The 69398-nt window shown below is 31.3% G+C and overlaps 4 protein-coding genes and 1 non-coding gene across 5 annotated transcripts; 3 read left to right on the top strand and 2 right to left on the bottom strand.

Moving 5' to 3' along the window:
- Positions 1-26911: 26911 nt before the first annotated feature.
- LOC112527609 (protein IQ-DOMAIN 1-like) lies at positions 26912-28782 on the top strand. Its single transcript, XM_025138344.1, has 5 exons — positions 26912-26989; positions 27090-27413; positions 27508-27735; positions 27857-27976; positions 28065-28782. The coding sequence occupies exons 1-5, from the start codon at positions 26912-26914 to the stop codon at positions 28662-28664; spliced, it is 1350 nt and encodes a 449-aa protein (XP_024994112.1). The 3' UTR covers positions 28665-28782.
- A 2076-nt stretch (positions 28783-30858) lies between these two features.
- TRNAS-UGA lies at positions 30859-30940 on the bottom strand. Its single transcript has one exon. It is a non-coding gene; the product is annotated as a tRNA-Ser (tRNA).
- Positions 30941-31656: 716 nt separating this feature from the next.
- On the top strand, positions 31657-33739 carry LOC112524639 (mitochondrial import inner membrane translocase subunit TIM14-1). Its single transcript, XM_025134566.1, has 3 exons — positions 31657-31742; positions 32550-32728; positions 33322-33739. The coding sequence occupies exons 1-3, from the start codon at positions 31740-31742 to the stop codon at positions 33476-33478; spliced, it is 339 nt and encodes a 112-aa protein (XP_024990334.1). The 5' UTR covers positions 31657-31739; the 3' UTR covers positions 33479-33739.
- Positions 33740-37034: 3295 nt separating this feature from the next.
- On the top strand, positions 37035-44469 carry LOC112513397 (calcium-binding mitochondrial carrier protein SCaMC-1). Its single transcript, XM_025119649.1, has 9 exons — positions 37035-37215; positions 37355-38863; positions 40544-40961; positions 41305-41449; positions 41955-42070; positions 42154-42232; positions 42402-42635; positions 43266-43850; positions 44336-44469. The coding sequence occupies exons 2-8, from the start codon at positions 37663-37665 to the stop codon at positions 43614-43616; spliced, it is 2544 nt and encodes an 847-aa protein (XP_024975417.1). The 5' UTR covers positions 37035-37215; positions 37355-37662; the 3' UTR covers positions 43617-43850; positions 44336-44469.
- A 14758-nt stretch (positions 44470-59227) lies between these two features.
- On the bottom strand, positions 59228-60642 carry LOC112524780 (LOB domain-containing protein 1-like). The gene is made up of 2 exons (XM_025134736.1): positions 60304-60642; positions 59228-59630 (listed from the first exon to the last, which is right to left on the bottom strand). The coding sequence occupies exons 1-2, from the start codon at positions 60640-60642 to the stop codon at positions 59292-59294; spliced, it is 678 nt and encodes a 225-aa protein (XP_024990504.1). The 3' UTR covers positions 59228-59291.
- Positions 60643-69398: the final 8756 nt, after the last annotated feature.

The raw sequence follows: 69398 nt of genomic DNA, 5'->3' as shown, positions 1-69398 counted from the left end.
TAATAATAATAAAATATATTATATTATTTGATTGATTTTGATATTTTATATGTTTTAATAATGTTTCAAGTTTTAAGACATTCAACACCCCTATTAAAGGGTGTCATTAGCATTCCCCTTTATTTATTTAAGAGTCTGCTTAACCTATTAACCTACTACAACATTATCTACTGACTAAGCATCCATGTCATGATTAAGTTTATATAAATAATTTTAAAATATTATACTATTATAAAATAGTGTATTCAACGACATCCACGTCGTCACAGGGGGCAAATGAATAGTCAACACCTCCAAACTGTGACCTCCTTCGTCCCCGACTACAATTGTAACTCTGGTGACCCCAAACTATTACCATCATCACCTAAAACTTTGGCCACCTCAAACTGTGATCACCTTCACCAGCCCTTATCGTCGCCGTTCTCCACCATCCTACAGAGGCGCCGCCAATCTTCTTCCCCGTCGATAATCACCATCCTATCACCATCTCTCTTCTTCCCATCCTTTCATCTCCGACCAAAAACCCCTCTTTGTCCTCCTCCTCTACTCCATTCCACTTGCCACTACCCACGACTTCCATTCCAGAAGCTTGCAAATCTGGACCATAAGTTATAGATCTGTCCTTCACTAAGATCTGAAAGCCTTCAATCTTTTTTTTGATTAACTTGGATATCCAACCCGCTAAGCGAATTAACTAATCTCATGACGCCTACCTGTTTTGTAGATAGCCCAGAGTCACCGACTTTGAACCTCCATGGCCACAAGAGAATTTGTATTCCTCCTTGGATTTGAACCTGGGACCTCCAAGTACTTTTGACCTTGGGAGCCAAACTCAAACCAATCAGACACCACTCTTGTGGTTAAGCTTTCAATCTTTGTTGTAACCATATTGTTGAAAAGCATGGAACTGTGAGGGGATTTTTATTCCTCGGATTTGAACCTGAGACCTCCAAGTAATTTTGATCTTTGGCGTCAAACTCAAACCAATCAAGCACTACCCTTGTGGTTAAGCCTTCAATCTTTGTTGTAACCATACTATTGAAAAGCATGGAACTGTGTAAATACCTACAAGGCTTTAACTCCAACTCTATCTATCCATCCTCTTTTTTTTCCATGATGAATGAGATATAATCAACTGTCTTCCTTCTTTTTCTAGAAACGAAGCGCCGATGATAGGAGGGGGGGGGGAGGGATGGGAGGACAAAAGGAAGGGTACATTTTACGATTTCTATGAATTTTGAAATCTTAGTTTGTAATTGGTTTTTCAGTAATTGATGATATGCAATCCCAAATATCTATATACTTAATACTTTTTTAATTTATAATTATGCCACATCATATTATAGTAACCGGTTACCTACTTAACCGATAAACGGAGCACTTAAATAAACATGAATTTTCTTTCAGACCCTTAAATGATGGTTTTGAAAGTTAATTCCTTAAAATAGAAATGAAGTCAAAGTTAGTTCCATTTCACTGAAATTTACTCTTGATTAAAATATTTAGATATTTCGATGCAATTTACTCTTGATTAAAATATTGTGATAGGCATAGGACTTAATTAATTAGAGTGATGATGTAATACATGACCAATTAACGAGCCTATGAACACTTCAACTCAATTTCTTTCGCTCCAAGTGATGAAGACTAATAGTTAGTTAGTTAATTAAGCTAGTTTGCTTATATATATATATATATATATATATATATATATTTGGATTTATGTAAGATCAGACTGTTTTTGTGAGATGCATAAGACCATAAAATAATACTGAAACTTTACAACAATTCATTATAAAGGTAAGAAAAACTCAAAACCTCCACAACAAATACATTGTGAAGATTACCTTCATATTGTTTTTGCTATGAAGGTTCAGTGTTTTCTAATGGTTTCATGAAAACAATTGGGTCTCAAATCATGACATTAATAGTTTAAATAATTATTTAATGAATTCAATTTCTAGTCATATACATACACCTTCCTGCAACCCAAGTGCGATATTTGATTTATTGCTGTGGAACAGCTGTTAAATAGTTGAAATACATTAATAATTGATAAGCTTGGGTTGTGTACAAGAAAATATCCATTATTGGACGTTGACCTTCTAGTAGGCCGTGAAGACCAAGCAAATATGGTCACACTTATCACCCTCAACAAACATTTTCCTCCCTTCAACTAAAACAATTTAAGATTCTCTTACGATCTCCTAATTTATTAATATATATATATACATATAGATACAGACTTTGTTATATATATATCTCCATCTCTCTATCGATATATACACCCACATAATTCAGAAATCATACCACACACTTCTTCAAGAAACTTGATCAATACATACCCAAAATCATGACAGAAGCTCATATTCATGATGCAGAAGACACTCTCTCTCTCTCAGACCTTCATATTAAAGATGATACCATCCATTCGGAAGAAGTTTCTAAAGCAAATCCAAGCTCCTCTTCTTCCTCTTCCTCTTCGTCTTCCTCGTCCTCCATTGATCAAGATTTCTTAGGGTTTTTCAGTGAAGAATGGAGTCGTGATTCTTCTTACAAGACTTCACCTGAAAACATTATTTTCTGTGGGAAGGTAGTTTCTTCCAAACAATCCATTGCCCAACAAAATCCCCAATTTCGGTCTATTTCTGATTCTTTTAGATACATGCGGTTCAAACCTGCATCCAGTAGTCCAAGCACTCGGAGGTCAAAGTCATTGCCAAACAGATCATCTCCATGCAAGTCAAGGTGGAAGGTGTTTCTGTTTGGGTTTGGATCAGGCAAGTTTCAGACTAAAATGGATATGAGTGACATCAAGATCCGGCAACTCCGCCGGCGACAGAGTGATGTTGATCAATCGGTTGATGATGAGGAGAAGAGAAGTGGGAAAAAGGGTTGGTGGCGTTTGGTGGACGTTCTGGGATGCAGTGGTGGATACGAGAGAGATACCATATAGCCGAGCTTATCAATTAAGCTTACATCTTTGACTGAGTCAAGGCTTGTAATTTCTTGAATGCTAAATGATGATTAATTAATTAATTAGTAATTAGTGGATGCTGCAATGAAATTATTAGTTTTCAAGCTCTATTTCTGAAATTGAACATGAAATACAAATATTGATTGCAACAATGACTTGAGTTGATTAGGAGAAAGTTTAAACTTTAAAAAGTCTCTCTAATAATTTTTCATTAATTTTTTAATATTAATTATATTATTCAACATTTAATATTCTAATTAACATGCTTTAAAACAACCATCTTATAAAATTGTAATTTCCGAACATTTTAAATAATTTTTTTAGTAAATAATACTTTTCAACAAACTTTTTTTTAGAAAATAGTAATTTTTTAATAAATTTTTATAAAAATTGTACTCCATTTTCAACAAACTTTTTTATGGAATGGTAAATTTTTTATTGCTTAACCATGATAAGGAGGAGGTCTTCGATTCGAATGTTTAAGTATTCTTTTGTAGGTCTTCTTCACAATTTCTAAGAAAAAATTGCATCAAATGTAATCAATTTTTACCTTGTTTCTATTTTGGAAAATCAACTTTAAAAACATCATTTAAAGGTCTAGATAAAGCTTAATTTTTGTTTATTTAAAGATATACTTGATCAGTTGAGGAACCAGTAAAAAATTATGATATAGTAAAATAATAATTTAAAAAGGTTTACATGGATATTATATTTCCATGTCATCATTATTATTGAAAAAATAAACTTAACCTAAAAAAAAACCAATTGTCTCCTTCAATAAGTAATCAGTTTACTTATTTTATTTTTTGTATATAAGGTTGAATCGTAGATAAACATTTGTAAATTGTTACATACCAATTGTACCCATTTCCATGTCTTTTACCATACAATTCAAACTTTTATGCTAAAAGGAATAATAAAAAACTAGTAAAATGATCAAATTACTCTTGCATCCTTGATACTAGGGGTCATTTAACAAAGCAAACAATATGCAAATTAGAAATATATATATATATATATATAGAGAGAGAGAGAGAGAGAGAGAGAGAAAAGTCCAATCAAATAAAAACTGTTTAGTTTTTAGTAACCGTGAGATCCAACATGAATCAATTATCCATGATAATTATTATGATTTCTTAAAATAAGTAGAATGGTAAATTAGTAAATTTTGTTGAGTATTCTATTTACTTCAATTAATTTACTATTCTAATTTTGAAATATATGTGTGTGTTTGTGTGTGTTAGAATGGATGAGATCAATACATGTGACCCTCTTTCACCATCGTCGGTCAGAACGTGCTTCCTCTCTGGTGCAACACTTTACACCGATCCCTTTCCCCAACACCGTCTGACACCTCCTTTTCCACCCATCTTTGGCCACCGGCCACCGCTACTTCTTATTCTCTATCCATCTCCAACCACCAACCATCATCTCCTCAACTCTCACATTCACTGGTCCGACTCCCCTGTTGAACAACCTAGATCGATTTTGATTTTTCATATTCCAAGAGATCTATATATGTAATAAAATAAACAAGTTGCAAACAATTGGAACAAATTTGCAATTTATTCGAATCTTATAAATCACAATACTATAATTATTAAAATAATATAACAATAATAATAATAATAATAATAATAATAATAATGTAAGAGGTTCGGTAGCATTCCGTGGTTGTTTACTTGTATTTTGTAAGACCACCCACCCATCAAACGGAGGTTTCTCATTTTCTGCGTCGACGATTCTAGAATCCTATGACCAAAATCGAATCCTCCACCAGTGGTTGAATATACGTTTTGAATACTCAAATTTATATAATTTAATATTTTTCCTAATAATTATTTATTTTATACCATTTTTTCTGTATTTCTTTTAAATTTGATTAGTAATAATCGTATTTGCAGATTTGTCATATGGTAAACCAATTGGTAATTAATTGAAACTATAAACCGAGTGTTCCCAACTAAACTTTTAAAATTTTATGCATAAATGTATAGTATTTTGTGTATTAAAAATTGTTTTTAAGATTTTTGGTAAATCTAGTTTATAAGATAGTATAGATAACTAAATTATATATAGTTTAAGGAAAATAATATTAATAATATATATTTTAATTAAAAAAATTATAATACTGTGGTATCCGGTGTCTTGAAAAAACTAAACCAAACCTGTCTCGATATTATCCGTGTGGGCTGCGTAATGGTCCAAATGTAATTAATGATATATTATTTAAAAAATTAAGCCACAAAATCACATGCTTCAACTGTAATTTGCATATATATATATATATATATATATATATATATATATATATATATATTGCATATGTTTGAGCATATACACACAAAAATATGAACATGGATATGCATGAAGCAATTGATGAAAGCGATGACACTCTATCTCTATCCAATCTTCAGATCTACAGTGATCCGTCTTCTTCATTCAGTGAAGAAGATTATGGGAGTTCATTTTCATCCTTTAGATTCAAAATCATCACTTCTAATTCTCCCCCACTTGAAAAAATCGGTGTCTTTGGTAAGTCGATTTCTGTACCTCATCAACACGATCTGATACCATATCGTAAGCCCCAAAAACCATCTCGAACGAAAACTTTTCCGGTGCAGGAGGATCATGATGGTTTGGGGCGGAAGCAAGTGGTTTTGATCCCACGGAGGAGGACCGAAAAGTGGTTCTTGATGTTTGGATTAGGCGGGTCTCGGGCGAGAATGGAGTTAAGTGATTTACGGAGTAGGAAAGCTCGTGGTAATCCGCCGAGAATTGTTCCGATGAATGGTAGTGGTGAAGAAGAGTTGGCCACAGCTCGCCGGAGAAGTGGCAGCTGGTCGGGTAAATTGTTCGGACCATGCATTCCGATAGTTTGACCCGACTTTTGATGTATATTTTAATTTTTATTGAGAGGTTAATATAAATGCATATTTTTGTATACGAATATATACAAAATAATATAAGTTGAATATTTTTTTCAAAATATAAACTCTCCTGTAAAATAAAATTATAGGAAACACTTGTAAGTATTTGATGTGTTTGTCAAGCCTATATACATGTGTTTATATCTCGTAAAATGGTAATCGTTTTCACGTAAAACATAATCCTTTAGAATATGTTTGGTATACTGAACATGGCATAAGTCAATGTTTTACATTTGGCATGACTTTTATAAGGAACGAAGTAAAGCAGACGTGCTCCTCCACCACCCCATGGAACAAGTTAGAACATATTTATGTTTTTATCAATATAACTTCAAAATAAAACTTAATTTTCTTTTAATACATTAAATATGCTTTCCTCTTACATTTTATTCATTCTTTAATTAAATTTTATTTATCGTACTTTATATTTTTTAAACTTTCACTTACTATCCTTAAAATATTAATTCCATATGGTGTATGTATTTTGATCAACTAGAATGGTATTCGTGTAATGCAACGAGATAAATCTCGATTTTAATGTTTAGTTTTTATTCCTTGTCTCTATTGATATAATACGATTTTATGTGGTTTTGAGAAAGCGGTAATGTTTTTATTTTTTGAACTAAAATATCAATTTGAAGATAACATAACAATTTGTAAAAAAATATTTTATTATAATTACGTAAATAATCAAAATATATAAATAACTCATTGGGGTAAATTGGTCATTTTATATGTTTTATCTTACCAAAGTCTAAACAAATGTTTTGTCTTATTGTATCATGTTCGAATACCAAACACACCTTAAAGAATGTTTAATTATTTATAAAATTTTATCAAAATGTGGATATCAATTAACTCATCATCAATAATACCTTTTATCAAATAATCAATAATTACTGATTTAATTAATTAAATATTAAAACTGAAATAGGAAATAAACAGCGCTTTCCCAATTGGCCCAACCAAATAAGCCTAGGAAAACAAGTGATGAGGTCCAGGTTGACCGATAACTTGTTTGCTTTTTACCTTTTAATAATCATTTATCGTTTAATTGATCAGTTTTTAAATTTAGACCGTTTGTTTGTTTCTTTTTTTAAGATCTTCTTATCTTGAAAATATAAATGGTAACCTAACCTCTTAATCGCTCGCTTCTGCCTGTTCATACGTCTCCATCTCTGTCAAGACATCTCCAAAAGTCATCTACGTATTGCCGGACCGCCCCCACAGACGAATAATATGTACCCAGCAGAGGACTCGCTTTCTTTTTGGTAGAYTGATAAAAATCACTAATCAAGAAATTGCGTTTGTAAGATCAAGCCAAGCTCAGCTCAACTCGTGGATCTATAGAATTTGAAGAGGGTACAATAGGCGTTATTCTTAATTTGGAATCTCCCCTACGCCTAGGACGTTGTTTGGGGCCACCAAGAGCTATAGTTAGTTGTTGTTTCCTTTTGGTAGTTTTTTTCTCGTTGTTGATACTGGCTCACTAACTCTGCCTAGAGTGGTGGTACCTATTGAACAAGTATTGAAAGTTAAACAAGAAACTCACCTTGAAATCGACACTTAAATGCAAAACCCTAATTTCGCTTCTTCGGTCGATTTCTCTCGCAAATCTCGATGGATTTCTCGAATTATAGAGGGGTGGGGTGGGGCCCTTACGCATTTAACACCACCCCGTGTGTAATGCTTAGTCGGCGACGACTAGGTGTCACATCACTCAAATCAAAATTAAAAATCATTTTTTTTTACATTTAGGTCCCTGTACGCACCAATTAGTGCTTAATGTTAAATGGAGGGTTAAAAATTGCAAACGATAAAATTTAGGGTTATTTTTGTAATTTTAGTTTTTTAAAATGGTTATTTTTGTCAACAACCCAACGTTTTTGCTCCTAACTTCTATACGAATTTAAAGGTTCGTTTTCCCTCGGAAATGGACTACAAGCCATGCCGCCCAATTTTACGCTTCAAGCAGCCCGCACGTTTTGAAGGATTTCTTTTTCTTCCCCAGTTTTTCAGTTACAGGCTTGTTTTCACATTTGGCAAAACTAGTCCCTATAACTTTCTGAATCGTCATTCAACCCTTAGCCTTGACATTTTATTTCGTTTCAATCGCACTTAACATTTCTGATTGAAATTTAATTTGTCGATTAATCTAGTTCGGGATTCTAATCACGTAAATTATAAGTAGTTACATATGTTATTTATTTGGTTTTGTAGTGTTACATTACATAATTCATATTATAGTGATGGGACAATAGAGTTTGATTAATCACACACAACCCAAAAAAAAAAAAATCAATCGTAAAATTAACTTTAAATTTTAATATTTACGTAAAATGTTCCTTTTACATGATTGAAACAAATGTTGTACTCAGTATATTCTGGTTTATCGACTTGACTACTGTAAATTAATAACACTTGTAAAACACTAATTTAAAATTTAATTTTTGTCGATAGACATTTCAAATGGCATGTTTCAATAGTTTTAACTCTGAATTCAAAACTTAGGGGTCATTTACCAAATGTTTACCATCAAGAGACCTTACATACCCTTTCGTATAACATTCTTGGCTATCAAAATAGATTGTTGGTAAATATTTTAAACTCGGTAAACATTTATCGGATAAGAGTTATTTTTTCTCACTTATTGGGTAAAACTCCCGGTTCTTGCTATGTCTCTAAGCGGGTAAGATTCTCGGTTTTTACCATGTTCAATCGGTAAGGTAAAGCGATATCGAAGCGTTTACCTGGTGTAACATCTCATGCGAACAGCAGCAAATATTGTTCGCTTTGTCTACACGGTTTTAAAACATGTCTGGTAAATGAGGGAAATGAGGTATCTAGTCCCTTACACGACAACCTTTGTTCCCTTCCCCAACCGATGTGGGATCTTAAGATCCACCCCTCTAGGAGCCTAACGTCCTCACTGGCATACTATTATGGTTTCGGCTCTGATACTATATGTAACATCTTAAACTAACCGTACTAGATACTATTCGTTTTGTCCACACTTAGACTCATGGTTTTAAAATGCGTCTAGTAGAGGAGGTATCTGGTCCCTTATAAGGCATCATTTGTTCCCTTCCAAACCAATGTAAGATCTTACACCAGGTAAGTGTTTGATAAACAACACCTTATATTAAATATATATATATATATATAGGGTCAAATTCAAATGTTAACCAAAGTTTTTGTGTTAACTTTGTTAACCGATCTTGGTCATCCAAGTTTTCAATAAACGGTTGTGATTAATCATGATAAAAACTTATTTTTTTTAAATTTAAAATTTAATAAAGATAAGTGAACAAAGTTGAAAATGGTATTTAGGTAAAAAAAAATTATGTAACTCCCATATAATTAATTAATTGGGAGTTACAAAATAAAAAATTCTATGATTTTTTTGTTAATTTATTTTTGTTAATGTAAGAACCATATGAACACAACTATAAATATATGAACCATTGTGTCAAATACGAACAAAAATTTGACATATATATGAATTTGGACTGCATAGCATTTATGAACACAATATGAACATAATAAGAATAATTGATACACGAAAGAAAAAAAAACAGGTATGAACACGATATGAACAGCTTGTGAACAATAGTTTCTTCATTATAAACACATTCAGAAGCGATCATTTGTCAATTGGAGTTTTATACATGCATTGCRTCCACRCCGTTTAAGGTTCACCCCTTGTTCATATCGTGTTTACCTCTTGTTCATATCGTGTTCACCCTTGTTCATATCGTATAAAATATATGAACACATAATTCCAACGCTATGAACACCGGGTGCAAACACTTACACAAATATAAAGATTTGGTATCAAGCTTAAAAAATAACAGTTGTGTTCATATGATAGAAAGTAACACGAACACAATGGTTCATGATTCATAAAAGTCGGTAATATGACAATACAAAAATGGGTCGTGCATGTACTTCCATTTGAACATGTGAATTAGGTACGTATTTTAATAATTAAAGAAAAAAACTATCAATACAAGATGAATTATAAAAAACATAACATATCGTAATGAACATAATTTCGATTAAAACGAATCTAAAAAAATAAAAAATATATTACCAAGACATTCGCTTTGGTTAATTTTTTCAATTCTCGGCCTTGAAYTCCGATTGTCATCATAAACCATTTTAATCTTCTCACTGTTGTCGATTTATTTTCCATTGCGTTTATCCATATTAGTTTGATCGATACCGGAAATTTTTATTACCGTGTTTTCTATGCGAATTAAATACTGATAAAACAATGAACATTGAAGATCAATATTAAAAAAAATAAAAATATTAATATTATAAATACATATTTTTTGGGATTTGATGATTTGTAACTCCCTATTAATTGTTTGTGAGTTACATATCAAATCAATTTACTGAAATACCCTTGTAATTAAAATGTGAACATGACATAAACCTACAAGAAGAATGAAATTTGATTGGTTGTCATGGTTTTAAAAGTTAACACAAAATTGTTGGTTAACATTTGATCTTCCCCCTATATATATATATATATATATATATGTGTGTGTGTGTGTGTGTGAGAGAGAGAGATAATGAATTTGTTAATTATTTAGAGTGCATAATTCTATGCATAACCATGAATGTAAAGAAAAGGTAATGCACTGGTCAAAATCGAAAAAATATATTCATTATCTTTATACCTAATTTTTTTAGAGTGAATTACACCAGGGATCATGTAGTAGGTTTAAGTTTTTAGATTTGGTCTCTAAAATAGAGTATCTATATTGGTGGTCTTTAACATTTAATTTTCATAGTACCGATGGTTCATTCACTTAATAAGGTTGGTTAGCAACTGTTATGAATAACTAGTTATTCTTTGAACAAACTATAGAGACAAAAAGTATGATTTGCTCTAAAATTTAATGTGAGTGACAGTTTTTTTAGTTTTTGTATTAAAAAAATATTTTTATATCCAATCACAAATTAAATTTATTAAAATAAAGTATATATTAAATTAAAAAAATATGTTTTTCAAAATTATTAAATTCAAAAAAAAAAATTTACCGTTACGAAATCTAAAGTTAAAAAAACAAAGGAAATCAAAATATATGAATATATCTTTTGGGTTCAGAATTCAAATATGGGATTAAAATATTGAAATTTAACTAACATGAAATTATTAATATATATATATATATAATCAAACTATAAATAATTAAAATAACAACAAAATAAAAATTATAAATTAAGATTAAAAAAACAAAGATTATTAAAAAAAAATAAGATAAACTATCACTACAACAAAATTAGGTTTATATAATGCCAAAAAAAATTAAGCGTCCTAAAAACATATCTTTGTATAGGATACTTGCTTTTATAGAAAACCTTTTTAAATAGTATCATATAAAATTGATAATGCGACACTTTGTATTATAAGTGTCCTAAAAACTTGTTAGATAATTCAAAAAAGTCCTATAAACTTATTGCAACACTTTTAGATTGAACGCTTTATTTGTTTGTCTCATAAATTAAGTCTTATATAGTGATCTATTATGACACTTATTTTTTTTGGCATCTTATAAACTTAATTGTTGTAGTGATAATTTTTCTTTATTTTTTGAATAATCGATGTTTTTTTTAATCTTAAGTTATTATTTTATTTTATTGTTATTTTAATTATTTGTACTTTGACTATAGTTACATTAACCAAACTTAGTTCTTACTATTTTTTTTATTTTTCTAAAGTTGAGATAATTTAACGCTATTCTTTTATGAATTTAATACTTTTTAAATAAATATAAAAAAAAATTATTTAATAAGTACCATATTTTAAAATACTTGATTTGTGATTGAATATATGAAATAATTTTATGTAAAAAAACTAAAGAAAAACGATATCAGACTATTCTTTTGGTCCCTATAATTTATTGAATGATCGATTAGTCTTTCATAATGGTTGCTAACTAATGTTGTTAAATGGAGGGACCACAAATGTTATGAAAATTAAAAGTTAGGAACTATCAGTGTAGATAGTTTAGTTTAGAGATCAAATCCAAAATTTGAGTAAACCACAAGAACCACCGTTGTAATTCACTTTTTTTTTTATGAAAATATTATCAACCTATCAATTTATTTTGACCTCACATTGCTTAAGTATTAAGGCCTTAGTTCTAATATCCTTAATGTTTACAATTAGCTTAAGAATCTCATAGAATTAGTTATGGTGTACGTATGTTGGTATGACAATCATAGTTACAAAAATTTACTTAACTCACGACGATTCGTAGTTAGTTACTCCAAAGATATTCACAGTTACAGATATTTTACGTCGGTGATTAGCGACAAATTAGCTACGGATTTGCAAGGGATACATTTCGTGTCATTTTCATCGTTAATCCGTCACTGATGCCTCTTTTCCTAGTAGTGATTTTTCAAATTGTAGATGTTAAAATATATTGAATGAGTTATGTTAACAAACATTTTCAACGTACTTTCTCTATCTTTAAGGAAAAAAAAACATTGGATGGGTTATTATCATAAACTAATTTGTTTCATCGAACACGTTAACATTTGTCAAAATATAATTTTTATATGGTTAATATGTAAGTATAAGAGGCCGTTTACCAAATGTTTATTCGGTAAGTGAACACCATGTCACATTACCTTACCAGCTGAATATGGTAAGGACCAAGGATCTTACCTGGTAAGAGCAAGACAAAGACCAAAAGTCTTACCCGATAAGTGAGGGCGACGACTCTTACTACGGTAAATGTTTACCGGGTAAATTGTTGCATACGATACCGTTTTGGTGGACTAAGATCTTACCCGATAAGTAAATAATAGTTTTAAATTATATCGATAGACACTTACCAGGTAAGTATTTGGTAAACGGCCTCTAAGATTCATAATTGTGAACTAGCTATTCAGGGTACAACTTATGTGTTTATCAATGTAAGCGTTTACCGGATAAAAGTCATCACCCTCATATATCGGGTAAGACTCTCGATCTTTGTCTTCTTTATTACTAGATAGATAAGATTATTGGTTCTTATTATGTTCACCCAATAAGGTAACTGAACCGGTAAAACTTATAAAGGTGAATGTTTAGTAAACGACCTTTTAGTTACATATATTATATTCCAAATTAAATTTATACCCATGTTTTAGTTTTAATACACAAAATTGTATTCACGTTTTTGATGATTAATTTTTAACAATTGAAAATATGATAACATATTTAAGTAAATCATAGCAACAAATATATTTTAATACGTAAACATAGCAAGGGAAATAACAAAAATAATGCAATAATTGATCTTCTGAGGTGACCTTTTTTCACTTAAAAAATGAAACAATTGATGTAGCATAAAATTTAATCTATATTATTAATTAAATAACGATAATAAAATATATAAAATTTATGAATCGTAATAATATTTGTTGACTTTATGGTGATTTTGAGTAAAAGGTGAAAAATATAAACAACATACCCAACCTTAATTGAAAATTTGGAGTCATTTTGTGTATATAGTATTTGATATTTATATGGTATAGTATAGTTTGATTTAAAAAGAGAAAGCAAATTGTATTAAAAAATAACGTACTTTAATTTGATTTCTATTTTGGGTAACGTATTTTCAAAACTTTAATTTTGATAGCTAAGATGTAAAGTTTTGAACATTTAAGTATCCGGATAAACGGTTGAAACATCAACGGTTACCATTATGATGTAACGAGTAACGTGGTATCCAACTTAGTATTATTTGTTATTCAATTCAATTTCATCTTATCACTCATCACATCAGCATGATAACCGGTTAATGTTTCAATTGGTTACTCGAGTACTTAAATGTTTAAAATTTTACATCATAGGTATTAAAATAAAAATTTTAAAAGTGTGATATTTAACATAAGAATTAAGTTAAAATACGTTATTTTTTTTATATACAATTTGCCCTAAAAATAAGAAGGTGTAAAATCAAACTTTTAGAAAAGCAAATTTCTTTATTTTTAAAGCATATGAAAAGAAGAAAGGTGCAATATTATTGAATTCCTCACTAATATTTCTTCTTTTCAAGTTTGTGCTTTTCTAACAATCTTTTTCATTCCATTATGAAGGGATGTATGTGTAAGACGCCAACCGTGCAGAGAAGGACTTTAGGACATATATAGAGAGAGGAGCGATCAAATGAAAATCATTTTAATTTGTAAAAATCGTAAAAACTACTTTCATTCGTCATAATCTTATGAAATTTTTTCATGAAATTGTTTAATATTATGAAATTGTTCCATATAATACTTTTTTTGATGAAGTTGTTTCATATATGGTTATGAAATTATTTCATATACTACTTAATGAAATTATTTCATATACTACTTAATGAAATTTTAATGAAACAGTTTAATGTATTTCTCTAAAATTAAAATAATGAAGATGATAATATTCATGATTAACACCTTCCACAATAAAAATGGTTAATCAACCTCTCATAATTACAAAGAAATGAACAAAATGAAAAATTATGATTGGTTGAATRAGGTTTTYACGGTTTTTACAAATTGAGTGRTTTTYATTTRAWCGCTCCCCTATATATATATATATATATATATATATATATATATATATATATATATAGGATCATGTTCAAATGTTAACGAAAGTTTTTGTGTTAACTTTGTTAACCGATCTTGGTCATTCAATCTTTCAATAAACGGTTGTGATTAATCATGATAAAAACTTATTTTTTAAATTTAAAATTTTATAAAGATAAGTGAACAAAGTTGAAAATGGTATTTAGGTAAAAAAAATTATTTAACTCTCATATCATTAATTAATTAGAAGTTACAAAATAAATTTTTTTATGATTTTGTTGTTAATTTATTTTTGTTAATGTAAAACCATATGAACAAACATATATATATATATATATATATATGAACCATTGTGTCAAATACGAACAAAAATTATATATATGAACTTGGACTGCATAGCATTTATGAACACAATATGAACATAATAAGAATAACTGCTATACGAAAGGAAATAAATAAAAAAACAGGTATGAACACGATATGAACAGCTTGTGAACAATAGTTCCTTCATTATAAACACATTCAGGAACGATCTTTTGTCAATTGAAGTTTTATACATGCATTGCATCCACACCATTTAAGGTTCACCCCTTGTTCATATATGTTTTTGGTCTTATGTGGTTGTTCACCTCTTGTTCATATCGTGTTCACCCCTTGTTCATATCGTATAAAATATATGAACACATAACCTCAACGCTATGAACACCGGGTGCAAACACTTACACAAATATAAAGATTTGGTATCAAGCTTAAAAAATAACACTTGTGTTCATATGATAGAAGTAACATGAACACAATGATTCATGATTCATAAAAGTCGGTAATATGACAATATGAAAATGGGTCGTGCATGTACTTATATTTGAACATGTGAATTAGGCACGTATTTTAATAATTAAAGAAAAAAGCTATCAATACAAGATGAATTATAAAAAAACACAACACAGCGTAGTTAACATAATTTCAATTAAAACGAATCTAAAAAAAATAAAAATCTATTACCAAGACATTCGCTTTGGTTAATTTCTTCAATTCCCGACCTCAAACTTCGATTGTCATCATAAACCATTTTAATTTCTCACCGTTGTCGATTTATTTTTCATTGCGTTTATTTATATTAGCTTGATCGATACCGAAAATTTTTACTACCGTGTTTTCTATGCGAATTAAAAACTGATAAAACAATGAACATGAAATATCAAGATTAAAAAAAATTATTAATATTATAAATGCACATTTTTTGGGATTTGATGATTTGTAACTCCCCATTAATTGTTTGGGAGTTACATATCAAATTAATTTACTGAAATACCCTTGTAATTAAAATTTGAACATAACATAAACCTACAAGAAAAATGGAATTTGATTGGTTGCCATGATTTTCAAAGTTATTCAAAATTGTTGGTTAACATTTGATCTTCCTATATATATATATATATATATATATATATATATATACACATATATCTATATATATAGGTTGGTTATTATACAACCCTTGACATTTGTGCAAATAATACAACTCAATCTCAACCGTTCATTTCATTTGATTAATATGTGATTTCATAGAAGTTTTGATTGTTTCTGAATATAAAGTATTGATCATAATTAATGAACCATATTCATCTTCCATAAATATTCAAATCATAATAAATGAACTATCATCATTTTCATAAATATTTTAATTTATTGGGTTGTATTGGTTGTACAAATGCGATGGGTTGCATTTGAAACAAACTCTCTCTCTCTATATATATATAAGTTTCAAACGAGAACACCTTTATCTTACAAAAACATGAGAACACCCTTTTATTATAGACAATCACATGTGATATTATTATTTCATCACATATGATACACATGCGATACTAAATCAGAGACGCGAACGATTTTCGATGCAATCTTGGTTGCGGGTCAAGTCTCCCTTACACCACTAAGCCCCCTCACATGTATTATCACATGTGATAAAGATGTTGATATGATACTATAATCCATCAAGACCATCACATGTAAAGATAAATCATAGACGCAAGCAACCTTTGGCACGAGTTAAGTCGTTGAACACATCGTCCGCACATCACAGGGTCCCCTCACGCATATTATCACATGTGATAAGGATGTTCTCGCGTTCTCGTAAAATGGTGGTGTTCTCGTTTGAACCTTCACCTATATATGTATATGTATATATATACATATATGATGCAATAAAACATAAACAGATACCAACCTATAGAGTGTTAACACTCTTCAAGTAGAATGTCAACATAAACATATGCAAACCTCGGCTCCATTTTTGTGTATGTATGAATCTTTTTACGGCATCATTTTTGTGATCGTTGATGAATGATCCCTTGATCTCATGGAAGTGATATGAATTATTGTAGTTGTTGCTTGATTAGGTCAATGTTAAGACCAAATCGCTAGTCACGTGCTTACTTCGTGGGTGTCTACTTTGGTCGTAGGACTTTAATGGTCATATAATGTCTAATGGAGGTTCTTATAATAACCTTTTTTTACATTTTTTGTTGTCATTTTACTTCCAATTCTACCGGATTAAGAAATCATATAAAAGTCTGAAATAAAAGAACCTCCTTTTTGTGGGTCCCATATATTTTTTAAACACCAATAATTATTATATATATAATATTAATAATTTTAAAGTTAATAAAATATATAAAAAAATATTAGGAAATTGTCACTTCACACAAATTTTATGGTAAAAACCAAGGTGGTCGTCGAAGAACTCATAGGGAGCAAGGTTCTTATAAACACTCTCAATAATGGTAATTCCTACTGTTTGATTATAATAACCTTGAATTGGAGACACTCTAAGTATGCTTATTACATATTGGTTTCGACAGGTCACTTTTTGCTACGAGTGTTGGACATCTAAGTCTATTGTTGTTGCGTCCATAGAAAAAATGATTCTAAATTCACCAATGGTGCTAAATAACCACAAGAAAATATTTAAATATATGTCAACATGTTTCATTAAAGCATTCAGAATTCATAAAATCTGAAAAATGTATTTGAACTTGAAATATTGAACTTTGTTATTCATATATAAAATAAGTTGCATACGAATACAACACACAAATAATTGAGCATGTGCGATCTCGAATTGGAACCAACAAGGTGTGTGATCTCAAAATCCATTTTTGTAATACTTAATTAAATTGTTATAACGTGTAAAAACAATGATTAAATAAGTAATTTTGGTTTGAAATCTAATTAAACTAGATTGATCCAATTAGTCGAGTTGGTTGAACTAGCCAAATTTAACCGAAACGGTTCAATCCCTTCAAATGATTGGATTGAGCCAAAACCACGTCTTCACATTTATATGTTTTCTGTCAACACTGGTCTTTTCACTAAAAAACGAATAGTGGGAGTTTGGGTTCATAATATCCATTCACTTGAACTCTAGAAGTAAAAACAAATAACAGTCGAATCCAATAAAAAGGGCAGAACGAGAGAAAAGAAAAGAGAACCGAAAACCATATTAAAAAAAAATATAATAATCGCCCTCGTGACCATTTGAAGTAAGAATACATATCAACTTACCATTTTGTCAAGTAGTATGTATTGATAATTAATACTACAGCTAAATATCATATGATGCATGTACAATTCAGTATGATCAACATTGTTTGTTTCTTTGTTTAAATAGTCATCCAAACTAAACATGCTGATTTGAACAATAGCAAAATGAATCGACCGATTGAAAGATTGATTCAATCCAATATGCTGAGTTGTAGCCAACAAAGGCAAAAATATACAACTCCTAATTAAATGTGCGAGTTAAATAAGTCAAACTATAAATAAGTTAAATAGATGAGCTAAATATGGAATTCCCACATTTCATATGTTACTTGGACCCACGTCATATTCAAAGAGAGGGTAGCTTATATATGTAGGGGTTGTTTGGTAGTTGCCGAAAGATTTGGTGCAAAATGATTAAGTGATCAGAATGTTAGGTTCAAAGTTGTGCTTTAAATGTTGTATTCATGCTTGTTTCTCCTGATTTTGTAATAGTTTAGCTTTATTGCTTTCTAGTATAGATAGTGTACTTAGCCTTGTAATTAGTGTAAGAATCGTTATTAATGTTAATCATTGAAGATTTGAATACAAACCATTTGGGTTATTCTCTCTCTAAATTGTTCATCTTTTCTATCAAGATTTATCTGATTTGGTGATTGATTGGGACAAACACAGAATGATTAAGAGGCTCTCATGATATAGTGCAAAATGAAATATAATTGTTTGGTAATAGTTTACAATGAAATTAGGGCGCTCAACGGTTAAGGAAGACCCATGATACAAAATTATTCAGATGGTTTTAGAACCATTAAGAGACAAAAAAAAATTGTCAAACAAATTTACCTTTTAATGATTCAAATGTTACCTCTTAATGAAACTATTAAGAGGTAAACAAATAACTTGATAGTTTTTTTTTAAATATTTTTATGACATTAAAAATTAAAACATCAGTCATGGAGTTTTGTTTGAATGGAGAGCCCGGAGACCATTGACCCCAAACAACAAAATCCAAATGAAACCGGTACATGCGGCAGCCACAGTGGGTCCAACCCCAACAATCCCGACAAAATTTCCCGGACGACTGGCCTAACCACAAGTCCATTTTGTCCTACAAAACTCCAACTTAAATCATTGGATTAATTCGATATTAGATATCATAATGCATCCAGTTATCTTAAATAATTACTGTCTTGTAGTTGTAGAGAAGTTTAGGGGCCGTTTACCAAACACTTACTCAGGTAAGTACTTACCATGTTACATTACCTTACCAGATGAATGTGGCAAAGACCAAGAATCTTACCCGATAAGAGCGAGATAAGGAACAAAAGTCTTACTCGGTAAGTGAAGATGACAACTCTTACCACGATAAGAGCTTATCGGGTAAAGTATTGCATATGGTGTTGTTTTGGTGGACTAAAATCTTACCCGATAAGTAAGTAATAGTGTTAAATTTTACCCGTCAACATTTATTGAGTAAGTTTTTGGTAAACGGCTCCTTCATGTAACAACTTAAAAGAATTCCAATTAAGGATTTGTATCAAAAATGAATATCACATTACAGTAAACATTAGGTTTATAGGTCGTTTAAACGTCCTAATAAAATATTTTATAGTACCAAACAAAAAAAAATGTAATATTTTAGTTATTTTACATGACATTATTTGAAAAACGTCTTATAAAAAGATGGGTTTATAGATTACTTCTCAAGAATGTCTTATTAAAATAGTTAATATGATAATTTATTTATAAAAAAAAACTTGTGAAAATGACTAAAGATGTTTTATAAACATATTGTAACACTTTTAGATATAATTTTTTTTGTTTATTTCTATAAATTTAAGTCATATAAAATATTTCATTAGGACGTTTAAACATTTTAAACGACCTGCAAACCTGATATGTCATGTTGATTGGAAATAAAAACGTTGGGTTTTAAATAAATAGATAAAATTTAAAAAGTAGGAAGTCAATAACAATTTGTAAAGTATGAGTTATCTTGTATGTCCACTATCTAGAAGCATGACCTATCAAATTGCACCCTTTTAGACCCCCTTGGTACACCTCATATACATTTATTTATGTCCATTTGTTGCATTAGAGACATGGATACGTATCTATCAAAAACTAGTTATATAGTCAAAAAAGCATAGTGTGTATATATAGTTATATATATATATATATATATATATATATATTATTACTATATATCATGAACTATATATATACAGGAGCTAGCAATCTTGAATTTTGTTATCAAGATTTAAGTATTGAAGTCCTCTATAGTTCCACTTTGATCATATCATTACCCATGAAGCTTTCATCCATGGAAGATGCTTGTTACGATCACAACACTTCAACACATGAAGATGAAGTCTTGGACACCCTTTCGCTTTCTGATCTTCTAATATACGACAACAATGGCGAGCCACAACTAGACTTTTATGGAGTTGATGATCAAAACCCTATTCTTGACAACGATGATGATCAGTTTGAGTTCTCTAGCGAGCTTTTGAAGACGTCTGTGAGCAATAGCGTTGTTTTTTGTGGGAAGATCATTCCTTACAAAGAACATGGCGTTTCTCAAAACACCCACAAGCAAGATCAAAGCAAGAAACGACATAAACAAAGATATTGGAGGTTAGTTCCGTTTTTCAAGAAATCAAGAAATCTTGATTCTTCAAAGAAAGTTGATTTAAAGAACGAGGTACCAATAAGAAGAGTGTCTATCTTGGCCTCAACAACAAAACCAAGATGGTACTTGTTTATGTTTGGGTTCGGATCAAGTAGGTTTCCGGTGAAGATGCATATAAGGGACTTGAAGAAAAGGCAGACATCTATGAGCACTAGAAGTGGTGGAGGTAACAAGATTAGCGACAACAACGGTGGTGGTGGCGGTGGCGGTGGCGGTGGAATTGGGTCTTGGAGACTAGTGAGGTTACTGGGTTGTGGTGGTGGCGATGGTCATCATCACCCAAATGCCATCGTCAAAATCGAATGAGTCAATTAGGTCAGAAGTTGGTGTGTAGTTTGTCATTTTATAAAAGGCCAAGTTTGACCACATTTGTCATATGCTAATTCGAGTATATATTGTTTCTTTATTTCATTTTTAATGGTATTTAATTAGGGAATGTTTATCGTTAATTAAATTAAGATATATAACTTAAATAATGAATCTTGAAATCAAATAATTCCATCTTTGTTTTTTTGCTAATAAAAAATTCCCAATTGCCATTAATTTTCTAAATGTCGGCAACTTGTTAACGAAACCCGATTATTGGTTCATATATAGTTTAATCACGATGTGGTTTTTAGTATAAGATTTGCAGGTTTAACGATGTATTATAATTTAAACCAATATATTTATAATTTTTATTATTGTTTAGTTAATTATTTTGGTAAAAACCAAAAAATGCTCTTTCACATTGGTGTCTTTGGAGGCGGATACCGTGTGGGGGTTGGTTAAGGTTGTCGGTAATCAGTTTTTTGCTCAAATTTTGGTAAAAACCTTGATAAGAAAATTGGTGATGATTTTTGTGGAACATTTATCCAAATGTTTTCTTAGTAAGTGCTTATCAGTAAGTGTCAACGCTCTCACATACCTTACCAGGTAAGTGAGAGTAATACTTTTTACTTGGTAAGTGTTTATTGTATAAAAATGTTTCATACGATACCGTTTTAATGGGTTAAAATCTTACCAGTTAAATTAAATGAAAGTGATGACTTTTATTGATACCGGGTACGGGTTGGATAAACGGCCCTAAGTTTTTGAGAAAAGAATAAAAAATTGTTAAGTTTTTGAATTTTTTAAACAATTAAATCCTTAAACTCACTGCAATAAAACAAATAAATCATTGAACTTACTAAACCTAAACACCCAACGACGAATTTTCATATTTTAAGTGTTTAAGTCCCTAGACAATCTTCTGAACGAATAAATATTTACGCTTATAAAACGAAATAATATATCATTTCTCAGTTAACGTATAGACAAATAGCTAAAAGGTACAATAAATCAATAAAATGAAATAATTATATGCCAATTTTATTATCTATTAATTATTTATTTTTTAGATTTAAATGACTATATAAAAGATTAATACTTGCTTTTTCCATATTCTAATGACAATCACATGATCATAACAAACATTTGTGATTATCATTATAATCTAAAATTAAATAACGGTTAATAATATAAGATGTATAACTTTTGTTTAATTAGTTCATTGTACTTTACTACTGATTTGCTGATACATTGAAGAATAATTTGTATATTTATTCGTTAAGAAAAATGTGTTAAGGACGTAATCTTTCATATTTTGATTGGATTTCTTCGTTTTTGGTGGGTTTAAAGATTTACTTGTTCAATTTCAATAAGTACGAAATTATATTTGATTAAAAAAATAATAATAATTAGTCAAATTTACGTGACGTTAATTTGTTTTAAAACCATAAATTATATATGGGTTTTGTGAAGAAATTGAAATGGTGTGGTTTTGTGTAAAGAATAATTTGTTAGATATAGGAGCAATAGCAAATTAAGTGGGGCGCATGTAAAGATGTGGGTATCACCACCTTTCAGTTTGAAGGTGGACGGTGGTTGACCTTGCCGCCGGCAGCCGTCAGTGAAGGAGTTAGTGGTGGCGGCATCTTTGATATGGTTTACGTCATTCATTAGAGTGAAAAACCTTCAATTTACAAATAAAAAGATATAATTAATTAATTGGTAACTCGTATTTATGAATGTTTTAAGTTTGGTCCTTTTATATATTTTTTTGTATAGATATAGTTCTTAAATTCTCAAATTTATTTTAGATGTTATGATTGGTTAATGAATTTAGTAGTTGTTTGTTTACCTCTTAATAGTTTCATTAAAAGACAGTCTTTGAATCGTTAAGAGGTGCATCTTGTTTAGCAAAAAAAAAAATTTGTTTCCTAATGGTTATAAAACTCTCTGAATGATTTTGTATCACGGGTCTTCCTTAACCATTCAACGCCTTAATTTCATTGTAAACAATTATATTTCATTTTGGACAATATCATAAGAGCTTCTTAATCATTTTGCATTAAACTATTCAGCAACCGCCAAACATCCCCTAAGGGGGTGTTTGTTTCTATTTTAAGAGTGCTATAAGAGGCAATTTATGAATCATGCAGAGGTAAATCGTGTTTAGCAAAAAAAAAAAAATTAAGCCTCTTTAATGGTCCCAAGACCCTCTGAACCATTTTGTATCTTGGGCAAAGCAAAATTATTCTAAACCTCATTTCTTGCACATCTGCCTTTTCATGTTTTCTTCCTCCCACACTTCGGTTTCCTCCTCCATGCTCTCTTCTCCTACATTTTTTCCTCCAAGGCAGGCGATTCCTTCCTACGCCAATCGCTCTCCGACGAGGTCCTCCTGTCGATCCTTGCTCTCTCACAGTATGTGTCTCCACTCTTCCGTCGATCTCTGCTACTTCTCCACCACCTCCAGAAAATTGTGAAATTTAAAACACCCAAATCAGTTTTTGTTGATATACATGGTGAGAACCAACGAGTTTCAGGAATCAGTTTTGTGGGTATTCATTGGAAATCTGAAACGTAATGAGGTTATGGGTCTGCAGGAAGGAATGACGAAATTAGGTTTTGCCTCGAGAAAACGGAGTTGTGGAATGTGATTCAATTTTTGGTGAAGAGAGGGAACAATATGGAAGCTTTTGGAAGCCTTGAGCAAGATGAAATGTATTGGATGCAATATGGTTTTAAACCTGATGTTATTTATTATGCCGTGGTTTTGGATGGGGTGATTTCTAGAGGGGACTATGAAACTGCAGAACAACTATTTGATGAAATGCTTGTATCGAGTTTGGTTACTGATATCAAACAACTATATTTTAGTTGGAACTAAATTGTAAGATTAAAATGGTTGTTGTTATTCAGACTGTTCATTCTATACAGTTACCAAACAACCATATTTAATTTTACACTATATCATACAAAGTCTCTCAAACATTCTGATCACTTAATCATTTTGTATGGAACCATTCAATAACTGTCAAACAACAATAACCATGATAAATTCCTTTTAAAAAATTGTGTCTGATATATATTACCTTTTTTAAAACTTCAAATTTTAAATAAATTTTAATTAGTTATCAAAAAACTTCACACCGTTCACACAAACCTACATCTATGATGATGTTAACTCTCTGTGTTGTAAAATCCATCGACCCCAATGACTATGACTTATGAGTATGCCATAGCTTTCCATGAACATATCAGAAATATCTCAGATTTTAAGACGATTTTACACAAAAAAAATTACGAGTTTTCACAAAGATTTACGTATTTGTTTTACAGGATTTTCAAATAAATATTGATTAAAATAAACTCTCACAAAAAGCTGAAAAACTAACTGAAAATTGGAATATTGGTGATCATGAAGAATGTGAAGCTGCTTCTATGGTTTATTATGATTTGTATGGTATATAAGTTGTACATTTGAAGTGCTGTTTTTTAATTCAAATTTAAAATTATAACATAATCAAATTTTTATTATTTAATAAAAAATATTTGAATTCTTTTAGTTAACTAATTAGATCGAATATTAAAAGATTACTGAAATTAATTATAATATAACCATAATTATTGAAACAATTATATTGTAGCTCACATGATGATAATGTTATATTCTTTATATTTTTAATAAAAAAAAATTAATGTAAAATTTAATTAAACACCATTTTATTTCATGTAAAGATTAAAATATTATATCATTTTGAAGTTTGTAAAAAATTAGTATTTTTTAAAAACAAAAAGTAAATTTATTTGGGTTCGTGGGTGTGATGACAGATGACCCGTGAGAAAGGGCACCAGCTATTTGATAGTTCTTATGTTTGTCTTTAACAATTCAATTTTGTAGGCCCTGAAGTTTCGACATTTCTTAAATAACACCTTATACTTTTTCCTATTTCACTAAATGCCCCCTCCATTTCAACTGGAATAAATTTTATACAGCAATTGCTGATATTTAATAAAGGAAATTACATTGTTTTAAATAAAATATAAATCACGTATACATTTTGCTTTTTTTTATAGAATATATTTTATATTTATCAAAAGAGAAATTCTAATATTTATTTTTTAAGGATATTAATATGTGTATATCTTATGTGGTCAATTAAAGCAAAACCAACCTCTCCCATAAATTATTTATGACAACCGCATATCTTAAACAGTAATAAATACGGAATGTTACATTTCAGATTTGTTGGCATTAACATCTTTTGTCATATAAATGGGGTCTTATATATAAAAATATGCTCCAATATTTAGTTGTTGAAAAAGAATATGTGGTGTTAATTTTAATTGGTGTATTCTCGAATAAAGTTTGAACGAATAATATGTAATTTAATAGTAGTTAAATGAAAACAACGCAAGTTAAAGTGACGTGCATATAGTACCAGGAGCCGACGTTATGAAAAACGTTGAAGATAGATAAAAGTCACGGAATGGCGTCAATTGCCACCAATCTATTATAACAAAGTGACATCAAGTCAAGACGGCATTGTTGAAGTTGTTCTTCACAACAATAGCTGAGTAAATTTAATACAGAACACAATAAATGAAGGTAAATAACGTTAATGTCTCAATTCCAATGGACTTTTGAGTGATGTGGATGAGTTTGTTAAGCCTCATCTCTCTTTGTGGCTTAGTCCTTTTTATACCATTATCCCCCAAAGGGAGAATCCCTTGGAAAGCGTGATAGATTTTGAATGATTGTAATTTGTAATTGAATTGGTCGGTCTGTTTGTCTTGTACTTGTTCAACTGCTACATGCTGGATGTGGTAGTCGTCATGTACTGGTGTAGGTTTAGACAGCAAAATTCTTGTTGCGGAGTTCTACAAAACATTTATGTCTTGCTACAAGTCGTTAGTATAAACTACGGTAAGCAGTCACTTTGAGGTCACATTGAAATTGATCATTACACGAAATCTCATGAGGGTATTTGGTAGAAAATAACGAACCTTAGAAGATGGAACCTATTTTTCAATAGTTACATACAGAGGCATATTTTTGATATATGAGACCGACGTTGAGCATAGAAACTCAAAATATGATTGTTTTTTTCAATATGAACCCATTCGTCCGTTACCCTCTTCATCCTCATTCCTCCCTGTTGGTCTCTCTCTCTCTCTCTCTCTCTATCCATCCAAACAAATCTCTCTCCCAAAACCTCTCTCGCTACTTTTTCTAATTCAAGACCAAAATTAAAACTTAGTTGCAGGTATTTCACTTTCAATTTAACAACAATGCATGTTCTCTCTTTAAATTACTGTCTCTCCCCAGAAATCTAAGCAAACTTCATGTGGGTATGTTGATTCTTGTGTTTACGTCTCCAGTCTCTGTAATCAACTGTCTCATTTTTGATTATTTTCTCGTATTCTTTTGACATTTTTGTTGTGTTCTTCCGTAAAATGTTAGGAACTGTGTTGTGGGTTTGTGATCTATATGTCTCTTGTTTAATATGTTTGATTAATCTTATCAGGGTGAAGTATGTTTGGGTTTTTGCAATGTTCTTGCTTTAGTTCACTTATACACATGAAGTGATGTCATATGAATATGAATATGAATATGAGTATGCATTTTCATTTTGTTTATGTATATCCATGGCATTAGAACATATTCTGATTACAAATTTAAAGAATGAAATACTAATTGCTTCATAGATTGAGTGTGATTGTGTTTAAATCAAAAGGAAGTTTCAAATGCAGATCTGTTATAAGTTGTTTGAAGTTGTTTACTAGTAGGCATTAGGTTGGATTTTGAAATGGGTTTTTTCTATAATTGTATGATTCTGATTTTTAAGTTGGTGGGTATTGTTTTGAAGATGATTTGACTAGCAAATGGGGAAGAAGGGTGGTTGGTTTTCTGCAGTCAAGAAAGCTCTAAGTCCATCTGCTTCCAAGGAGAAGAAAGAAAAGGTTTGTGTTAATTTTGATTTCATCTTCTTCTTACTTTTCAAGTTTCTTTTTTTGCATCCAAATTGTTCGATGAAATGCTAATGTAAGTTTAATATGACAGAGATCCCATAAACATAGTTCCAAGAAATCTTGGTTAGGGAAGCAAAGGAGCTTTGATAAAGATTTCTCACAAACACCGAAACCTGATCCCCCTCCCCCTCGTTCTCCTCCCACAGAGGAGGCAAAACTCACTGCAGCCGAGAATGAACAGAGTAAACATGCTTATTCAGTCGCCTATGCCACCGCCGTGGCGGCAGAAGCAGCAGTGGCAGCGGCCCATGCTGCCGCTGAGATCGTCCGCCTGACTTCCACCACCCGTTTACCTGGTAAATCAATCGAAGAAATTGCTGCCATCAAGATTCAAACAGCTTATCGTGGACACTTGGTGATGATTCTTCTCTCAAAAACTTCTGACCTCCATTTTACTGAACTAAAATGTGTAAACAATCTTTCGGTTTCTGTGGTTTTATGGTTTTCAGGCAAGGAGAGCGTTGCGGGCTGTGAGAGGGCTCGGGAGATTGAAATCATTGATCGAAGGCCAATCGGTTAAACGCCAAGCAACCTCCACCTTGAAATGTATGCAAACATTGGCTCGAGTACAGTCTCAGGTCAGATCAAGGCGCATTCGTATGTCCGAGGAAAACCAAGCTCTCAAACGACAACTCCTTTTGAAACATGAGAAAGATCTCAACAACAATAAATCATCTGTAAATTTTCGAAACCTAATACATCAAACAACTTCATATGATTATGATACCAGAATCATGTTTTTCTTCATTTAATTCTCATCTTTTTCATGTTTGCCGATTGAAAATCTTGTGATTACAGTTCGAAAATACATGGGATGACAGTAGAAAATCGAAAGAAGAAACCGAAGCCAGTTTACAAAGCAAACAAGAGGCTGCTGTACGAAGAGAAAGAGCATTGGCTTATGCACATACTCAACAGGTACATTTCCCAAATTCTTAACCCCAAAAGATCAAAATGTGTGTTCTTTTTGTTCTGATAGATCATGTTTTGTTTTGTTATCAAACAGCAAATGTGGAAGAACTCTATAAAGTCTCCAAATCCGACATTTTTGGACCCGAATAATTCTCACTGGGGATGGAGTTGGCTAGAACGTTGGATGGCCGCCAGGCCCTGGGAAGCTCAAAGCATATCTGAGAAAGAACCATCGGTTGGAGACATGGGTAAGCGGGTTAGCCGCCTACCTAACTGCCAGTCGCCCTCCACGCCACCCACCAAAGCTCCATCATCTGGTGGGAGGTTCAGGGCCGAAAGCCAAAAAGGAAGCGTGGATGACGATTCCAAAAGCTTTTACAGCGTGCAGTCCGAGCGGAACAGACGGCACAGCATTGCTGGTTCATCGGTTCGTGATGACGAGAGTGTCGATTCATCTCCCGCCGTTCCTGGTTACATGGCTTCAACAAAGTCCACAAAAGCCAGGTCCCGAATGGCGAGTCCTAGCCACAGTCCAAGCCCATTAGGGTCGGGACGGAAAGGCTGCACCCCAGAAAAGGGTGGTTCTGGTGCAATAGGGTCAGCCAAGAAGCGGCTTTCGTTCTCGGGTTCACCAGCCCGGGGCACAAAGAGGTTCATCGAGCCTCAAATGATGGATTCAGTTACTACTTCATAAAAAGGATTTGTTTGAGGTGTTGTTCAATTTACTTCATTTTGAGGGGGGTTTGGAATTGTTTTTGTTTATGTACAAGTATTTAATGCATGTTGTTGTGTTTAATGTTGTATTGTACAAACTGGTGATGCATGAGAGACTTGTGTTGAAAGAAAAAATGATTGGGTGAGAAAAGAGTTGGCAGGCATTGAAAAGAACACCAAGTAGTACCTTGCTTTGTCGGGGGAACATAACAGAATAACGCCTCGTTCTTTTTTGTTTTATTATATATTTATAAAATGCAATTAAAATTAGATTCTATTTAATTTGGATTTATGATATATTTTTAGAAAAGACAAAAAAAAAATCAAATTACAATATTAGTGTTATTATAACGAAATTCTTATAGTTTTTAAAATAATAAAATAATAATAATAATAATAATAATAATAATAATAATAATAAACTAGAAAATAACTTTATTAAAAGTAATATGTAATAATGTGACATTGTTGGTAATTGGGAGTTGGGAGTGGTTTTACCAACCCCATTAAAAAAGGGTAAGGAATCATTAGGACGCATTAATCCACGTAACCAGATATTGTCACGTGATTCAGTCCCAAACTAAGTTGTTTTGCCAAAGATAATCTTAAAACCACACGGAGAGAGATAATCAAACTAAGGTGTCGTTTACCAAATGCTTATTTAGATAAAAGTTTATCAAGTCAATTTACTTTATCGGATAAATATGACAAAAACTAAGAATTTTACCCGGTAAGAGCGAAAGCAAGAATCTCGAGTCTTACCTGGTAAGTGAGTACAAATACTCTTACCATGCTTAATGCTTACCGAGATAAATTGTAGCATACAATGTGTTTTAGTAAATAAAATCTTGTCCGGTAAGTAAGTGATAATATTGAATTTTACCGATAAATACTTACCGGGTAAGTGTTTAGGTAAACGTCCCCTAAGAGTATATTACAAATTTGGTCCCTGTACTTTGTTAAGAATAATATTTTTTGTCCATACGGTTTTAAAATTACAAGATGTTATTATGGTTTACAAAAGTATTTAGATCTGGATCTGGCCCTTTTCTCTAACGACGTTATATTTCGTTGAATGAGGAGCATTTTCGTTCTTTTATCAATTATTTTTGTATTTGATCCAGTCAAAAACCATAAGGATTAGTCATTCATAAAATCGATTATGGGGCTGTTTACCAAATTTTCTATTAAGTCATGTATGGATAAATTTGCATGTCTGGATAAATTTGTCTGTATTGATAAATTTATGTTGATGTTTACTTTTCTATCTGAATCATCAGTCTGAATAACAGAAATGACCAATTTACCCCTGAGAATAAAACAGAATAAACAACTTTCATGGCTCGGCTAGAGTTTCTTTCTAGCAACAAAGACAAGCAAACAAAAATTGAACAAACATGAAATCGATAAAAAGCAGCTAGGGTAGCAACAAACACAAGCAAACAAAAATCGAACAAACATGAAATCGATATGGAACTTGAGAGCAATCGGCTGTCGATGAAGAAGAAGACAACGTAGACTGTCGATGGAGAAGAAGAGAGCAATCGGCCGATTAGGGTTCTTTGAAGGAGAAGAGGGCGTCGACTGTCAATGGAGAAAATCGAGTATATTCAGATAAAATCGAGCAGCAACGAGCAGCAAAATCGAGCATAATCTATAGATAAGGAGAAGAGTTACCTTTGGAGAAGAGAGCCTTGATTTGAGGAGAAACTATTTCAGCCGATTAGGGTTCTTGGAGGAGGAGATTGGAGGAGAAGATTGGATTAGAAGTAGCGACTATTGGAGGAGAAAAGAAAGGCGTGGGTTTTGTTGAAGGGTAGGCACGTCTTTTTCTTGGCTTAATGTGGACAAGTAATGGTTTCCTGCTGTGCGAATAAGCCCGAGTCTGGGCGAATAAGCCCGAAGTAAACAGCCTAAAATGGCTGTGCGAATAAGCCTATTTATCCGGTAAGCTCATTAAGCCACAAGTAAACAGGCCCTATGATTGATTAATGTACATAAAATCAATAAAAAAAAAATTAACGTCCATTAGAGGTAGGACCGAATCTGGACGGTTTTATAAATTACAATGACCATTTTATAATTTTAAAACTATAAGGACAAAATGTGTTATTTTTGACAAACGACAGGGACCAATATTGTAATTTACGATTTTACCATGATAAAAAAAATTGCGTCGACAGCAGGGTTCGAACCTGCGCGGGCGTAGCCCGATAGATTTCAAGTCTATCTCCTTAACCACTCGGACATATCGACTTCTATGTTTTCTTCTCTATTTTTTAGGTCATATCACTTTACATTAGGTTCTATTTGGTACTAAGTATATTTATTCTGTTTGAAATTGTCAAACCACTATCCATATAAGGAAATAACTTCAAAAAATAAATAACTAATCATTACCACATTTGAAATTCGTATGAATGCATTTCTGGGATGTTTGGGATTGCTTATAAAAACAATTTATTGACTTATTTTGGTGTGATACCGGTAATAAACACTTTTGAGTATTTGAATAAACAACTTATACCGGTGTCAAACCGGTAATAAGAAGTTTTTGAAGAAGTTAAACCATTATAACTTATAATAAGTTGATAAGTACTTTTATAGAAAAACATAAGTTTCAAATAAGCAATCCTAAACACCCCCTTTATTATGGGTTCGAAAATTACATCTTAAACTATTTTTTCTTTTGAAAAATTATGGGCTCGATAAATATGGCGATGCATTTGTCTATGCTTCTTGTCTTGGCTCGTTACTTAAACCATCAAAACTCGAATTTGATAGCAAGACGAGTCTACTCGACCTTGACTCGAGCCAAAACTTCCCAAGAATCGGTCAAAATTCAAACCCATGATTAGTTGGGCTCATTTTGTGTTGTTTTAGTTCGTTCATAAAATGGGTCTTTCCATGGCCCAATCAAGAATCGTAAGCCGATGCCTTTTTTTCCTCTTTGACGATTTTTTTCTGTTTAATTACCGGTATTGTCTGTTCGTAGAACCTTCAAGAAACCATCTTTGATGCAAATCTTGTCTTTCATCTTCGAATTGTTACTCTAATGGTGAGTTTTTTCCATCTCTCGACATTTATTTTTTGTTTTCCTTGTTGTAATTCTCAATTTTGGAGTTTAGCCTTGTTCATGCGATTTGGGAATTGCTTGATTTACCCTAAGAATTTTACTTCAATTACTAGAAAGACTTCGATCGTTCTAAGCGTTTGCTGATGAATCATGCTATAAGTCATTGAATCTTATCTGATTTCTGCGTAAATTTGTTTCGTATGTAAAATGGTGGTTTTGGGACACCATAAGCTGAGTTCTGCAACTTATTGAATCCTAGATAACACATGAAATGCTTAAGTTATTCTTTTAATTGTTTGTATGTAAGATTGATAGAGATTTCATTAAAGATTTAGTGGCTTGATTCGGCCTATGCCATTTCCTTCAATTTCTTGTTTCCATTTTGCAGGTCTCATGCTCTTTCTTGAATCTGTTTATGAATCTTGGTGTGTTTCTTTGCCTTTAATGTGTTTGATACTTGTTTTGTTATTAATTTCATCCAAACCTTACCACTTTCCACTTTAATTCTGGTTTTAGATGCTTGAATTTGTGTTTGGTTGGTACTTTTGTGTTTTTCTCTCTCTGTTTTATACATGAAATCCAATATATTTGATTTTTCAATTTATAAACCATTGTTTTATTCGAAACATCAGAATACAACAGCATCAACGATGTTCATATTCATGATAAATCTCTATGCATAATCTTGATCGACTCTAGGATGAATTGAAGACTGTTTTTAGAGACCCTTTTCGGAAAGGGACGTGAAATTGGGCCAAAAAGCTAACGAGCCTTAGATGTGTGTATCAGGCTACACCGTTTATAGCTGGGCTTGCAGTAGCGGCTGCAGCCATGGCTGGTAAATACGGAATTCAGGCCTGGCATTCTTTCAAAACAAGACCCCCGAGACCTAGATCACGCAGATTCTATGATGGTGGCTTCCAACAAACAATGACGAGAAGAGAAGCGGCTCTAATCCTTGGTGTTAGGTAACTTAAACTTATTATGAAGAAAATTTACGCACTGTTAAAGAATTCTTTACGTTCAAGCTATCATTTAATCTTGTAAGATTATGATGTGATCACTTAAACTGCTGATGGCGTCAAGTTCTACGGCAAAAGTGACCTTTAGAGAAGCAAATTTATCGTACTCAAAAGTCTAAAAAGCTTCTCTTTTTATTTTCGTCAAAGAGTTTTCCTGTATAACGGTAGCTAAAGGGTATTCTAGACTTTTCCATTGAAAATACCATCTAAAGGAAATCTACATGTTTGTAAAGATTCTTTATTGCATCCTTCATATATTGATTATAGATTAAGATAGGATGACTAAAATTATTGAAGAAGGAATGCATTACTCCAAGATGGGAAGTAATCACAACATAGATAATTGACAAAATGAGTCTCCATGCTATACATGATAACATGTCTAACACTTAATATCGAAAGGGTATTTTAGACATTTGTCATATGGGAAGTAATCACAACATAGATAATTGACAAAATGTGTCTCCATGGTATACATGATAACATATCCAACAGTTATTATCGAAAGGGTATTTTAGATATTTGTCATATTTTGACAGAGAAAGCGCGGCAGCAGACAAGGTGAGGGAAGCACATAGAAGGGTGATGGTTGCAAACCATCCAGATGCAGGAGGCAGCCATTACTTGGCTTCAAAAATCAATGAAGCCAAAGATGTGATGCTTGGAAAGACCAAGAACAGCGGATCCGCCTTCTGATCAGGTGGGACCCACCGAAGTGTTTCGGGCTATTTTGCAGCAAGATATGGTAATCTACAAAAACCTTGGTCAGTGTTGTTGATTACAGGAAAAAACTGTATCCATTGTTATTTCTTTGGATTGTGTTGTTTGAATGGTTAGGAAATGGACTAGGACAATGAGTATCTGTCATGGTCTAAAGAGTTGTTGACCATTTTGTCTGATATAATGATATAACAATTTGACTTTGACTTCTATGGTCAAACAAATTTCGGCTTTTTTTTTACATTTTTGTGACAACAAGTTTGTAATTACGTAAAACGTTGTAACATGAACGGAGACTATACAAATAGAAATGTAGAAGGAGGTGGTTTTTGGGCATTGTGATGGTTGAGAATGTACGCAAAACCGTTACACCTACAATAATTGTTGTTTAGACGTGGGCATAACGGTAATGCGACCAAGTTCTCACTATTAGATAACTAAATCAAATAAATATAGTATGTCTTACATCGAGATAGGGTCTGGGGGTATGATTTATGTAGACTTTGCTTCTATCTAAGAAGGTAAAAATGTTATTTTTGTAAAGAATTCCGACATCTGGCGTTTTGGTGTAATTGAACTTCAAAGAGAATCAAAGAGTTAAATAAAACTACAACACAAGTTAGGAGATGGATAGTGCACATTACTATAAGCTGCCATATGGCAGGGTCATAGGGGAGCAAGGTCAAGGAAATGTATGGGGTGCTGACACTTGGTGTTTGGTGAATTTCAATAGCTAATTTCGGTGTTTTAGTGACATTGATGCATGTGCAGTAAGTGGCAATAATGAGGGTCTTCAAGTGCAGGGATGGACTCAAAACGGTTTTTGTGATTGCACGTGTAATCTTTTCCTTTCTTTGTCGTAGTCTAAAAAATTATAAGGTCGTGAAAAGTGTCATTCTATTATTTTGTTGTATACAATAGTATATATTTTAGAACTACAATCAAGACACAAGTTTCGTTTGTAGAGTTGGTTTGTAAGACTTTTATTCCATTTTAGACTCGAGTTTGAATTATGTTAGTGTCATTTACTTAACTTTTAGCTTTTAATTTCAGTTTTATCATGTTTCTAGAAAAAAATTGCAATAAAAGACTTTGAACACATAACCTCACATATGAAAAACAATGAACTAACCAACACACCCATGATGATTTTGGAAAAATATCCTTATATTTGTTTTTTATAGCCAAACGGTATCATCACTTAAAGAAATTTATGGATCAGTCTCATTGATGTTAATCACTAATAAGTGAATTGTCCCATTGATGTTAATCACTAATAAGTGAATTCACCCATTGATGTTAATCACTAATAATTGCTATGGAACTGCTTATAACCTCTTTAAGTTCTTGATAACTGTAGATAACCATCTATCTTTAAAGGGTATTTCCATTCTCGTTTTTACATATATAAATTAATTACTTTCTTAATTTTTTTGCTCTCGATAAACGTGAATACAAATCTTATCGTTGAATACAATGTTGAGATATTATTTAAAGAAAATGATTTCCTTTTTCTACCATATCTAAATTCTTGATTCAAATCTCATCTTATTGATTTATCACTAGTTCTAATCTAAGGGGTTGTTTGTTTACTTCTTAATTGTTTTATTAACAGACAGCCTCTGAATCGTTGAGAGGTAAATCTTGTTCGGGAAAAAAATTGACTCTTAATGATTCTAAAACTTTTAAATGATTTTGTATCTTGTACCCCTTAACCATTCAACGTCCTAGTTTCATTCTGAACAATTAGCAAGCAATTATATTTCGTTTTTACATTATATCATAAGAGCTTCTTAATAATTCCGATCATTTAATCATTTTACACCAAATTATTAATTAACCGTTAAAAACCCCTAAAACATTAGAACTTAAAACAATATCGTTTTTGATTATCTTTTCCGAAGGTGGAAGCTGTAATATGAAACTACATGATTATAATGAATGTGCTTTATTAAAATTAGATGAAAGTAATAAAAAAAAAACGTGACCAATTGGTGAAAATACGTGGCGATTGGGAAGTAGGTGAAGCATGCCACAGTTTGCCATGTGGAAACGCATCTATAAACGTGTCCACATGCATTACTACACGTAGCACTCCATTCATTATTTTTTAATTATTCATGTCTGATCTGTCAAATCGTTTCTTTATTACATTTTTTTATCAAAAATATTTACATATTTAACTATTCATTAAACATTGTTATTTTTCACGAATCAGATCTTCAAAATACAGCATTTATCTTTACCATGATTTTTGGCTTTACCAATCTATAAAATGTCAGTTGCAATAAATTGGAATATATATTCGTTTTTAAATAATTATTTATAATAAAATAGACATATAATTATAAAAAAAAATATTTATTACATTTTCCAAGTTAATTAAATATCAGAAAAGTGATAAATGTCGTTTATCATGATTAAAGATAAATTAAAACATAATTAACTTATTTTTTAAAAGTATTATTATAAATATAAAAATAAGAAAGTGGATAATATTTTAAGACAAAAAAGTAAAGAGTAGTATAAATAAAATACCAAAAGAATTAAAAAGTAAAGTTCACTTATGGCCCTTGCGTTTGACATCTCATAACGATTTCCGTCCCTCCTATTAACAACCATTATCTTTTTCGGTTAAATCTAGTTTAATGATGGTATTTTAGTCATTTTACTCGTTTTATTAATTTTCTTATATTTACAAAAACTATCAAACTTTAGGGACTTGTTACATAATTATCTTTAACATATTAGATACACACACACATATATAGACAAGGACCAAATTGTCGGGACCTGTTGCTGGACTCCGTCACCGGAGGATCAAGATGGAGGCAACCACCGTCTCCTTCTCCACTCGTTTCTCCGCCATCATCATTCTATACCTAAAATATGAAAATCAAATATAAACCACAAACAGGTCCTGGTTTGAAACTTCATTTTGGTCTCATCATCCCTAAAATCTTAAAAAATCTAATCTAATGGTACAAGAATTAGACATAAATCTTAGGCTCAGAGGAGGAGAGTGAGCCATAACTCACTGTTATCACCATTTTTTTGCCACCAACGTTCCCCATTTTGGAACAACGATGAAATGGAGAATGAGTGGAGGATCTTCCTCTGGACAGGTGAAGAGGGTATATGCTGGGGAAAATAAGTCATAACAGTCTCTAAAGTTTGATACTTTTTGTAAAAACAAGAAAGTAAAAAAAAAGGTAAAATAACCAACTTACCCCTCATTTAATTGGACTTAACAGAAAAAATTAGTCGAAGTTAGGATGAGGGACGGAAACTTTTACAAGGCGTCAAACATGAGAAACAAATCTGCTAAAATAAAATAGAAGGACGAAAACCGTTGAAATTGATAAATATTAGGGACCAAAAGTGAAGTTTACTCGTAATTAAATTACATTATGAAATTAGACGAGGGGAGGGGTGTGTCCTTATCCGAGTAGGATACACGCCATCATTATCCACAGTCATCTCTTATCTCTTTATTTGTTTTTTTTAACTACAATAAAATTATATTTGAATATAAATTTTATTGATTGGGAAAAATACTCCATAAATAGTCGGAAAATTGGAAGCCTCTTCTTCTTCTTGGTTGTTCGCAGTCACCACCACCATATCCCGCTTTCTATATGCATACAAAGCCTACACCCATCCGATTATATATATGATCCAGATTTCTTCCAATCGTCTCTAATTTTTGCCAGGTAATCTTTTCTCATCGCCTAGGAGCCAACCTATGCAATCTCCATTGTAGATTTCTATCAAGAAATGATATGTATAGATACAGATTTCAATTTCACTGTACAGTACGCGTTTTATGATATTTTATGTGTATATATATAGATATACCATCTACATCGCGGATTCAGAGTGGGATTTTCAGTAGCTGCTCTCAATCTCATCGAATTGCTACGGACAAGCTCGATTTTCACTTTTGTTTTGTCCGTACCGTTTTCGGTTCCTAAGTATTTGGTATTTGACGAGGTGTTTGTTTTGATGGGTAAAATTAGGGTTTTTGGGCTATGAAGAGGTATTTTTTAGGTCGACTTTGTTGATCGTTATTCAAATTGGGATTTGGGTTTTCTGTGAGTGTGTTGAGATTCCAGATTTGGTAATTAAGTAGGGTTTGGAGATAGGTTTTTTTTTCAGTGATGGTGAATGTGAATGGGAATGACCCCTTGGAGTCTTTTCTTAATTCGATTGAACTTGTGAAGAATGCTCTTGGTCCTCTTGAATCCAGTTTTAGGAAAGCTGCAAGAGACTTTGAGCGTAGGTGGCCTGGTAGTAAGAATGAAACGAAAACAGGCGAAATTGCAATGAGAAACGAGGGTAAAGTTGAATTGTTTGGTGTGAAGAAAAAAAATGGTCAGGGAATGGTTGGTGATGAAAGAAAGAAGGGTTTGTCAAGTAAGGTCCCATTTAAGTCATTCTTGGGTATTTTCATTCAAAATGATGCCGGTAACAGTGACCGCAGGGTTGATATGTCCAAGAAAGAGTTAGATGTACAGGATTGCAATAAAGAGGATGGAACTTGCATTAATTGCATGCAATTTGCAGTGACCTGGTCTTTGCTGGTGAGTAGTTTTGTTCAGGCTGTTCCGGGCCCATTCAGGAATGGTAAAAAGAAGCTACAGAAAAAGACTAATGGAGATAAGCTTTGTAAACATATGCATGTGAGTGAGTACAAGTCAAAGATTTCTAGAGATAAAAATGACTTTATGGCTAAAGGGGCATTCCCAGAAGATATTCCTGGTGATACAAACCAGACAAAATTGAAAAGTGGGCTGATTTTGCTACCATGTGAAGAAACATTGGAAACTAAAGATGGAAATAATATGTCACTTGAGCACTTTATTGGGTTTGTCTTTGATCAGCTTGCTCTGAATCTACAGAAGTTTGAGTTGGGTGCCCAAGAAAGTGGAAGCGAGAAATGTGACTTCTCTAAGGTTCCTCCCCCTACAAACCAGGTTGATCATTTTAAGGCTGTTGGTAGTCTTTTGGAAGGTAAAAAAGCAGATTTCAGTGGATTTTTGGGAAATTTGAAGTTTGCAAGAGTTGGAGGCGTTCCATCAGGTATTGTCGACTTAACTTCTCCGGTTAAGGGCGAGAGTGATGATAATGTTAGCTCAAATGGTACAGAAGAGAATGTTAGCAGTTTCTCACAGAAGATGGCTAATGGGTTACTCAGTATTCCTTTATCAAATGTTGAGCGTCTGAGGTCCACATTGTCTACTGTTTCATTGACGGAACTAATTGAACTTGTACCCCAGTTAGGACGGTCGCCAAAAGACCATCCTGATAAGAAGAAACTTTTCTCGGTCCAGGATTTCTTCAGATACACAGAGGCAGAAGGTATGTCTCTTTAGCAGCTGAAAATTTTGACTTGGCTTATCAATTTGATGGCATCAGATTGTTATTACAATATTGAAACAACCAACATCCACATATCATGTATTCTTAAAATTTCCAACCATGTTTGCTCTACATATTAGTATGCCATCTAAGATCTGATTTGAGAGGTTTACTATTCTGTTCAACAACAATCTTCACTTTCAAATGATTGCTATTGTCCAACATTGGTATAATCCCTCCTTCCATCTCCTGAATCGTCTTTCGAGAGCCAAGTAAACTAGTTTTCAACATCAAAATCAGTAATAATCTGCTAAAATCTTTTTTTTCCAATATCCACATTAAATCATGTAAGAGGTACACATGACATATTTTTTATAAAAAGGATGTTAAACATGTTAAAGAATGAATGTTGAAACTTGAATTTGATCAAGTATACATATCAGGATTGGCATCCAAAAATGGTAAGTGGAAGTATATCATGTAACAGAGATTGCATTTTTGTTTGATATTCTAGAAACACTCGACATATCTTTCCATGATATTATGTGGAGATAAACAATCATGCTCCAAAAGATCCATTCTTGCACTCACTGGTTTTCGAGTTGATAATCATTGCTGCTTATCTTGAACGTAGCTAGTAGAAATAAGTAAATAAGATTCAACTCACTCTCTACGAATCCCACTGGTTGGAGGGCTAAGCTTTAGTCTAGACTCTAAGATCAGTTGGAGATTTATCATGATGTTAAATCTACTCACAAGGTCTTGTTTTTAAGTCTTTTTGCTTGCGTTTTGTTTTACCCTTTAAATCGTCAGTGAAACTTGCATCTACCTGTTTTTTGCACAATAGTGCTCCTTTACCAGTTTTTCGCTTTAAGCTTTTAGATGAGTTGATAACCTTTCTACAACTATGGTCAAGCCTAAAAACACTACCATGCAGAAGAATTGCGATGCCTCCCTGAAACACCTGCCATTCTCTCAAGCCATAAGCACCAAAGCACTCCAAAATGTGCAGTTACAACCATTTTGTCTCATTGTCATCCTAAGCCACAAATGGTGGTTCATAAGATGTCGGCAATCACTTTAAGGAGCTGAGCGTAATGTTAGGGAAAGAGCATAATGGTATTAAGAAGCTTGCCTAGATGCACACACCACTGCCGCAAATGGTTGATATTGAACCACATAAAATCAAAGAAGCGAAGGCAATTCTGAATATGTCATTATTGTTGCTATAGTTTTATTAGTAATTCACGCAGTTCTTGAAGAAACCAAGTACATTAGGTTAACATACAAATTCATAATTATTCTGGAGGTGGAGAAGAGCAACTTGCTCAAATAGCACAAGTAGAACTTCAAGGTCCATTGTTATTCGAAATATATATCTCATATATTCTGGTCTACTGCAAAAGGTTTGAGATTGCATATGTTTCTTTCCTAAAATGCTTAGCAAAATTTGAACTTTTCTATATGTACCTCCTGCTCGCATTTTTCTTATGTGTTTGAGGTTGTTACATCCATAGCACATCATCCTGTTGGATTCACGTATAGATAATAAAAAATACATTAAACATGTCACTGGATTCTTAATGGTTGATTGCACTAGTTATATTCATTCATTATATTTTTTGCCAATTGATCCCTTCATTTTGTGCCTTGGAAAAACCCCCCCATTCAAATGGGCAGGAAGGAGATTTTTTGAGGAGTTGGATAGAGATGGTGATGGGCAAGTCACTCTGGAAGATCTTGAGGTTGCTACTAGAAAGAGAAAGCTTCCTCGGAGATATGCTCATGAATTGATGCGCCGCACTAGAAGGCACTTGTTTTCAAAGTCATTTGGTTGGAAACAGTTTTTGTCCTTGATGGAACAGAAAGAACCAACAATCCTTCGAGCTTATACTAGTCTCTGTTTAAGCAAATCCGGGACGTTGCAGAAGAGTGAAATCTTAGCATCACTAAAAAACGCAGGACTTCCTGCAAATGAAGATAATGCTGTTGCCATGATGCGCTTTCTCAAGTCCGACACTGAAGAGTCTATTTCTTATGGGCATTTCAGAAACTTTATGCTTCTTCTCCCATCTGACCAGCTTAAAGAAGATCCCCGGTGAGATAGATGGTTCTTAACGCGATCTTTATTTCACAACTGAATATATGTTGTTACCCTTCTCTTATATATAGCCAAAATCCCGGAAAAGGAAAGCTACTTGATGATGTTCTTCTCTCCTCGTTTATATCCTTAAAGAATTAAATTTAGTAAGGCCAAAATATATATACAAGTATGCAGCATCAGGTAGAATCTAGAATTGAGGCATAGCTGCATGGTCAACCTCAACGTGAAAGTTTCTTGTTTTATTTACTCGTCCACAGAGGAACGATGCTGCTGAATGGCACTCATACACAATATTGTTTCATCTAACCCTTTTCTTACCCTTTGGTAAAACTAACAGGAACTTATGGTTTCAAGCTGCTACCGTTGTAGCTGTGGCACCTCCTGTGGAAGTGCATACCGGAAGTGTTCTAAAATCTGCATTGGCTGGAGGCCTTGCTTGTGCATTGTCCACGTCTGTAATGCATCCTATTGACACAATAAAGGTAAGTTGTTATGTTTCAAGAGTTATAGCTGATTCGTTTCACAGTAAGTTTCCTAATTTTGTTTGTGAGAATTAAAATGTACCATTTTCAGCTTAAAGCTTTGTAGGAATTAATTTAATTTTAGATATAGAAGTTAAGAACTGCATTAAACAACCCAACAAGCACTGGGGTTGGAAAAAAAACGTGAGGATCATATCGACTGTGAATATGGAAAACAGTAAATTTGACAGTTGGAGTCGAGCAGGACATCTAGTGGAGCAGAGGGAGTATCATGCAAAATTTATAATATACCGACAATTTGATCTCCTTAGAAAGAGCATTCTCAAGTTATCCTGACCCTGGTTTTCTCCAAAATATTGTGAGGTTATTGGATTGTTAAGTAATTATGCTAGTGATGCAACTACTAGACGGAAAAGAGTGTTTGTGGTTGGCTTTGACTCCAGCTATATATTACATTGTTGGCATTCTTCCGGCAGGATCTGACAGTAGCTCGTTGTATTGTCAGACTCGAGTACAAGCATCAACCCTTACTTTCCCAGAAATTCTTGCAAAACTTCCACAAGTTGGAGTTCGTGGAGTATACAGAGGCTCCGTTCCTGCCATTATAGGACAATTTTCAAGGTTCAGTTTCATTTCCCTTTTCGTCTTCTTTTTCTTTGTTTATCTTCTGACATACAAATAGTTTGGTTAACATATCGTTGCAGCCATGGATTACGAACTGGAATCTTTGAAGCAAGTAAGATTGTGTTGATAAATGTTGCTCCAACACTTCCAGACCTACAGGTAAATACTATATATATCATGAGATCATCTGAGAACTGAATCCGCAATTTCTTTTTTATTTCCAATTGCAACTTGTGCTCGCATTCTTCCGTTTCTTTTCTTGTATATTTGACCACTTTATTACATGAAAATTCAATATTGAATTATTGTTTTTGTGAATATGTTCCAGGTTCAGTCTATAGCATCATTCTGTAGCACTGTTCTGGGAACGGCAGTAAGAATACCGTGTGAAGTATTGAAGCAAAGGTTGCAGGCGGGCATATTTAACAACGTGGGCGAGGCAATCGTCTGCACATGGCAACAAGATGGTCTTAGAGGTTTCTTCCGTGGGACCGGTGCTACTCTTTGTCGTGAGGTTCCATTTTATGTCGCAGGCATGGGACTTTACGGAGAGTCCAAAAAGGTATCTTTGTTTTCCATATAAAAAGATACACACACACACACACACATATAGAGTCGGTTATACGAGAACAATAACTAAATAAGAAAACAGTCGAATCATGTGATTTTACACTAAAATCACGTGTAAAATCATATTTGATTCACGTCAGGCCACGGCCACGTCGCCCACACACCCTTGCATTTTCTGTTGGTGTAAAATCACTTGTGATTTTGCAGGCTGTTTTCGTATCCTCTTATTTTGTTGTCATTCTCGTTTGAACCTCCCTCTATACACACACATATATATAGAGAGAGAGGGGTTCAGGGAAAACCCCAAAAAACTGAGAAACTGGGGAACATCATGGTAACGTAGACGGTATGCACATGTGCATATAAGTAATTGAAGTTGTTTCTTGGTTTTTATGCGCGTGAGCATGTTATGCACATGTATATACCTATGCAAATGTACATATCTGACAAATTATTTGCATGCACATGTGTATACCGTCTAGATGAACATTTACCAGGTGTTCCTCAGTTTTTTTATGCAATATTTTTGTCATTGTTTATTACCATTTTTCTTGATCTTTTTGAGAATCAATAGACATCTTAGATTATATATCTATATGACTTGGAGTTTTTTTTCCTTCAGGTTGTTCAGCGAATATTGGGACGAGAACTGGAACCATGGGAAACGATTGCAGTTGGGGCTATATCTGGTGGTCTAGCTGCTGTCACTACGACACCTTTCGATGTGATGAAAACTAGAATGATGACTGCACCTCAAGGGCGGCCTGTCTCAATGTCAATGGTGGCATTATCAATTCTCCAACACGAGGGTCCACTTGGATTATTCAAAGGGGCGGTCCCTAGGTTCTTCTGGATCGCACCACTCGGTGCTATGAACTTTGCAGGCTACGAGCTCATGAAAAACGCTATATCCAAAAGCGAAGAGCAGCCAACTCTAGAGCAGCAAGCTGCAGAGCAGCTTTCACAGAAGTAGCAGCAGCGGTATTGATAATTGTTTGGTTTTATTTGTAAGCATGTGAAACGCCCTGAGGAAGTTTTGAATGTTTTCCACAATCGAGTGGCGACACGCTACAAATTTCATCTGCCGACATCTCGATGGTCATTTTTAGGATGTTTACATCCGAAACCTGTATGGATTGCTAGTCATGTTAGCAACATCCCTTTTTGTTTCCTTCTACATGCACATTTTGACTTGCACTGTACATGACTTGTGTTGAATTATAATCGGATTTCTACTACAATCGTGTGAATCACTTTCCAAATTCGATATTTCGACCGTATATGCCTGGTATCACGAAATCCGAATTGGGATAATTGTAAAAGCAACAATCTTGATTTTGGTAGAAATCAAGATCAAAACTAGAGAAAAATATAGAGTGTCTTCAAAGTTCGTATCTGTCCCAAAACTGATCATTCGAAATTAAAACTCAAAACTGTGAAAACGGGAGTTACTAAGTTATAGGATTCACAATCATACCACAGAAAAATCAAGAATTTTCCAAATTAAAACTTTGTTTCCTTCAAAGTTCAGGGGGCGTTGCCCCCTAAATATTACCGGGACCGACTTAGACTAATACAAGCGTGCACTCCACACTCTCCATACTTGTTTTAGAACAAAGTTCAATCCCTTTGAAACACACGTATAAAATCCATTACACTTAATGTAACCGGTGACACTAAAATCACCAACAACTTGTGTAGGTTCTTTATATGAATTTCGTTGACGCAGACTCTGTGTAAGTTATTGCCATCGTTTGTTTCACGAGCCGTGGACAACGGTGATATGTTTTTGTTCTAGATAGGGATTATCGTCGCTATTTCCTAAATTACTGATTTTACGACCATTATGAAATAGTAAATACTCACTGTTTTCTACAATACTTATTTTATGACCGTTAGGAAGAGGAAAATTTTAGTCATACGGATGATGTTTGAAATCGAACCACGTTTTCATATTAAAATTAGATCGACCGGTCAGTAATTTTTTTTTGATTAATCTGGATATCCAACCTGACTAATCTCAGGGCGACCACCTGATTTGCAGATGGTCCGGAGTCATCGCATTTGAATCTCCGTGACCACAAGGGGATTTTTATTCCTATTTGGATTTAAACCTGGGACCTCCAAGTACTTTCGACATTTGAAGCCAAGCTCAAACCAATCAGACACCACCCTTGTGGTTCCAGTCAGTAATTTCTTTTAATATATATATATATATATATATACATGATATTTCAAAGATTTGGTTGATTAGATAGCCTCATTATAAATACATAACATGAAGACTTGTTTCAGTAACGTTTCTTCTAAAACCTATTTGTTTAATAATCAAACTAAGTAATAAATTATTTGTTTTTCACTTTTGGACAAATATGGAAATTATTGATTTATGACTTATGAGTGTTGAAAAGTCAAATCTATATGATCTATCCACCTAAATAATAATTTCTACCCAATTTATGATTTTTACCCATTTTGCCCTTTTAATTATTATTTGATTTAAAAAACTTATTGATGATCACACATTTGGATTTATTCACTTAATTTAATTGTAATGATAAATGTGGAGTTACTCAATTTTGGTTTTAGGTGTTGTTTATTTACCTATTAATAGTTTCATTAAAAGACAACATTTGAATCGTTAAGAGGTGAATCTTGTTTGACAAAAAAAATCTATCTCTTAATGAATCTAAAAACCCTCTGAATGATTTTGTATTATGGATCTCCCTTAATCATTAAGAGCCCTAATTTCATTGTACACAATTACCAAACAATTATATTTCATTTTGCATTATATCATCAGAGTCTCTTAATCATTCTGATCACTTAATCATTCTGCACAAAACCATTCAACAATTACTTAGAATTTTTTAAACCAGAACTTGTCTAAATACAAAATGTTTTTTTAATTAAAAATAAATAGGACATATAAAAGAGTAGATATTAAAAGAAATATCAAAATAAAACATACTTTTTTACATGGTCTTTATTTTAAAAAGTGACTCTAAAACTCTATTAAATACTTATATTAATCTCGACATCTGATAATATAGATGCTTAATTAACTATATCATGGTTATATTAAAAACCCCATATGCTCTCATATTATATGATTTCGGATGTATATTAAAATCATGATCAATTTGGTTGCAATGTTGGACGACAATGCATTCCCATCTAATATTGAATGAATTAGTTTACACATTTAAATGAATAAAAATGTTAAAAAGGTCTTCATTAGTAAAAAAATAATAGTGTTGACCATGTTTTAATAAAGTAAAAGTAAGTATTTGCCTAACTTCTAGAATCGCCTTTTCGTATTATATCTAATAATTATTCATCAACCTTCTAGATATCAATATAATCATGTTTCGAGAAAACGGTACGTGGGCATCAAAAAGTTGTAGACAAAGATTAAACAAACTGAGAATTCGGCAAAATATTTTATGTATTAAAAACATGATCTGATATGTCGAATAACACACACACACACACACATATATATATATATGTGTGTGTGTATGTGTGTGTGTGTATGTATGTATATATATATGAATACAGTGATGTGTCGAGAAAATGGTACAAACATATGGTGAAATTATCTGTAGAGACTAATTAAAAAAGACCTCAACCACAATTCATGGTCTCTTTGATTGATTAATAAATTTACTTGTACATATATCATATTGTGCGAGTAACCCTAGATGTTGTCGGAGTAAAAAGTAATAGAAAAATGATTTGTCTTCTAAAAACAAATACAATCTTGTGACGAAGAAATGGTACACACACACATACATATGTAGGTAGAAGTTATTTGTAGAGATTAAAAGACTGACTAAATAATTTTACGTATTAAAATTTGATTTAGGTAACAGTCAAAATGTCCATTTTTCTAGGATTAGAAAGAAAAGATTCCTCGTGTGGCATACACTTGGTCGAAATGACCTCAACACCAATCAGATATTGACACGGTCTTTTCTATTTATGAAAATGAAGCGTTTGACTCGACAAACAATTCATAACAATGATTGGGTTATTGATTAGATATTTAAAAATTATAAATGTTGATCAAGCGTACGATAGATAGTTCTGTAAATTATAAACGCACACATAACAATCCTGTAAGTTCTCATAGTTGACATCCAGACGTCTACAGTAAGGTCAGTTTGGACGTTCGCAGCGCATTAAAACTCTAACTCTTTAGGTATAAACAGGGTCAAATTTATCCAAGTTGAAAAACTCGGTAATACCCTCTCCAACCTATATAAAACTTCATACATAATTTTTAGAGATTTTTAATTCTCAAACACTCATCCAGTATGAAATATAGTTCACTTATGTTCTATAATAATATCAACTATCATTGTAAATAATCCACTTTCAGCATCAGTATTTTGATTAATTGAAACTCTTGCGGAAAAAAGAGAGTACAAACTTGAATATTGTACTATTTCAATTTGTGTTTAACCTTCATCGAATATTTTTACAGAATCAACATGTCTCGAAAGGTGGACTCAGAAAAAATGAATTACTTAAAATTATGAACCTTTCTATATCAGCATATCGATTTTTTCTCTCTTCCCTCATACTTTTATATTACAACATTGATAAAATAACCTTCCTTCGAGATTGTAAATTATTCATTTCTCTGAGTAAAAAAAAAACAAAATCCTACAATGCAAATTTGAGATTATAAATATCATAATTGATTAATTATTAATTAAATATTAATTTCGAACAAAGTCCAGAGATTTGCAACCTCGTTTGGAATCTAATTGTTGATTAATATTAATATTATATAATTGTTGATTAATATTAATATGATGGGCAACAACCACTCCAACCATCAATTCAACTTTTCATACCAAGTTAACTAGTTTACTTATGGATGTCTCAACTCACTATCAACCAAAAGAATCTTGGAGATCAAAGTCAAACTCAATGAGTGCCCTAATCATTTTTCAGTTTTATTATATATATATATATATATATATTAAATAATTAACAACTGAAAAAGTATAATTATACATGGTTATGACATGAGATGAAATAACGTGCTTGCATACATTGCATATATGTGATGTTTGTTGACCACGAAGACTACAACTAAGGAGATGATTCGTTTTTGTAAAAGTCGGATATAAAGACTTGTAAACGTTTCTATACATGTGTATGCGTTTTTAATCAGGATGCAAGTCTACTGATCTTTGTCATATATACAACTGTAAAGAATAAACGACAAGAAAGATGTCGTGTTCCAAGGCTTTAATATTTTGTGATACTGAATGTCAATTTATTTGTATAAAAAAATATAATACTATCTGTTATGCAGGATGATTTTAAACAACTTAATATGTATTGTTATTATTGCAGAGTATTTTAATATATAATCAATAAACAAAAATGATTTTATTTAATAACAAATGAATTAAATTGAAACATATTTTTGTTTTTGATTTTATTTTGAATAAAACTACTTCCAAAAGCTCTCTTTTGAAAAATGTACCATACCTTTGATTCAATCAAAATAACATACTAAAAGAGGAATACATTTTAACTATATAAATAGAAAGTCTATTCTAAAGAAAATAACTCAACTTTCTTGTTTGAGATGTCTTGTCGTAAACACCAAATATAGAGTAGGATCCTTGAATTACAAATGAAATACGTTTAAATTGTATGGATGATACTTGTGTTCTTTGGGTCGGGATACGAGTTGTAATACTAATAGGTAACGAGAATTTATTTTGTTGTAATAACTGACACAAAAATTTTTGGGCGTTTGCAAGTCCAAACTCACCTATTTTGGAGAACAAGATTTGTCCCTACGTCTTGAATATCGTGTGGTGGTCACATGCACTAAACTTAAAAGCTATGAGACTCGATTAAATTCCGACTTCAACTCATATTATATATATAGCGAAAACACGTTAAATCATGTATCATTGTAATTGCTTCTGAATTCTATAAGTCGTGTGAAGTTGTGTATGTACATATTCGTTTCATTTTTTGTCAAGTTAAATCACGTCGTTATTAATTCAGGACATGACGACCTGAAATTATTGGTTAATGATTATGAATTTGATATTAATGATGCTCACATACACATATACACATATACATACATATATATATATATACTTGATTTTTTTAAATAAATATTTGTAGTTAAAAATTATAAAAAAAAAGTAAAAAAAATAGATCGTGTAGCATGTGTGGATAATGGTCCAAAGGAAACGTGTAAGTGTGTGATTGCATTGGGCCACGGGGTGAGTGTGGACCACGGTCGTGCATGGACTCCAAAAACACACCATGGAACCTTCACACTACTTTGGTCGGGTCTTCCATGACATATTATGAGAGAAACATACCATTTATTTAAAAATTATAAATATTTTAATATTTGATTATTTTTAATCAGCATTAAAAAGATAGTTTCTTTTTAAACCATTTATCTATTTAATTCAAGAATTATAAATAATAATAATAATAAATTACATATTGTCAATACTAATTACAATATATTACAATTAAAGGAAGAATAATGATTTATTTTTATATTAGAGTTGGTTTGAGGATATCTGGTGAGATAAAATAATCACAAAATTATCCCATCTAGTCTCATAATATTGCTTGTAAAGAGAGTTTAATGTTTTAGGATTACTTATAAAAACAACTTATTGACTTATTCCAGTGTAGTACTGGTAATAAGCACTTTTGAGTATTTGGATAAACAGCTTATACCGGTGCCAAACCGGTAATAAAAAGTTTTTGAAGAAGTTAAATCATTCTAACTTATAATAAGTTGATAAATGCTTTTGTAGAAAAGTATAAGTTGTTTCAAATAAGCAATCTCAAACACCCCCTTAATAGTTTATTCAGATGTACCAAATGCATCTTAAACAATATTTTTCTTTTCTTTGAAAGCGTTGTTCGATTTATTTAGTACGTCTTAAAGACTAATTGCACATGATGCAGACATTGATTACATAAATTCGTTGAAGAATTTCAATTGATGATAAATAGTCAATATAATTATATCACTTTAGAAATTAAGTCAATAATTTGTATCACCACCATATATAGCATTTATAGATGTTTGGAGAAGAATCCTAAGACGGGGCGAATGAACTTGACTCTGGTGGTAATGATAATCGACCTAACTCGAAAATTTAGGTCCATGCTTCAGGACTTGACTGGTGCTACACCGCTTTCCCTTTTTTTCAATGACAACAACGTAGCTTGATGACTAACGTTAAATTGAAGGTCGATTCTTCTAAGTCGTTTCACTTCCTCTTTTGAGGGTTTCATATGTTACTATTATGGATATTAAAATAATGTTTATAAAATATAAATAAGAATTTAAATTAATTTAAATATATATATATATATATACATGTATGGTTGGATTCAGTAAGAAAACTACAAAAAAGAGAAAAGTGTGAACACTCTAATAACTATTCATTTGTCCTAGATGAAAAATTGCAGAAAAATAATGTCTGATATGCACAAAAACCATCAAATGTTTTCAATTTATGCACATGTGCATACCGGATAAATGAATTATTATTATTATGGTGCTCTTTAGTTTTTTGTTGTGTGTGTGTGTGGGGTTTTCACTGAACCTGAGGCTATATGTGTGTGTGTGTGTGTGTGTAAGGTAATTTTCAAATAAAAATGTGGTCAATTTGTCAGAAATAGAGAAGTTCCAAAATCATATATGACTACATGTGATACGCACAGTTATATATGGTTAAACAAATATTACGGACAGGCACTTAGCAGGCAACCTTTGGTCGTATTCACCAAGTCACTTGCATCCATTTTGGTTGTGTTTAATCATATATATATATAGGTTGGTTATCATACAACCATTGACATTTGTGCAACCAATACAACTCAATCTCAACCGTCCATTTCATTTGATTAATATGTGATTTCATAGAAGTTTTGATTTTTTCTTAATATAAAGTATTGATCATAATTAATGAACCATATTCATCTTCCATAAATATTTAAATCATAATAAATGAACTCTCATCATTTTTATACATATCTCAATTTATTGGGTTGCATTGGTTGTACAAATGCGACGGATTGTATTTGAAACAAAAAATATATATATAGAGGAGCGATCAAATGAAAATCACCCTCATTTGTAAAAACTGTACAAACCACCCTCATACGTCGATTTCATTGTTTAATCTTATGAAATTTTTTTCATGAAATTGTTTAGTCTTGTGAAATTGTTTCATATATTACTTTTTTTGATAAATTTGTTTCATATATGGTTATGAAATTGTTTCATATAATATTTAATAAAATTTTAATGAAACTGTTTCATGTATTTCTCTAAAGTTAAATAATGAAGATGATAATATCCATGATTAATACTCTCCACAATAAAAATGGTTAATCAACCTCTCATAATTACAAAAAAAATGAACAAAATGAAAAATTATGATTGGTTGAATGAGGTTTTCACGGTTTTTACAAATTGAGTGGTTTTTATTTGAACGTTCCCATATATATATATGTGTGTGTGTTTTTGTTGGGGGGTATTTAACGTCCATATATAAGTGTTTATTTTGAACATTTGTATGCAAAATTTATGTTGTCCTTGTTTTCTAAACAAAATTATCAAAAGTACCCTCTTGTTTGTAGGATAGAGAAGTCATGAGCAAAAGCAATAACTTCTAGATATAGTCAGGTTAAAATTTAATTATTATATTTATTAAAATGAAAAAAAAATATATATCGTTATTTCATCCCTACCATTTATTCAGGTAAAATATCATGTGAAAAGCGTAAGAATAAATTTGAATCCTTGATCACCTTTAATTTCAAACTCACCTATGAATTGCGTTTGATATGATGATTGATCTGGTGTATCTTATCCTAATGTGCATCCAAAGATCGAGATTCGTTCTTACGCTTCTAATATTAACTTTCTTTTTCACCAGAACTCAACCGTAGAATAAATAGAATATATGTGTCTTTAATCAAATATCTTTTGATACCAGTTATATTTTGGTCAATAAAATCCAATTACTATACAAACAATCATTCTGAAAACGTTTTTTTGGTTTTAATTTTGACAAAATAGAAACAGAAATGATGAAAAAAATGAGATGGATGGGAGAGACAATTAATGGTCAATTCTCTTGTCTATTATAAACTCCACATGGATGCCACTTGGTCAACATTCCAAAAATACATATCTTTGACTTCTTACTTTCATTTTCTTTCTTTTATTTAAGTTTTGGATATTATAAATCAAACTGGATTATGACAATACCATCAATTAATTGTTTTCACCTAATAATTACATTGACTCACACAACACAACAGATAACCTAAAATATAAACAACTTAATTATCTGCAAATATCATACAATATTTAAAACAACTTTAAGTTTTATAAATGAACTCTTCCATTAATACGATATACCAATAAAATCATATTAGAGTGTAAAAACAACGAGCTACGCTGCATAAATATTGGAAAAAGTCTCGTCACATGGTTGCATTGTGTAAAGTTTTATAATTAAACAAATACCATGTTCATTTTTGTTGACATAAACGTAAGAAAATTAAACCTTCCCGTAAAAATTGACTGTAATGACAAAAAAAGTTGAATCGACATAACTTATGACTCATCTTCCACAGATGAATTGTTCGGCAAGGGACCCAAGAAAAAAGAAAAAGGATATTTATATATAAATCTTCTAGAAAAATCAGCGTATTATTTTTATTTTACACGGCAATAATATAAAACATATGTATAAACTATATTCATGTTTTATATTTATATTTATATTTTGGTTATTTAACAATTATATTTTTCATTCTTTATTTATGTGTCATAATAAAATACAAACAATATTAAGCCTGTAGATAATCTATTTAATAATAACTAGAAGGATACTCGCACAATGCAGCGAGATACATCTCGCTTTTAGTGTTCCGTTTTTTTTTTGTCTCAGTCGATATTATAATACAGTTTTATGTATTTTTGAGAAAAAGATAATGTTCTTATTTTTGAATAAAATATAAATATGAAGATACCATAAAAATTGAAAAAAGAAATATTGATATTAGTACTAAATTAACTATTTAAAAATTCTCATTTCTTTGTATATTTTTAATTTAATTTTTTATTTTTGGTTTAATAGTATAATTTTTTATTAAGATAATAATTCAGTATTTTGTTTAAAATCAATGATTATTCTAATTATATTTTAGATTTTTATATTTAAAATGAGTTGTTTATCATCTAATTGATTATGTTTATCTACAGTTAGTTACACAAATTCAAATATGAARCTTTAATAAGTTATACTTACGTACAATTTACTTGTAATCTTCAATTTTAAGTAACATACATCAATAAACAGTTCTTCATATATAAAAAATAGTTTTTAAGAAATTTTATAAAATATTTTATAATATAGTATAGATAATATAAAATATTATTATATTAAAACATAAAGGATCATGTCAACAAAAGTCAAGCTTTGTATCTATTCTGTCAATCATAATAACAAATAAATAAATTATATCCAATTTTGAAAACAAATATATGATAAAGTATTAATAAAATATTAAAATGGTATATTAATATAGTTTTTAAAAAAGAAGTGGAAGTAGGGTTTATTGGGGATATGCACGTGACATAGACGCGGTTTCATATTTGCGTTATAAGTTGTATTGCACATTTCGTGAATCCATAACGCGTAGGTTATGGGTCCGGGTCGGACCTTCTCGACAAATTGGGTCCCTTTTTTGATCTCTTTATTCCTTTTTAATTATTAGCTTTTATTTTGATATAAAATATAATTATGTCAAAATTTTAAAAAACATTAAAATATATAAAAACTACTCTTTTCGTCATAAAATAATATTTACAATGAAAAAGATATATCAGAAATATGTAATTATTCCGCTTTCTAATCAACAAAAAAACACTTTTACCATTATAAAGAAATAAATTTTTTTATGGGTCGTTTACCCAAACACTTACACGGTAAGCTTTTACCGGTTAAATTCAACATCATCATTTGTTTTACCGGGTAAAATTTTAGTCCATTAAAACGACATTATATGCAAAAATTTAGTCGATAAGCATTAATTGGGTAAGAGACGTCGTCTCACTTACCGGGTAAGACTCTCGGTCATTGTCTTCGCTCTTATTGAGTAAGATTCTTGGTCCTTGTCATATAACTTGGTAAGTGTTTATCCGGATAAACGTTTAGTAAACGACTCATTAATCTCATAATTAAGGGTCAAATGTCTATTTTTAAGAATGAACACTTATTTTTAGACAAACTAAAATAATAAGATAGACACTTATTTTGAAATAGAGAAAATAGCATATAGAAACCTCTCGTTAAAATGCACACTGTTCTAAATATTTCAATATAATATTTAATATATGATGGAGTAGATTATATTAAACTAAAACGTATTTCTTTTCGTTTTATATTTTGTTTATTTTCAAGTTCTCTATTTTGAAAATTTGATGAGGAGTTGTTTATCAATTCTTACCGGGTACTATTTATTTTATCAATAAGAATGATAAAGCTCGAGAATCTTATCTGGTAAGAGGCATAACAATGATCGATAATTTTACACGGTAATTGTGGAAAAAGACTCTTAGGGGCTGTTTACCTAAATGCTTACACTGTAACTGCTTAATGTTAGGAGTCAACATTATAATTTATTTTATTGGATAAGATTGTAGTACATCAAAACGTTTCCCCTATACAACAATTTACTTGGTAAGCGCTTACCCGGGTAAAAGTCGTCACCTTCACTTACCGGGTAAGACTCTTCATTCTTATCATCGCTCTTATCGGGTAAGATTCTTAGCCTTTGTCATGTTCATCCGATGAGAAAAATTATCCGGTAAGTACTTACCGAGTAAGCGTTTTAGTAAACGGCCCCTTAGATCCTGTTTGTTAGCAGCTTAATGAGACTAACATCTTATTTGAACAACTATATACGATTGTTTGGTAGTGAATTAATGATTAGAAAGTGGTTTATTAAGTTTCAGGGAAAAACTTTATGCATAAAGTCAAAAAAAGTAAAAAAAAAAAAAAATCAAAACCTGTCTTTCCAATTAAAAAAAAAACATGCTCTCTACATCTAAGAAAAAAACTCTACCAAACAAAAATCTTCCAAATTTATATAGACAAGTTAATCCACACATACAGTTTTATCGATACATGGAAAACCAACCAAACAGCCCTTTATAGGGACGAACCCATGAATTCTTTTATACTATGACACCATATAATATAGACAACAAATAATTACAAAAAACACGTTTTTTATCGACGTGTTTTCATGTTTTTACTAACGTTTAATATCGCTGGATGCGTTTTCAACTTAATTCCATTGTTTCGGGGGATTTTTAAAGTCTTTTGTTTGATAATAAAGAATTCTTTTAGTTTATTTATTTATTTTTATTTTTATTTTGAGGGTTAGGTTTTTTTATCTTTTTTATCCAATTAAGAGAAGATAAGGATATGAAGAAACAAGGAGAATATATTATAATGTTATAATTTTTCTTTGTCGTAGTATCAAAATGAAGTTAAAAAAAAAAAACATTATCTTTTAATACAACTTATTCTTTATCATAACAGTGAAGGCGGTTGATTAATAAAGAGATGAGGTTGCCAAACTGATGGTGCTATTTAGACTTGTTGAAAATTAAAATACAAATTATACATGTTTGAAAACATAACGAAATTTGTGGAAGAAAATTATCCAATTGTTTACTAGAAGAATAATTTAAAATATATTTTATTCGTTTCAAATATAAATGTTATTATACTTTGTTTTAAAATAAATGTTTACGCTCAAAAATAATTATTTATTTTTTTAATTACTCTTACATATTAATACGGAAATTCATTACCCATTATGTTATTAAGAAGGTAAGGGTAAAGGAGAATCATATGGCCCGGATTTGTTAAGCCAAAAAACCGGTCGAGAGTCCTCAACAAGATGGAGAATTCTAAGCTAGATCGAGAGAACAGTATTCGAGTATGTGAAAATCGTGGTTGAGTTTGTGAAAACGTCAATGAGGGAGACACAAGTTTTAATCGGACTCTAGGGTTTAATTATGAGGGAGATTTTGCCGTTTTAAGAATATTGGGTGGAATAAAATTCAATTCCTTCCTCACTATGATGGAATGATGAAATCCATGGTTGATGGAATTTATGGAATTCAATTTCATTCCATAGGTTAACCAAACGTCATAATGGAATTTGGTCGATGAAATTGATCATTCCAATTACATCAAATTCCGACGGAATCCTGTGAACCAAACGCTCACCAAGGGTAAAATTATCGTTTAGTTAGTTACAAAAAAATGTTAATTACATATTTTTAAAATTGTATATATTTTTCATTGTGGACATTTATTTTGAGACGGGTAAAATAATACTGCCCTATAGAAAAAGACATGGAGTGCAAAATCCAACTTGTGTAACTTATTACTTATATGTACAGCTTTGCGTCCAATAATCTATTTTTCCATGTTTTTGTTTAATATAGTGTATGATATTTCAGATATTGTAGTGTTACTAAAATGTTATATATATATATATATATATATATATATACATATATGTATGTGTATACAGGGGATAAATTCAATAGAAACTGTAAAAACTAGTCTATGTGTATGTATATATGTATGTATGAATATGCATTATTCATACAATGTTTCGTATTTAAAAGAAACATAAAAATAGGTTCATACATGAAAGACAGACTCATACTTACACACAAACACAAACACTTAAAATAATATAGCTTAAAAATTAAACTCATTAGATTATTTTTTGATTTCTAACTTTAGCAAATTTTTATTTGATTTGTGTCTCAAGCTTCATGGTGATATTGGATAATTAGGAACTGCGTATATGTAGGTAGGTGGACTTTATTTTGAGAACCCATGAAAATATGATAACCTTGAGAATCTTGTGCATCATTTGTTATTTCATATGATATTTTTTCATCTAAGACTAAGATTTATAATATTGATAAATATATATTTGTTTCACATGTGCTCGGTTCACAATGTGAACCTTTTTACGTGTTTGTGAAATACAATATACACATAAAAAAAGTTTTACATTATGAAACAAATACATATAAAACAAACACACTGTGAAACAAATATATGTTGATCAATACAATAAATATTATGCCTAGATAGAAAAAAAAAATCATATAAAATAACACATAATGCATAAGTTCTCAAAGTTATTACAATTTAATAGGTTCTCAAATTATTAAGTATATATATATATATATATATATATATTATAGTGAGAAAAATAATTTCAAATGAGAAATAAAAATAGGTTGAGCATCTAAAATATAAATTGTATTCAAAGTTTCAATCAAACAAATTATATAAAAAAAATAGTATTTTGTTTCTTTAATTTTAATACGTGTATTATAACATATTTTCTACTTTCAGCCAAGTTTTAAAAATTTGTACAATTAAACTTTTCCATACTCACATATGAATACTTAGTTGTGCAAATTTAAAATTTCCATTAAATTTTTTAATATATATATTATAAATTGTTTAATTCAAATTTATAATAATTTAAATATTTTAAGTTTAGAAAGACTTAAGTATTGTATATTAGGTTTCAAAACAAACTCTTAGCGGCCGTTTACCAAACACTTACCTGGTAAGTGTTTGCCGGTAATAACACTATTATTTACTTACCGGATAAGATTTAGTCCACCAAAACGACATCGTATGCAACAATTTACACGATAAGCGCTTACCATGGTAAAATTCGTCGCTCTCACTTACCGGGTAAGATTCTTGGTCCTTACCATATTCATCTAGTGAGATAATGTTACTTGATAAGTGTTTACCCGGATAAACATTTAGTAAACGACCCCTTACTTGAGGTGTTGAGATGCCTGACCTTTAAATTGACCAAATTACCCTTTTAACTTCTTTTCCATTTACAAAATGTCCTGTATAATTTCCATTTATTATAATTATGTCATTATCAAATTAGTTAAGTCATTGATTTAAGCGCCAAAAATTGTTTATTAAGTTTTAAACTTTTTTGTTCTTGTTTGAAACCATCATTTTACACACACACACACACACATATATATATATATATTCTCTATATTTTATGATAGATACAAATAAAAACCGTAAATTATTTGCAAATCTAAAAACCCAAAATATTCATATTTTATTCATAGTAAATGTTACGACAGTTGTTAACAATGAAACTTACTTGTTGTAAATATATATGATATCATGAATTGCGAAAATGCATTATATTCATGATTCATTTAGATTATTCATTATAAATAATACATTCAGATAGTTAGTTAGTTTCCATATTTTCAATTTATTTATGACTCTAATTTCAAACTTTTTTTAAGTTTATTTTTAGATTAATGAATGCATGGTTGAATTGTTGTTTTTGGCTTAATTGTTTAAGATGTAATAGTGATGTACTATTGGCCCTTACTAGATGATGTGACTCACACCCCTCCAAGACTCTTGTTTCCTATTTAGAAGCTCCACATGTTTGAAAAATGGGATGAAACCCCAACTAGACCAATTGGTCTAGTCATCACCCATAAAATCTATATATATATATATATATAGAGGTCTAATCAAATGAGAACTAATTAGTTTGTGGTAACTGTGAGAACCAATATTAACCACAAGTCAATAGATAAATTAGGAAATTTATAATTTCGGCAATTTTGAATTAAAATATTAATGTAAATATATTTTTGGTATTTTAAAACTTTCCTCCCTCCTCTCTTCTCTCTCCGGCCACCGTCCTCCGGCCACCGTCCTCCGGTGATACTACAATGGTATCACAACGCATCACAGATGTGCTTGAGTATCACATTGATGTCGTTTGTGTGGTCGATCGAAGATGTAACACTGTGGTATCACTATGCATCTTATATATGATTAGGTATCACAATGTATCTTTTGTTTAACAGAGTCAATATTTTTAGGTATCACAGTGGTATCATAGTGGTATCACCGGAGGACGGTGGCCGAAGAGAGAAGAGAGGAGAGTTTTAAAATACCAAAAATATCCTTGCATTAAGATTTTAATTTAAAATTACCAAATTTATAAATTTCCTAATTGATCTATTGATTTGTGGTTAATATTGGTTCTCACAGTTACCACAAACAACTCAGTTCTCCCTTGAATAGGCCTATATATATATATATATATATATATATGTGTGTGTGTATATATAAAAGTCTAAGATTAAAAATAGTCAAAACTCTATTTTATGACTATTTTAAGTCAAATAACAAGTTTGACAAAATAAGCCAAATGAAGAATTTAACAAATTAGACTAGATAAAATTAGGTCACCCATAACTTGATTTTAAATCAAGAATCGGCATATTATTAGTACAATGACACTTTTCTCCCTCTACCCCTCTTCATCTATGTAACTTTTTTATTCTTTATCATCTCTTATCAAATCAGTAAATTGAAGTATAATTAAAATCTTATAAACTACGTTTGACTTTTGTCATCAAATATCTCATTCTCTTGCCCGTTCAAGTTTCAAACTTGGTTCATCAACTCTTGAAGGGGGGTCTTTAGGTTCATGTCCAAAGCTCGAACACGCTGCCCAAATTGGCATCATCAGAGTAGAAGTTTAGATTGTCATAAAGTGGTTGTTGTTGTTGCGGTGGTTGGGGTGGTGATGGTGATACGTGTTGTTGATCCATCTCCATGCAAATTAGAGATAATAAATTGGATTGTTGGCATTGCATGTTAAGCACCTCTGCTTGCGCCTTGGCCAACTCTGCTTGGAGCTCACTTACTTGCTTTTGAAGTTGGCAAATTGCGCCTGCACACCCATAAACCGGATCTCTAAGTCTAGCATTTGCTTCATACACCATACTGCTAACTGCATCCACTCGTTGAGACTCCGGAAGTTCCTATATATAACACATACATTATGTCAATTCAAGTTACCATCTTTAAATCCAAAAATATGAAGAGAATGAGAACAATTACAACTAATTGTGGTATAATGATACTGGTTTTGATTTAGGTGACAATTGCTATTACTAATTTACCCTTTTAACCACCATCTCTTTGGTTTTTTATATTACACAACAAATGTCAACTCTTGAACCACATTTGTTCAAAGAATGGCCCACGTAGAAGGATACTCCTTTAGAAAATCAGTACATTTACTTTAGATTTTAAATGTTAAAATGTTTACTTTTTTAACCCGAAAATAATAATAACAACTAAACCATCGACTTTGTATCCAAGACTTGATTTCTTGTTCTAATACGAGAAAATTAGGATGAAAAAAAGGGTTTTTTTGGATGGTTAGAGCTTGTTAAAGAAATCTTTAACGATATCGGGTTTGAATTGTATAGTTGTATATTGTTGAACATGTAACTAGAAATGTTCAGTCAAAAGTCTTGATTTCACACAAAAAGATAGCAGGTTTTTCACGTTCAAAGGAGACTAAACATAAATAAAATAATTAAATACGAATACTTGGTTTACATATTAATTTGTTAAGAGAGTTGATTAGTTATGATATTAATTTTTTAAGACATGGGTTAATTAGTAATTTGTTTTGGTATTAATTACCTGCAACAGCTTGATGATGTTGCTAGCTCCGAACACTCGATGGGCGATGGTGAACTTGAGCGGCTCGGTGGGTGGGAAGTAGGGTGCCAAGACGCATTTCTCAACGCACCGCCGCCGGAGAATCTTGCAGGCTGCGCAAGGGCTGAGAACCACCGGATGTGGTGGCGAGGAAGGAGTGGACGGCGGAGGATGAGTCAGAACACTAGTGGGGCTAAGCTGAGATGACGAGGAGTTATTAGAAGTTTTGGGTGAGTGAGAGTGTGAGAAACTTGAGGGTACGGCGGTGGAAATGGCCATGGGTGAGGTGGCGCCGCTACTTCTGTCACCGGAATATTCCATTTATAATAAATATATAGTTGAGATTGAGGGAGGGATTATGTTATCCTTGTGCAAAAGCTAAAAGGATTGCTAGGCCACTTTGATGGAGCAAAATGGCAGGGAGAGAATATGTTATATATAGAGACTAGAAATGAAGTTGTATGACGTCATCATTTGGTCATTGCTTTGAAAATGATGTCAGCTCTGTTAGATTTTGTACGTGCACCGAACTCTTAAAAAGCCTGTTACAGTATTTCTCATGATTTAATTTTCTTACATTTATTCAAAGTTTTATTAATTTGGTTTAAATAGTTAAAGTTATATATTTTGAATAAATGTAGTACCCATTACAAATAACACACATTTTTTATTTTTTAAACCTCTATCTTATGTTAGGCTAATGACACATTTTAAATATTTTGTCTAATATAAGAATTGATTATGAGGGTGTTTGGTTAGAGTTATTAAACAGTAATTGATGGAAACTATAATAAAATAAACTGTTTGATTTTAGATAATATAATGAGTTCATTCACTCAGAAGCCTAAATTTTCATTCCTGATTAAACTGGAGGAATGAGAAGTCATTTCTATTTTTATTCTCTGTAATTTTCATTTTCATTCCCCAGTTTTAAAATGTACAATTTTTATGAAACTTGATTATTTTTTAGAAAATAAAACTTTGAAAGGTAAATGGGTTAAAGATCGAAAATTGAAGACCAATATTCACAAGGTAATTTGTGCATATTGTCAAAGTATAGCTCCCGTAAAATTGGAGTGAAAATGATAAGAGGGTTAGTTTGGGAAGAAAAAAACAAAAGTTTACTTGAGGTCAAATCTGTAGAGATAACTTTCTATTTTTTTGGAGTTTTATGGTGCATCGAGAAGGTAAATAACAAGGACTTGGCCAATTTCAAACTCCTATAAAATTCTTTTTTTAACTATTTTCCAAATTTGCCCTTTGTTTCTTTAAAAGAATATTGATATCGGTTTACGTTAATCATCAACGTGAAAGATATTTTAGACATGCAATTAGTGATTAGCTAGTTTTTTTAGCGATGTAAGAGTATCTTTAATAGTTTTCTTAAAATAAATAAAATAGAGACTTTAAGGATTTTTCGTCAGACAAGTTTTTGTTATAATAGGTTCTACAAAATGTTTCTTTAAAATTGAGCAAGTATGAAAGACTCGTTACAAATTAAGTTCACAAGAAGTTTTTTTTGAAAAAAAAAAGGTGAAATTAGTCAAAAGAATTTGAATATAAAACATTAGGAATGAATTAAATTTGATTTAATTATATCTTTGGTTGATTGATAATTAAATGAATCCACCAGATACCATACTATTTATTTTTATATTAATTTGGTGTTTAATCATTTTAATTATGAAATGGTCCTTCAAATTTGATATTTACTTAATTTTCATTCATTTAATTGTATTTTTGTTAATATTGTACTATAACTTAATTTTGTATTAAATAAACGATATGTAATAAATATCAGTTTTATGTTTCATACTTATTTAAAAAAGTAATTAATGCATGTTTATTATTTATTTAAAAATAATATTAATTTATTATACATATAACTTACAAAATTATTATAACAAAAATATATATATATATATATTGAGTTGAATTTATAAAAATCAAATAAAAATAAGGTATTTGTGAAAAAAAAATCTTTATAAATTAGAAGTAAAATATTATATTTTATATTAAAATGAAAAATGTATTAAAAAAAGAATTAGTGTTTACATCAACAATCAAGAGCTAATGGAGTTGCATGCCTTCCTGCCATGGTCCATGCACATGATTAATCTACGAGAATTTGTTCTAGTACACAAGCACTTTACCGTGGTTGATTACTTAGTTACAATTAGTAAGCCAATCCTAACCACCAATGACTTACACTACTAGAAAATAAAGTATTAGCGACATATATGATCAGTGACGCAAATCAGCTACAGATCTGCGAGAGAACTGGTTTTTGACAAATCAAGAACAGTCCTAACACCACGAAAATAAAAATATGTTATCTCCAAAAACTTATCATCTTTCTATTCCACCAATCATGTAAATACATGCTGGATTTTTATTTAATCTAACTCTATTTGATTCTTGTTTACATTCTCTTTCTAATGATATACATGCGTATGAGTGATACGGCAGGAAATAAGGCATGAGATTTTGGGAAAACAAATTTTTATTCTACCAGACCTCTTAAAAATATATGCGTCATGAATAGCTGCTCCTAAAAGAACCTTAAGTAATCGAAGTCTTCCATTTGGCAAGTAAAAGAAGTTTCCGAAGCATGACTAATATTGTAATAGACTATTGTGTCTCTTAGAGACCATTATGAGAGGAACCACTTAAAAATGTTTTTGCTGATTATCGTACGACTGACTGACTCAATGAGTCAATGAATAGTAAAAAAGAAAAATAGGTGCATGGTGTAGCATATGTGACTTTGTTGATCTATGACTCTTTTTTTCTCTATATTGACCATTACTTCTTATCTTGATAATCAATATTTGAAAATTTGTTATAATGAATAGTTATTTCTGTCAAATACTAATCAAACATTGAAGTTATTCGGTTTAATAAGTTAACCCATAACTCAGAGTTATCTACAACTTGCGATAATATTGTAAGCAAGATCATCAACTATAGATAATGGTCGATGAATGTTCTTTGACAACGCTACAAATAGTTTTAAATGCAGAAAATGAGTCATGACGACCATAAAGCCATCAACTTCGATGTATATTTGTTTATTAATTATACGGGTTTTTAATCAGAACAAATCCGCACTTAATTGGGGAAATAAGAGAGAGAAAACATATAATAAAGAATATTCGTTGATGAATACGTTTAAGCATGTCTTATAGAAATAATAGCCGTCCATTTCAACAGGTGGATTCTTTCCTTGTCAAATTAAAGTATTTGCCATATTGAATACGTTATACTTTTGATCTTAATTGTGTGCCTTATTACCTACTTCATTTATGACACTGCTACTTCAATTCTCCAACCAATTACATACCCTATGTAAAAGCCTCGCAATCAAAGTACAATACAATAACAAAATCAACTACCGTGCTAAGATTGAATACATCGTTATTACGTTGTAACATCTACACCATCATTGTCGTTTGAAAACAAAGTCTCTAAAGTCGTGAAATGTAGCCTAAACATTGACCTAAATTAAAATTTATACGAAACCCTTGTCTTGAGATATATAATTTTTATTTTGGATTGTGTACACATTTTATGGGACATGTTAATTGATTTGTTAAGGCTTAAATATCAATTATATATCTTTATAATATATATAACTTTTGGTGTTATAAGGATGGGCTGAATAGGATCTTATACATGTTTACACACACATACATATATACATACATATATATATATACATACATATATATATATATATATATATATATTTATTGTGTGTGTGTGTGTACATACCACAATCATGAACCTTGTATACTAGCTTGTTCATTCTTTAAATATTTTTATAATTTTTAATTAAATTTTAAATTAATCAATATTGTTTTTAACCCTAGAAACTAATATTTTTTATAGACTTGTAAAACATTATTTTATATAAATTTGTTACGATTTTCATTTTTTATTATTGAACAAAATCAGAAAAAAGGTAACAATTAGTAATCATCCTACGAAAGTAATAAGTTTTATTTTTTATCTTCTCAGGTTTATATTATACAGTTTATATTTTTATAAAATCGTATTTAGCAGTTTGGCTTATGATTTTGATGATCAAAGTGCAGTTTAAATAAAATTTCACCGCATGTTTTTGTTTATTTTTTAAATAAATATATTTCATATATACATATTAATTGACAGTAGTTAATATATTATTGATTATCTATTAATTTTACAATTTTGTTTATAGATTCCTTAATGAGTTGTTTATTTTTGTATGTTGTCAAACATGATGTCGAATTTATTTTGAAATTAACTTTTTTTTCGAGATGTATTTAGATTAATTATTGAACCCTTTTAGTCTGTGTTACATTATTTTTAGTTACCCACTGGTACATATGAGAATTTTTTATCATATGGAATATGAAAACATCATCAACGAATATTCATTTTGAAGTTATAATTCTATAATCACTGGATGGAACTATTAGGTACAAACCGCATAAACTGCACCAGCCACCAGACCTTACCGCTACCGCATTTCACGCACAGTTTAAGGCATATATACAGTCTGGCTTACAATGTAGGAATTTTTTTAGAACCGCATATGCATGTGCATTAAACCATGGGAAAATGATGAAAATAACCACTTTATATAACCCTCTTACACAAAATAACCAGTTTTTAAGGGTTTTACAAAACTAACCATACGGATCTCCCCCGGGGACGATCCGGCCTTTTTCTTAGAAATTATTTTTTAAAATTTTTTTTCCACTTGGGGAGAGCCACGTCATCGGATCGCCCCCGGGGGAGATCCAGACTTTTTTTTTTCTTTTTTTTAATACCAATTTCACTATAAATATCAACCTCCTATTTCATAATTTTTCACACATTCCCTTTCATTTCTCTTCTCATATATTATACTCTCACAATTTTTAACCCATTAAACATAATCAATCATCACAAAACATGAAATCACGTCAAAGTGATGATGTTTGTGTGTATCTTCGAAGTGGCTGGATCTCCCCCGGGGGCGATCCGATGACGTGACTCGCCCTAAGTGGAAAAAAAGAAATTTTAAAAAAAATTCTAAGAAAACGGCCGGATCGCCCCCCACTAGTACGGATCTCCCCTGGGGGAGATCCGTGTGGTTAGTTTTGTAAAACCCCTAAAAACTGATTATTTTGTATAAGAGGGTTGTATAAAATGGTTAGTTTTGTCATTTTTCCTTTTACCATTTGACTCTCAACCGCACCAAATCACACCGCATACATCCTTTTGATAAATATACTAAACCAGTTTTTTACATAAATATTTTAGAAATATAAGATGATGGTTATAAACAATATTTTTTGATCATGTTTGGCACCGTGGTTTTCAAACTTACCTCACCTACAATTTTTATAGTTCGTTTTGTCTTTATTTTGAATTTGGGTTTTAAATCATGTTTAGTAAGAAAATGAAAATTAAGAGAGAATGCCACGTGTGAAGATGTACAGAAATTGTCGGGTGCCGACTATTGACAGAGGTTAGTGACGTGGCGATAATTTGATGGTGATATGGAGTTGGGTAAATACTGTGACTGTCGAGGCTCGTGTGGAACGAGGACCAACTCCCTCCCGCCGCTAAAGTCTCTCTTATTTTTCATTTTATTCTATTTTACCACTCAATTAAAAAAAATACGCACAAGTTATTAATTTAATCTTTTAACATTTTCGTCCTCGTCAATAAAAATCATATAATTTACTGTTCATTTTCATTTTAATCCTTCATATTTAAAATTAGTTTTTAATTTCATGAATAAAAACCAAAATGAATAATAAATCATAAAAACTAAAGGGGTGTTTGGGATTGTTTATTTTAGGTATTTTTTTAACTTATTTCAGTCTGACACCGGTGATAAGCTAAATGCTAGTGTTTAGATGAGAAAAAATAAAACTGTTTATATCGATGTCAAATTGGTAATAAACAGTTTTTGATAAGTTAATTCTTCTTGACTTATGAAAAACTGTTTAATATCAGTTTACCATTTTAACCTTATTTTATTAATGTTTGTTCATTATTAATCTTATTGGTATAAAATTTTGTCAAAAAAATTATTATAAATGATGAAAAATAAATTTTTACATGTTAAAAATCAAATAAATCAATAATATGAAAGACTGTCATTTTTTGTCATTTTACATACATAAGCAAAATTTACCAAATACTAAAAAATAACTTATTAGCTTATTGCTTTTTGGTACCGTTATAAGCTAATCCAGACACTTTTTACAAAACCATTGTTTGTTACCACATAAGTTAATAAGCACTTTTACAAAAAAAAAACATAAGTTGTTTTAAATAGGCAATCCCAAACACCCCTAAATCCGTAATATTAAAACCATAAAAACAAAAACTAAAATTTGTCACAAGGACAAAAAAACATAATTTACTCGTTTAAATAAGAAAATCTGTATCTTGGAGCTAGTTGTATGTTATGTTTTTATTTTGAAAAATCCATTTAAAACTTCAAATTTAAGGAGCATATTGGTAGTTTGATACAGTTAAAAAAACATATTAAAACATTCTCAATAACTATGTTAAAATAAAAATAAAAAATTAATGGTTTTAGATATATTTCTTTCTCCAGAAATTATGCTATAATATATGTTAAAATAGAGGGGAAAAAGTGAAGATGTGGAAATCTCTAAAACCTAATATTAAATAGAAAATTCAAAATACGGTTAACCAACATGTTAACTAATCGGACTCGAACCTCCACACTCTCTAGCACGAGATTTTGAGCAACCATAAGGGACATTGAAATTAAATGTTTTGAAGAGAGAAAAATATTTTATGAAATGTATTGAATATTATAATATAATTAATGTGACAGTCTCTAAAATAGAGTAGATGTTGAAGTTTGATATAATAATTTTTAGAGATTTTAGTTTTTGATACTTTGTTTTAGATAAAGTATATAGTATAATTGTTGGAGATGACCTTACAAGTATGCGAACAGAAAAGCAATGTGTCGGCATCAATAATGTCAAGTTTTGCATGTATTTTAGCCTTGAAATAGTTTTAATGAAGTGTTGTAAATGTTGTATCGGTTGGGTATTGATTTAGGCAAAAAACAAAAATTGGTTGAAAATACAAGGCTCACGGCCACGAGGTTTAAGCTACGTGGGCGCGAGGCCTTCACAAATTTTGGGCAGAAACCGGACCAAATAGGGTTGGACCCGGGCGACCAAGGTTGTGTGACCCAAGGTCACGTCCAATAGGTCACTTATGTCCCATGTGATCTTAAAACCCGAATTCTCAGCTCCTTGCCTCATTTATTTCACACCTACTCATTTCCCTTACATTTTTGCCGCTTCTAGATCATTTCATCACTAAAATATCTCTATTGAACATTTAAGAATTTGGAGCTAAGATTCAAGTGTTAGGTGTTTAAAGCTTCAAGGATCTTCATCTTCTTCAACACTCTTCCACCATTGTGGATCATATTCTAGTTTTTTCTTACAAACTCGTTTGTGAGTTCATTCCAAATTTCTAAACTTCTAGACATATCAAAATGCTTCATTTTAGTCTCTTAAAACATTCTTTTTGATATATTTTTGACTAATTTTGAGTATTTTGGAAGATTTGAGGGTATTTACGCTTTTGCTAGCAAATGATTGAACCTTCAAGTATGTGTTATAAATGTGTGTTTTAAGTACATAAATGTTATTATAAGACCTGGACTTTATGATCTATGTTTATCTTTGATTTTCATCTGCTTGAAGATGAATGTTTAGGGTTTTGAAACCTATGGAATTCTTATTGAATTACATTACTTGGTTTTGTTATAGGTTTGACATCAAGAAACTCTAGAAGCCTTTTTAGTTAAATCTTGAGTTTAATGGTTTATTGTTGATATTTGTGTTGGGAACTATGAGTTTGATCAACAGTGAAATGTTCTAAGGCAATGTTATGCTAGACTATATCCATAGGAATAGAAGTCGATTTGAGTTTGTAAGATAAGATAGTTATTCCCATAAAATAACTAGATACAAGTATTAAATCACCGCGAGGCTCGAACTACAAAACGTGGGTGGTTGAACACGATGACCTTGTGACCTCTAATGTTTTGATTCTAGCAAATGAACATATCTTAGTTCATTGGGGGACTCGAACTACAGACCATGAGTGATTGAACTCGATAGAAACTCTATAACATGGATATGTTGCCTACTTTTGTTATTGACTTTATTGTCTCCTTGTTGAAAATTGCTTGAACTCTTTATTTGTTTAAGCTTTACATTCATGATTTCTAACTTTAACTATAAAACTGTTTGAACTCACTAAGCGTTAAGTTTAACATTTTTTTTCTTAACTGACATGTATATCAGGTTCTCTTAGCATTGGGACTCTGAAGGCTTGAGCAGAGCGATTGGATGCCGGTAGAGGCACTTTTTGGGATTTATGGCTTTTGTCCATTAGCGTTGCAATCATTTTGACAAGACTCTTTCGAAGATGATAATGACACTCGTTCATAATTTGAACATAAAATATTTAGATTAGTAGGTTGTTATTTATTCTCTGTTCTTTTTGGTTGTAAACGTTTTACAATTTTCCCTTTCTAGGCTGATTTTTATTTATACGAGTATAGATTTTATTTCGATATTACGGTTTAAATTTACACCTATTTTAAAAATGCTACACAAAATATACATTAAAATAAAGCTTTTACAACTATGTTCCGTAATAGAATATGTCTCATTAAGGTCGTGGTGTGTTGATGGTGAAGAGCTTGTCAAGTTTCAAGATACAAGTTGTTCGATTCTCAATGTCGCTGAGGGATTATCAGATTTTTATAGGTGTTAGTTGTTGATAGGTTTGAAATTTGATTAGACAACTACCACTACTAAACTTTTATTTTCGGAAGTTTTACTGAAAAATTCGTCGCTTAAAGTTACCAATTACAAAACCGTTATAAAAATTGGTAGACATTCAAATCTATGACAGATTATCCAGTGTCCTGATTTATTTATCTATATCTATACTATATTATAATGCATTTGGCTAAAACTCTTAAAAACTCTTAAACTCTTAAAAACTCTTAAACTCTTAAACCCGTT

This window comes from Cynara cardunculus (genome assembly GCF_001531365.2).
Source record: "Cynara cardunculus var. scolymus isolate 2C chromosome LG 1, CcrdV1, whole genome shotgun sequence".
Lineage (NCBI taxonomy): Eukaryota > Viridiplantae > Streptophyta > Magnoliopsida > Asterales > Asteraceae > Cynara > Cynara cardunculus.
This window is presented reverse-complemented; position numbering and strand designations above follow the sequence as displayed.

Bases quoted from the DNA above. Each gene is read 5' to 3' on its own strand.
- LOC112527609 (XM_025138344.1), top strand. From the start codon at position 26,912: ATGGGGAAGAAGGGTGGTTGGTTTTCTGCAGTCAAGAAAGCTCTAAGT. The intron at 26,990-27,089 runs GTTTGTGTTAAT...TTAATATGACAG, and splicing joins CCAAGGAGAAGAAAGAAAAG to AGATCCCATAAACATAGTTC. The intron at 27,977-28,064 runs GTACATTTCCCA...GTTATCAAACAG, and splicing joins CTTATGCACATACTCAACAG to CAAATGTGGAAGAACTCTAT.
- LOC112524639 (XM_025134566.1), top strand. The intron at 32,729-33,321 runs GTAACTTAAACT...ATATTTTGACAG, and splicing joins GCTCTAATCCTTGGTGTTAG to AGAAAGCGCGGCAGCAGACA.
- LOC112513397 (XM_025119649.1), top strand. From the start codon at position 37,663: ATGGTGAATGTGAATGGGAATGACCCCTTGGAGTCTTTTCTTAATTCG. The intron at 38,864-40,543 runs GTATGTCTCTTT...TCAAATGGGCAG, and splicing joins CAGATACACAGAGGCAGAAG to GAAGGAGATTTTTTGAGGAG. The intron at 42,636-43,265 runs GTATCTTTGTTT...TTTTTCCTTCAG, and splicing joins TTTACGGAGAGTCCAAAAAG to GTTGTTCAGCGAATATTGGG.
- LOC112524780 (XM_025134736.1), bottom strand. From the start codon at position 60,642: ATGGAATATTCCGGTGACAGAAGTAGCGGCGCCACCTCACCCATGGCC. The intron at 59,631-60,303 runs GTAATTAATACC...TGTTATATATAG, and splicing joins ACATCATCAAGCTGTTGCAG to GAACTTCCGGAGTCTCAACG.